At 33.6% G+C, this 71,807-nt stretch overlaps 2 protein-coding genes and 1 long non-coding RNA gene across 6 annotated transcripts in view; 1 reads left to right on the plus strand and 2 right to left on the minus strand.

Moving 5' to 3' along the window:
* LOC145957838 (uncharacterized) overlaps positions 1–6,682 on the plus strand; it is a 13,367-nt gene extending 6,685 nt beyond the window's left edge. The window contains exons 3-4 of the mRNA XM_083074247.1: positions 5,260–5,583; positions 6,471–6,682. Of these exons, the coding sequence (XP_082930373.1) occupies positions 5,260–5,583; positions 6,471–6,682 (536 nt within the window). The remainder of the gene's footprint in view (positions 1–5,259; positions 5,584–6,470) is intronic.
* Positions 6,683–12,540: 5,858 nt separating this feature from the next.
* On the minus strand, positions 12,541–27,062 carry LOC109813820 (uncharacterized). Of its 2 annotated transcripts, none has more exons than XR_014433884.1 (4): positions 25,132–27,062; positions 24,966–25,044; positions 22,188–22,256; positions 12,541–12,994 (listed from the first exon to the last, which is right to left on the minus strand). It is a non-coding gene; the product is annotated as an uncharacterized LOC109813820 (long non-coding RNA). The 2 variants fall into 2 exon arrangements; XR_014433885.1 differs by having other exon boundaries at positions 12,541–19,820.
* A 130-nt stretch (positions 27,063–27,192) lies between these two features.
* Positions 27,193–56,276, minus strand: LOC109813821 (AP-1 complex subunit gamma-2). 3 transcript variants are annotated; one of them, XM_020378083.3, is made up of 19 exons: positions 56,181–56,276; positions 55,893–56,093; positions 54,577–54,879; positions 54,324–54,465; positions 51,578–51,751; positions 49,950–50,129; positions 41,389–41,543; positions 33,299–33,389; positions 33,037–33,200; positions 32,651–32,705; positions 31,930–32,052; positions 31,742–31,837; positions 30,490–30,617; positions 30,059–30,163; positions 29,700–29,956; positions 28,617–28,880; positions 28,248–28,423; positions 27,737–27,841; positions 27,193–27,641 (listed from the first exon to the last, which is right to left on the minus strand). In XM_020378083.3, exons 2-19 carry the CDS (start codon positions 55,922–55,924, stop codon positions 27,546–27,548), a joined length of 2,646 nt encoding a protein of 881 aa, XP_020233672.1. In that variant the 5' UTR covers positions 55,925–56,093; positions 56,181–56,276; the 3' UTR covers positions 27,193–27,545. The 3 variants fall into 3 exon arrangements, with proteins under 3 accessions (XP_020233672.1, XP_020233671.1, XP_029130285.1); XM_020378082.3 differs by having other exon boundaries at positions 55,893–56,261; XM_029274452.2 differs by lacking the exons at positions 55,893–56,093; positions 56,181–56,276 and having other exon boundaries at positions 54,324–54,476; positions 54,577–54,718.
* Between the last annotated feature and the right edge of the window lie 15,531 nt (positions 56,277–71,807).

The raw sequence follows: 71,807 nt of genomic DNA on the forward strand, positions 1-71,807 counted from the left end.
TTTCCATGCTAGTATTGGGATGGCGCCGTTTGAAGCCTTATATGGCAGGAGATGTAGGACTCCTCTGTGCTGGTATCAGGATGGTGAGTCAGTGGTTGTGGGACCGGAGTTGATCCTACAGACTACTGAGAAGGTGAAGATGATTCAGGAGAAAATGAGGACTGCTCAGAGTAGGCAGAAATCATATGCTGACAAAAGGCGTAAGCCTTTAGAATTTGCTGAGGGGGAACATGTGTTTCTGAAGGTGACTCCGACTTCTGGTGTGGGTAGAGCGCTGAAGACTCGGAAGTTAACACCAAGATTCGTGGGTCCCTATCAGATAATACAGCGTGTGGGTCCGGTTGCTTATCGGTTGGCTTTGCCACCGTCTCTTTCAAACCTACACGATGTATTTCATGTGTCCCAGCTGAGGAAGTATGTTCATGACCCGAGTCATGTGGTGGAGATGGATGAGGTGCAGGTGAAGGAGAATCTGACTTATGAAAAAAAACCGGTAGCTATAATTGATCATAAGTTGAAGGAGCTTCGTGGCAAGTCCATAAAATTGGTGAAAATTCTTTGGGATGCAACTACGGGTGAGGCAACTTGGGAAGTAGAAAGTCAGTTCAGCGAACAGTACCCATATCTCTTCTAAGTAAGTGAATTTTCGAGGACGAAAATTTTTGTTGTTGGGGAGAATTGTAATACCTTATTTTTTTATTTATTATTATTATTTATTATTAAAATGGCATTTTCGTGAATTTTATAAAGGTATAGGGGTATTATTGTAATTATTGATGGCATTTTCGCAATTTTCAAAAAGTTTGAAGGGTGTTTTGGTAACTTGGAACGGGCCGTTCCAAAAGCAAAACGGGCCGTTCCAAGCTTTAAAATTTAACTAAAAATCTTGAGTGAGAACGGGCTCAGAACGGCCGTTCCGACAAGGAGAACGGGCCGTTCTGATTGTGAAACGGGCCGTTCTAAAGGGAGAACAGGCCGTTTCAAAAGGAGTACGGGCCGTTCTGCTGGAAATTGGGAACGGGCCGTTCCGTATTTGGAACGGGCCGTTCCAGTTCAAAAATTTGCGTAGCTTTTTCGAGCCCAGAACGGGCGTTCCGCTTTTTGGAACGGCCGTACCGGGTAGAGGAGCCAGAATTGCTATAAATAGGGGCTTGGGGAGTTACGAAAATTCATACCTTGGGAAGAGAAAATCCTTAGAGAAAGAGGGAGGAAAGGAAAGGGGGAGAAAGAGGAAGAGGAATCCGGTAGAGGTGGTTCTGTCAGAATAAAGAAAAGAGGAGAAAGAGGAGGAGGTTCTGCTCAAATTTCGGTTCAGGATTATCCAAGTAAGGGAAGTTAGTTTTTGAAATTATTAATTGTTTGATGATTAATAATAAATGAATATTTTTGAACTGTGTCAAATTTTGTTGTTGAGTCGAGCTGAATTATATGTTGATTTTTAACAGTATTGTACTATAAGGATGTTGAACTGAGTTATGAGTAGTAAGTTGTATTGAATACTACTTAGCTGTGTTGTATGCTGATTTGTTGTACTATATAATGCTGAGCTGTATGCTGGTTATAGCCACTAGAGTGGTGTTGTTGTTGCCGCTAAGTCGGTGTTGTTATAGCCACTAGAGTGGTGCTGTTGTTACCGCTAAGTCGGTGTTGTTATAGCCACTAGAGTGGTGTTGTTGTTGCCGCTAAGTCGGTGTTGTTATAGCCACTAGAGTGGTGCTGTTGTTACCGCTAAGTCGGTGTTGTTATAGCCACTAGAGTGGTGTTGTTGTTGCCGCTAAGTCGGTGTTGTTATAGCCACTAGAGTGGTGCTGTTGTTACCGCTAAGTCGGTGTTGTTATAGCCACTAGAGTGGTGCTGTTGTTGCCGCTAAGTCGGTGTTGTTATAGCCACTAGAGTGGTGCTGTTGTTGCCGCTAAGTCGGTGTTGTTATAGCCACTAGAGTGGTGTTGTTGTTGCCGCTAAGTCGGTGCCGTTATAGCCACTAGAGTGGTGCTGTTGCTGCTACTAAGCAGTGTTGATATAACCGCATTATGGTGCTGATGTTGTTGAGCAATATAAGCTGTGCAGATGTGTTGATAATTATAACGATGAATTTATTTACATTGCTAATCCTTTGCTAGTATGATTTTTTTTTTAAAAGAATACTAGCTTACCCTTGCATGTTTTCCATGTGGTTGGAACTGCGATGATCATACTATGTATGGGAGCAGAGTAGGAATAGGTGGGCTTCTTGGGATGAGTCTCCGGCGGACTTTGGAGCTAATTTGCTTGTGTGGATATTTTGCTTGTAGCTACTTGGGATAGTAGCATTTGGTTGTAATTTTCCTTGGTACACTTTAACTCTAGTCAGACTGGAATCTTGTATATTTATATATTCTAGATCCTATATTTATATACTTGTTCTATCTGTCTGGTGTTTTAGTGTGCTATACCGTGTGTAGTGACCAGCCGGGTCGTTACATGCTTGACCTGGAGTAGTACTGAGATGGGTGACCTTCTGGGAAGTCTCCCAGAAATTGCACAAGTAAGGATAAAACACGCTAAACAGTGAAATATTGTGAAATAGAACCCTTGAGAGGCTAAATATGAGAGTTGTTACATTAATAAATTTATTAAAATTAAAAAAAATTATAATTTCTGACGGATTTTTTCGTCGGAAATTTTGACAGCAATTTCTGACAGATTTTTCTGTCAGAAAATTCTGACGAAATTTTCTGACGGAATATTCTGTCGGAAAATTTCGTCGAAAAAATTATTTCCGACGGAATTTTTTTTTTCCGACGCCACTTTTTTGACGGATTGAAATCCGTCGAAAATCCGTCGGAAAAAGCAAAATCCATCGGAAATTTACCTATTTTCGTCGAAAATCAGCATTTTTCTTGTAGTGAGTGAACATGTGCAGTTTTTTTTTTTACAACAGTGAGTAAAATGAGTAACTGAGTAATGACATTATGCAGATTTTTTTAACAATATAGAAGGAGTTCATGAAGGGAAATTGCAGATTGTCGAAAAATCCAAGGAATAATGATGTTGTAATTTAGAAATCAATTAAAGAGTACAATGCTCCGTCAAATTGTTGTGAACAAAAAACAGTTAATAAAAGATATCTATTTTATAGTTACGGGTATGGGAAAGAGGTACTTCTCTTAAGATTTAGAAATTATAATTAAATAAGATTAAAAAAAAAAGGAAATAAATTGAATGAGTGATTATGGATGTTAGTTAAAAATGAGTAGTTATTTTTTTATTTTTTCTTAATAAATAAGGAGTATGACAGTCCACTAAAAATAGAAAGTAAAAACAATTATTATATCATATATTTCTTTCATAATAGATATAAATTATGGTACTCATGTAAATTAGAGTATTTTAATCCATTCAATTTTTTAAACCAACAAATATAAAATACTCTGTAATTTTTTTTTCTTTTTATTTTTTTTTCTTGGCTCTTAAGTGATGTATTCTGAACAAATAGATAATTTAAGTCAAATTTTTTTAAACAAATATTAGCTTCAGTGTTTCAAATGATTTTATAAAAATAAAAAAGATAAACTTCCTACAATCTTCACCTAATATATATCAACAGTTCTAAAATCCTTTAAATTTAAGGATAGTACGGTAGAATTTTTCTCTCTAAAAGTATAGGTATATCATTACAAGAAAATTGTCATATAGTGATATACACACTATAGTGACACAATATATGTCATTAAAAATTATTTTTATTTACATAATATATAATATATTTTGGTATATTATTAAAAAGTGTGGATATAGATTATAGTGACACACAAAATATATTATTAAATCTCATTCAAAATCAACACTAAAATTGTATGTAACTATGTGTGAAATAGATATATACTTACATATATTGTACCTATAGTGACACTTTTTGTATGTCACTACAGTGATAGACCCACGTATTGGATTGTGGGAGCCGTTGCCCCCACTAACTTTTCGATTTTTTTTAATAATATATAATATTATATTAACTTTATTTAAAATATAAAAATAGAAGAAAAAAAATTTAAAATTAAAAAAGTTATAAAATTAAAACTGAATTGAGTCTTGTTGTAGTTATCTTTTGTGTGAGAAGGAAGATTTAAAAAAAAAATAATGTTATAAAAATTAACAACAAATTACATGTTTTAAATAAAAGATTAAAAAAATTTTAAATTAATAATGTATGTATTTAAGTAAAAAAACCATAAGTTGTTATTAACCTCTTTTTAGATATTTTATATCTTTTTGGATATTTTATATCTTTTTTCTATTTTATTTTTATTTTTTCCAATTTTTTTCATGTTTTCAGGTTTTCCCCTACCTCTAACATATTTTAAAGTGTAGAATAGTGAAATTGGGAAAAAAGAAAAACTTCTTCTTCCATCTTTACTCCTTCTTGTTTGAATAGCTAAATTATACATTTAAAGTGATCTTTGAGGTTAGTGTATTTAAAATTATTATTTTTATATTACTTTATTTGAATTATATTTTTTATTTTCAATGAGAAATTCAGTATTTTAATTTTTATTTACTCATTCTATTTTTATGTTTAGAAGAAACATTGAATGTTATGAACATTGCATTAATTAAAATTATATTGCTTTTAGTTGCAGCAATGGAAAGGTATTTTAAAAGAAAATCATCTTCAGAGCAACCATCTTCTTCTCAAATACATGTTGAAAAAGAAGTCAAATTGGGTCCACCAACTAAAAAAAGATTTTTAGAATGTGATTTGGAAAGGCTTCCAGATGATCTTTGTCTAAGGCCAAAAATTTCAGTTTATCATCCAAGTGATAGAGATAAAGTTAGAAGATATTATTTGCAAAAGGGTCATTGTCAACCAAAAGAGATAAATTTTCCACAAAGACAATTTAGAGATACCATTCATAAATTTAATTCGAATTGGCATTTAAAATATGGAAGTTGGTTAGAATATAGTCAAAAGGAGGATGCAACATATTGTTTATATTGTTATCTTATGAGATCACATGTTGGAGAACATAAAGGTAGTGGTGATCGTATTCATAACAGAAGGTTTTACAAATTGGAAAAAAAGTGAGAGATTTCAAGTTCATGTTGGAGGTCCAAATAGTTTTCATAATCAAGCATGGAGGAATTGTCAATCTTTGATGAAACAAAACCAACATATTGAAGTTTCAATGTGTAAGCATTCTGATCAAACTAAAAAGGAATATCGAATTCATTTGACTGCAATAGTTGATTGCATTCGATTCTTATTATGCTGAGGATTAGCTTTCTGTGGTAATGATGAGTCAATGTCATCAAGTAATAAGGGAATTTTTCTTGAACTTTTAGATTTTATTGCTAACCATAATGAAGTTATTCATAAAGTGATGAAAAATGCTCGTAGAAATCTTAAGTTGATAGCTCTTACAATACAAAAAGATATTATCAGATCTGCTACTAGTGAAACTACTAAAGCTATACTTGATGATCTAGGAGATAATTTGTTTTCTATTTTGATTGTTAAATCTCGAGATATCTTAGTGAAAGAGCAAATGGTTGTGGTTTTACGTTATGTTAATAAAAAGGAACAAGTTATAGAGTGTTTTCTTGGTCTTGTTCATGTTTCTAATACTAATGCTTTATCATTAAAAATAGCTTTAAAGTTATTATTTTTAAAATATGGATTAAGTTTATCAAGGTTGCGTGGGCAAAGATATGATGGAGGAAGTAATATGCAAGGTGAATTTAATAGTCTCAAGAGCTTGATATTAAAAGAGAATTGTTCCGCATTTTATATTCATTGTTTTGCCCATCAACTTCAACTAGCTCTTGTTACAGTGGCAAAAAATCATGTTGGAGTTGCATTATTTTTTAACTTGGTTGCTAATACTTCTAATGTTGTTGGAGCATCATGTAAGCGTCGATATATTCTATGCAAACTTTTGAATTTGTTTTCACCTTGCACTTGATGAAAAATATTTTAGGGATTATTCACGATCATCTCAAGCATTGCAAAGAAGTGATCAAGATGTTGTAAATGCTATGAAATTACTTTCAGTGTCCAAATTAACAAAGATTACAAGCAGTGAGAGATGATGGTTGGTCTTCTTTGCTCAATAATGTTTCATCATTTTGTGAAAACCATAACATTGTGGTTCTAAATATGAATGACACTTTTCAAACACAAGGAAGGTCAAGGCATAGGGTAGAGCAAGTTTCTAATCTACATCATTTTCAAGTTTAATTATTTTTTCAACTGATTGATCAACAACTTCAAGAGTTAAACAACCATTTCACAGAAACAAATACTGAGTTGCTTTTTTGTGTAGCATGTTTAAATCCAAGAGATTCATTTTCTGCATTTGACAAAGAGAAATTGATTCGTTTTGCTCAATTTTATTCTTCTGAATTTTCTCCAGATGAAATTTTGGCATTAGATAACCAACTTGAAAATTATTTCATAAATATATGTTTTGACAGTGTTTTTTCAAAATTAGAAGGGATTGGTGATCTTTCTATGAAGTTTGTGGAGACAAGAAAATATGTTGTATATCCATTGGTGTATTTGCTTTTAGAGCTAGTCATGATACTACCAGTGGCAACTGTATCAGTTGAAAGAACTTTTACTGCCATGAATATCATCAAGAATCGGATGCAAAATCATATGGGAGATGAATGGTTAAATGATTGTTTGGTTACTTATATATAGAGGTTTTTGATAGTATTGAAAATGAACAAATCATTTAATATTTTCAAACTATGAAAACTCGTAGAAAACAATTATGATATGTATTTGTCTTTATAGAAAATTTATTATTTTATATTTTGTCAAGTTTATGTATTTAAATTTTTCCCCCATTACTTAAAATTTCTAGATCCGTCACTGTATCACTATATATAACATTTCTTGTAGTGTATATAAGAAAAAAATTTTATATATTTCTTTTATTTTTCTCATTATTAATATTTAGGTCATTTTTAATCAATTTGGTTTCCGCTTTACATTATATACCAAATTGCACCATCACTGTCTCTGTCTGCCATTTTATTTGTTACATGGTAGAGAGAGGGAGGTCAGACAATTTTCCAAGGAAGCAGGATAATGGATATTCTGTAGTATTATTCGGGTTGTTTCGTGGTGGAAGAAGGAACCATCGTATGTATAATAATAAGAACCCACATAATATTTTTAAGTTTATAACGATTTCAATATGAGAAGTCGGTGAGCAAGTTTCTGTGATGCTTAATTCTAGTAAGTTATCAAATACTATTGGTTATCTGTCAATTTTATTTTACTGTATTAAATTAATACAAATTAAAAAGTGATTTATTTTTATTATATGTGTTTTAATTAAATGTTTGTCTTTTGATGAAGAAATGAGTCCAATCTCCAGTTTAGAAAAGAAAACAGCAATTTGTTTCTCTAGCCACCTTTTTTTTAATGCCTATCTAAATAAAGTTTATTAATAATCGTTACTCATTGTGTACTTTTATAAGCATATAAAAAGAATATTTATTTTTTATATAAATAATTTTTAACCATTTTTACTTCATTTAATCATATTTTTTTAAATAATTCTTAATTAATACATGACTCTTTGGTTAACACTTTTTTTGTTTTTTTTACATTTATCGCAAGAATAATTTAGAAATAATATTTTAAAATTAGTAAAATTGAATACAATTAATTGAATAAAAATTATGTCAAATGAAAGGGATCACATTAAGTATTTGATACACAAGAAATTTTTACTTTTTTAAGAATATAATATTGAAAATATTAATTTCTCACGTTTAGTTTGTTATTTAAAAAAAATAACATTGTTAAAAAATATTGTTTCTAATGTGCATAATTTTCCTACTGAATTATTTTCATAGATGGGGCGAGAAACTAATTTTCTCAAGGTAAAAACATGTTTTTGTAACACCTTAATTTTTCAGAAATTATATGAAGGCTCAAAGTTCAATAAGGGTGATTTAGTAGCTCAGAACAGACCGTTTCCAAACTAGAATGGGTCGTTCCAAACTACTAAAAAGACTTATAAATCCTAGTTGGGAACGGGTCGTTCTTGTTTAAGAACACATCATTCTAAACATGGTCGTTATGGGTTAAAATGCAACCCCAGAACGGGCCGTTCCAGATTCGAAACGCGTCGTTCCGGCCACTCCTGCTGCCTATAAATAGCATGCTTTGGCACTCCCAAAAACATACTTTTCACTTCTAACTTCTTTTCCTTCTACACTCTCTGAAGACCGAAGGGAACCTAAAGGAGGAGACCAACCAAATCCTTCTCTAGTTTCAGCTACTATTTATCGAGGTACGAGAGAAAAAATAATTATTTGTATGCAAAATTACATGAGAGAATTGGGTAGAGGAGGAAGCCCGTAGGATTATGGGTAATTTTATAATTATTTCTGTTTGAGTAATTGATGATCCCATTAGATTTTGCATGTATTGGGGATTAGGGATATGCAATTAATTTGTAAAAATGATGATCTGGGAGAGAGAACGAAATTGTAGAAAAGTGCATGTGAGTTAGGTTTTAGAAAAATTGGGGGTTTTACTAATTGAGTTAAGATTCTATTAAATTGATGATTCAATTGAGTGTTATAATAATTTATAAATATTATTGTTATATTATATGGTAAAAATTGATGATCTAGATGTGGATTCATGGTGAATTGCTTGAGAGGTATGTGAACCACTATTTTGTGTGGACTTATCTATTTTGTGTATGTAATATGGAATTGAGTTATGGAATGCAGTGTGATGTCTTGGCACAAATGTATACATTATATCTACCGTTTTAGTATTAAATTGATAACATGATGTGGCGAATGGTATATTATTGTTCAATTAATTATGAAATGAGTATGTTGACATGAAATGAGATGTTGTATTGAATGTGAATGTGATGTGATTGTGGTTCCTCACATTGATGACCAAGGATGGCGCGATCCTTGGGTAAGTGATGCTACAGGGATAGCGTGACCTTAGCATAATGTGGGATGTGTGAGGTAATTAACACGTATCACTTATGTCAAGATGGTACGATCTTGGGCAAGAGATGCTACAGACATGACCTTTGCATAGTATTAATGGTAAGATTTGTGTTCATTATGAATAAAATGTGATTGTGGTTCCTCACACTTATGACCAGGGATGGCACGACCCTTGGGTAAGTGATGCTACAGGGATGGCGTGACCTTGGCATAGTGTGGGATGTATGAGACAATTAACACGTATCACTTATGTGAGGATGACACGACCTTGGGTAAGAGATGTTACAAGCGTGACCTTGGCATAATGTTAATTGTAAGATTTGTGTTGATTATTAATAAAATGTGGTTGTGGTTCCTCACACTTATGACCAGGGATGGCACTACCCTTGGATAAGTGATGCTACAGGGATGGCGTGACCTCATAATGTGGGATGTGTGAGGATTGTAACACGTATCACTTATGTCAGGATGGCATGACCTTGGGCAAGAGATGCTACAAGGGTGGAGTGACCTTGGCATAGTGTTAATTGCAAGATTTGTGATGGATTGGTGTGATTGTGAATTGTAATGTGAAGATGATGCATGATTGATAAAATTATGATATATAGAAATGCTTGTGAATATTTTATTAAGTAATGAGTTATGATGAGATTATGTTGTGGATTTTCCTTGTGTGCTTTACATATAGATGTTTTCTTTTCTCACCGTACAATTTGTGGATGTTTTAGGTGAGAAAGACCCAGTTATGAGTGGCATCCAGAATGCCAACAGTTGAGTTGTGGGTGTGCTCTGATATTGTGACATCGGGACAGAAGATTTCTAGGATATGAACTTTTATATGTATTTAGAATTGTACTTATTATTTTGAAAACATTTGATAACCTCTTAGGTTTTATTTTCCAAGTTTCATTTTCAACTATTTTAGATATTGAAGAACTTTTCTAAAGGTTTTTATGTGAACCCTTTTACCAATGTTGAAAAATTTATTCTCTTAATTTATTTACATTATTACAATATATGTGTTGGGGTAGTAAGGGTATCACAATTTTAATATAGTAAAAACATCATGTTATCTTTGTTATTTTTATTTATTTATTTAATATATAAAAAAAAGTTTATTCTTTGATAATATGAATCTCTCAAAAACATTTATGATCCATAAAATGTGAAACATTTAGTGAAATAGCATTATTTGACCTAAATTATATATATATATATATATATATTATTTTCATAATTATAATTTCTTAATATTTACCACTTCCTTTAATATTACACTATCAATTTTAATTTTAATAAAATATTTAATTTTTAAACAAATATTATGAGCCGTTAATAATTAAATTAATTTAAATTATAATCATTTAAGAATATATAAACCAAAAACTTAATCTTTATCTAAATTACAAACGTCTTTTTTATGTCATTTTATATTTACTTATTAAAAATTAATTTTATATCGAAATAACTGACTAACAACTTTTAACTTTTTGATTAACAATTTTTTTAAAAAAATTATTAGATTTTAATAAACTTTTCACATGATTTTATCAAATATAACGTATAACATCATTTAAAATTATAAGTGATCTAATTTCAAATAAAATCTATTTGCAATCTAGGTTAACTATTTGGAGAATTATTCTACTTTTTTTTTTTTTTATTTATCTTAAATGGGTGGTCGATCTGTACTCAAATCTTATTATTATTATATGCAGTTACAGAAATGCTACACGCTTAAAATATAAAAAAATACAAATAATTAAATATTTAGGAATCAAATATAACCACTTGTCCGCCATGATTTACCAAAAGCATTATAATATATCTATAAATATATACAAATAATATATCCTTTTTTAATAACTACCTTAATTTTTTTATTTGATAAATTATTATACTTTGTAATTATTAAAAAATTAATATTTTTGACTAAGTTTTAAACTTAAGATTTTAAAAATTAAAGATAAATTATAACACTAATTAAATCAACATATTTTTATTATTTTATTTTTAATATTGACACGAAATATTTCTACTTAATAATAAATTAATCAAAAACGGTTCAAAATATGTAAAAATTAAAGACGGAGAGAGATTGAAATAGCGATGCCATAAGTATTACGGATTTTTTTAATAACAATCAGTGCGTTCATTTATTGCTGTCGCTCATACATATTTTAATATAGATGATTTAAAAACAAGAGAAACTATAGATCGAATAGTTTTGTCACATTCAATATATACAACTTTACGTCAAAAGAAAATTCTCTTTTTATTTTGAATATTAACAGTCACGACTCACTAAAACTAAACTCTATTAGTTTGGATTTACTTGTTCCAAATTCTAAAAGCTTCCCCCAATAGTGGGAGGTGGGACAAGTTTCACCTGATTAGGAATTTGGTTTAGAATCCTCCCTCAGGATTGTTGGTGGACTCAAATATACAATATAAAATTATATATAATTTTTAATGTTGTAAAATTATGATATTATATATAATTATATTTTTTATTAATAATAATAATATTATTATTATTGTTAGATTAATTTAAACACGATTCAATTATAAATAAATTTTTAATTTAAATTTTGAATCAATATTTTGAATGAGCATGTTGTAGAGTTTTTTATTTTTAATTTTAAGAGTAGTCCTCTTTAAAGTTTGCATATGATACATATCAAATAAGACTCAATACAATATCATAGTATCAATACTCATCACAATTGTATGTCAAATCATTTGTCACAATAGTCTCATTAATATATTAAGGCAACACACTATTTATTTGATCAATTGTTCTAATTCATAATGTTAACAAGTTCAATTGTATCAATTGGGTATTAACAATTAGTAGCACACAAATCACATCAATTAAGTCATACATAGCTCACAATCGTGTCAGTAGCATACTCACATACTACAATTGATTATCATCATTTATTAGTATAATGATTACACATATTTACAGTTTAAACATAACAATTGCACAACATCATCTCATACACCTCAAGATAAAATCATTATAAAATCGTCTAATCATAATCAATGTTAATACTACAACCATAGTCACTAAGATATCAATATCATTAAGCATTTAAATCAATAACTTAACTAGTCTAACAACATTATCGATATCACACATTAAGTCTTTAGGCACCGCTCTCACCAAAATACCTCAAGTTGTTAACAATCAACTTACATCATAACTTATTCATCATTGATTTCTTCCATGATTTATCTTTCCTAAACATTGATATATATACCTTAAACCATTCATGCGATCAAACACTAAAAGATAAAGTTATTCATTATCACCATTCGCAAACTACATTTTCATAACTTAATTTTCTAAGACATTGTATGGTCGAAACACCTTATCTAGAGTTATATATATGTTATCAATTTGATCTTAATGTTATTAGAAATTTAAGACAATTATCTACAACTTTATGTTGACCTCAAGAGCTAATTCTTCCACCTAGTTTTAAAAAAAAACACAAAACCATAACATTTCAACTTAAATCTGACAGTTTGACCTTCACTTACTAATTTGATCATAACTTAAGTTTTAAACCTCATTTTTTAGATGATTGTAATGACATTGGAAAGCTAACATCCAAGGTTACAATTTATATATAGGTTACAAAACCTAATTCTAATGTTATCATGCCCAACATGATAGTCACGCTCAATGTGAGCATCATAGGGACTGCCTTGAAGCTCCAACACAAAAAGATCCTCAACGTGACCATGTTGCTTAGTGTGCATTTGATGACATTAATATTGCATATGTAACGACCTGTCGTGGCCGTCACACTACGGAACAACACTACATACTGCTCGAAAATATAATAAAATAGTATAATAAATTTTTACAATACAAGTTGCTAATTAAGCAACAAACAACTAGTTATATACAAGCATATTTGCTACTATAAGGTAGCCTACAAAAAAAATATCCATCTTCAGGCACCTCCTATGGCCTCTAGCAGCTACCTCCCAACCTATCCCTGCCCTGCTCCCATACCACGTATGATCATCGCAGTCCAAACCACATAAAAACATGCAAGGGTAAGCTAGAGACAATAAATAACTCATAATAATTTAATATTCAACATAACAACTATATAATCATCTTCATATTCGTCACTTGAGACAAACAACATATATATACTATACATCTTAACATTCATTTCAACTTACAACATAACAACACTATCGTCATCCTCCACAAGGTCAACATACAACACAATCACATCTTAACAACACAACAACAAATATACAACTCATATCAACGATAAATCAACTCATCAACAACTTATGCGTCGTCACGCATTTCGACTCGGAGATCTCCTACAACATGGTAAGTAGTCTAAGTGGCTAGGTCCTACCAAACCGACAACACAACACATTTGGATATCAATCCACAACACGATAATGGTTTCTCAGACTTTGCCACTTAAACAAGGAAGTACAGTACTCGGTTAGGAACTAAGTTCCCGACTTCGTACTTTACTCAAATTGGTCACTTGTAATCGATATAGGTCGACCTGACCACTATACCGTGGTTGCTTTGTAATCAGTATAGCTCGACCTTGCCCCTGTACCGTGGTCGCTTTATAATCGGTATAGCTCGACCTTGCCCCTATACCGTGGTCGCTTTATACACGTGTGCCTCGACCTTGCTCACACACGGGATCAACTAAGTCCTAGAGGAGAACAACACAACGACCACTCCAAGGGACAACTTCCCAAGGAGGGTTTTTTCCAACAAATTGGGCTCTCAGAGCACCACAACTATCTCAATCCACACAATGGGATGAGCAACTTCGAAAACATCTCCCCTAGTCCCAGTGATCAACAACTTATCATCACAACTTAAACAACTTACAACTCAACAACACAACTTTACAGCAATAGACATCTTAACAACTTTACAGCAATAGGAAACTTAACAACTTTACAACAATAAACAACTTAACAACTTTACAGCAATAGGCACCTTAACAACTTTACAGCAATAAGCAACTTAAGAACTTTACAGCAATAAACAACTTAACAACTCTACAACAATAAACAACTTAACAACTTTACAACAATAAATAACTATAGTCATCAATCTCAACTTTAACAACTTTAAACAACATAAAAACTTTTTAGCAATATACAACTCTCTTCTAACAACTTGACAACACAGTCTAATAATAACATCTCATCATACTTCACAATGTAAACATGTCCACACATATAGCAACCTTATCAACTTAATTTCAACTAATTTCAACAATATCATAGATCAACACACAACTTGTAAACAACTTCACAACTTAACTACAACATGCATCTCATTTACATCCCATTTTCATCATGAAAGCATCACCAACAACATCATTAATAAATATTTAATCATATATTAGCAACACACAATATTTTCATCACATAACCCAACTCATACTAATCAACCTAAGCACTCAAATGAGTTCTCAACTCACATACAACCAACAAATTTACAATCTAGCTTCCCTTACCTAAAGATTGGCTCAAGATAGCCAAGAAGCGAAAATCCCTTTCCGAAGCTCAACCCGGAACTTCAATCCACCCAAAGCAAGCTTCTTGGTCCAGAGTCTTTCTCTCTAAAACTTCTCTCTAAAAACCTCCATTTATCTTCAACCACCCAACTCTATTTATAGACATTCAGGAGTGGCCAGAACGGCCTATTCCGAATCTGGAACGGCCCGTTTTGCACTCTTTCACCAAGTACAAAATTTAAATGCAAAACGGCCCGTTCTGAAATCAAAACGGCCCGTTCTTCATCCAGAACGGCCTGTTTTGGGGTTTGAGACGACCCGTTCTCCCTCTAGAACGGCCCGTTCTCAACTACATTTTAAAGGTCAATTCAGTAGTTTAGAACGGCCCATTCTAGTTTCGGAACGGCCGTTCTGGACTACTGAATCACCCGTATTGAGCCTTCTAAAATAATTTACTACGTTACAATACCTCCCAAAAAAAAGAATTTTCGTCCCCGAAAATAGACTTACTTGGAAATAAAGAAAAAATATTGCTCTCTGCACAGTTGCTCAATCTCCCAAGTAGTCTCACCAGTAATTGCATCCCACAAGATCTTCACCAATCCAGTGGGCTTGTAACTTAACTCCTTCAACTTGTACTCAATCACAACTACCGGTCTCTTCTCCTAAGTCAGGTTCTCCTTGACCTGAATCTCACCCATCTCAACTACATGACTTGGGTCATGGACATACTTCCTTAATTGAGAAACATAAAACACATGCCCCTCCCAGAAAACTCCAAAGGCCTTTTCCTTCTATCAACTTATCATTTCTGCCTACTCTAGGCAACCTCATCCTTTCTTGAATCAACTTCACCTCCTCAATAATTTATAAAGTAACTCTAGCCCTGCGACTATCGACTCACCATCTTTGATACCAGCATAGAGGAGTCCTACACTTCCTACCATGCAATGCTTCAAATTCCAATACTAGCATGAAAGCTATTATTGCACATGAACTCCACCAGTAGTAGGACTTCCTCCTAACTCTCTCCAAGTGGTCTAGCACACAAGCTCTCAATAAAACCTCCAAGGACTGAATCGTCCTCTCTGACTGACCATCCGATGTGGATGATATGCAGAACCCAATCTCAACCTCATATCTAAGACTTGATGTAGACTCTGCCAAAAATCTAAAAGTGGACCTTGGATCCCTATCTGAAATAATACAAGAAGGCACCCCGTGCAACCGTACTATTTCCTTCACATACAACTGTGTCAACTTCTACAAGGACTACCTGATATTAACAAGCAAGAAAAGTGCACACTTGGCCAATTTGTCAACCACAACTCAAATAGCATCACTATTCCTAGTCGACTTAGGCAACCCATCAATGAAATCCATAATGATACTATCCAACTTCCACTACCGGATCTCCATCATCAACAACAAAACACCAGACTTCGAGTGCTCAACCTTAGCCCTCTGACAGATCAGACATGCCGCCATATATTCAACAATGTCTCTTTGTACTTAGAATCTTGAGGTAGGCAAATTCTGCCCTTAAACCTCAAATCCCATCTTCACCCATCTCAAAGCCAATTGCTTCCTCTGTATCCAAAAAATTAAGAACCTTCACAACTTTTGAATTTTACAACTACTTCATACCAACTTGCTACAAGAACTCACTAGCAATGGTAATCATGCCACAGCTAATGTGGTATTGAGCCAACTCCACATACAGATTCAAATCTCTGAATTTCTCAACCAGCTCCAACTTCTTCACCATCAAACTAGACATGTAGATGGACTTCCTACTCAAAGCGTCTGCCACTACATTGGCCTTCCTAGGGTGATACATCAACTGAAATTCATAATCTTATAAAATATTTCATCCACTGTCTCTGTCTCATGTTCAACTCCTTCTGATCAAGCAAGTACTTCAACTCTTGTAATCACCAAAGACGTTAAATCCTGCATTATGAAAACAGTGCATCCATACCTTTAAGGCAAAAACAACTGCTGCCAACTCTAAGTCATGAGTAGGGTAATTCCTATCATGATTCTTCAATTGCCTTAAAGCCTATGCAACTACTCTCCTATTCTACATCAACACACACCCCAACCCTTGGTGAGAAACAACACAACACACCTCAAATGGCTCACTAGGATCAAGCAACACCAACATAGGAGAAGTAGTCAATCTTTCTCTTCAACTCTTCCACCTGACACTTCAATTCAACCAACTCTGTTGGGGCCATCTTATAGGGAACAACCAACACTAGCCCTACACCAAGGACCAGATCAATGCTAAACTCAATCTCCCTAGTAGGAGGTAACCCAGACACCTCATCCAAAAACACCTTCAGAAATTTCCTCACCACTCCTACATATTGATCACCTTCTCAGTTTCCACACTTACAACAGCAAACAGAATATAACACTCTGCTCCATCTCTCAACATCACTTCAGCTTGGCTGGCTAAAATCAACAATTCATCTTTCCCCTAAGGGAAAACCAACTCTATATTGGCGCAATCTATAAGAATGTGATTGGCAGATAACCAATCCATCCCTAAGATTATGTCAATATCCACTAAAGGCAAACACAGATCAAGTTCACCTTATCCTTCCTATCACACATTTCCAAGGGACAACCAACACACGTCTTAAAGGCAACAATAGAAACAAAAGCGTGCGCAGACACAAACAATCTCAACCCCAAATTATGTACATGCAAATCCAACTTTTCAGCACATTTATATAAAATAAATGAATGGGAGGCCCTGAGTTAAATAACATCACCGCATCCTTACCAGTAGCTTTACCCTTCCCCTTCACTAGATCAGATGAAGTGGAATCTTCGACTCTGGTCAAGGCAAACACCCTCCCAGCTACAGTAGATCTATCACCTCTCGGGGCACTTCTGGTCTGTCTGGCACCTACAGGACAACTATTCAACATGTGACCCATCTGGCCACACCTAAAACACTTGCTCTCGGTATGAGGGCAATCACGAATGAAGTGAGGTCCACCGCATCTGTAACATCTGAGAGTAGCAGCTCCACTCTAACCTCCACTCCTAGTTGTGTCAATAGATTTCCTTGTGATAGGACCCCCTTGTTGTGATTAGGGCCTACCATAAGGCTTCCTCTGAGGACCACCACCACTCTTGGACCCAACTGGTCCACCAACAATCTTCGTCGGCTTGCCGACGCTCTCTAGCCGCTCTATAACCTTCGCCTTCTCTACCAAGGCTGGAAACTCCATGATGGCCATAAGCACCACCACTCTCCTCAAATCATACTTCAAGCCTTCAGCAAACTTCCTACACTTCCAAGCCTTAGAGCTGGCTTGGGTGTAGAAGTGTGCCAAGTGCTCAAATCTCACTACATACTCAGTCACCGACATTCCCCCTTGTTGTAATATCATAAACTCTGCCTCCCGAGCATGCCTGACACTCACTGGGAAGTACTTCTCGAGGAAGGCCTTCTTGAAGCACACCTAGTCCACAAGCACTCCACGATCAATCAGCATCTGACTAGTACCTCTCCAACAATACTCTGCCTCCCCTGTCAACATATACACTGCATAGGTGAGCTTTCGCTCCTCTGAACAACCTAGAACTGAGAATATCTTTTTCCAACTTGCAAATCCAGTGGTCAACCACCTCTGGATCTGCATCACCTATAAACTGAGGAAGACCACACTTCCTGAACTTAGCCAAAACCCGACTCTCCTATGACCCAACTGGTCTTGAGGCACTAGTCCCAGCTCTATCATCATCCATCCTAGCAAAGTAGGCATTCTGCTATTGCATAACCATAGCCATCATCTCCATGGCATGGACTATCTACTCATGTTCTAAGCATCTTTTATATAATGAACAACTCATTCAACACACTGTATCTCAACTACTCAACACAAAGCAGCACAACATCCAATATGATGGAAATCTAATCCCCAAAGATCCCTTTAGAAGAGGTAAAACCAAGAAGGGTGAAGGTTGATCTAAGGAGTCTCTATTGTAAATATATTGTATAGTTTGATTTCTTGTACCTTGTTTATAGTAGATACTTGTATAGGTGTATTTTTGCCTTTGTATTTGAGAGGCACTTTATTTTCTTTTATTAGCTATTGTATATTGTTTCTAGGGTAGGTTACTTGGGCACTTTGACTCCATTTAACCTAATCTAGAAATACACTCTTTTCTTATTTTCTAGTAGTAGGATTGGGAGTGGAATTAGCAAGCTAGAGAGTGTCACTAGCAAGCTAGAGAGTGTTACTAGCAATTGGGCCAAGAGGTGGGCCTAGGCAAAATTTTACATATTGGACTCATTTTACTCCTAATTTTTCATAGATTTGATTTAGCTAGGTTCCATTCACATTGGATGAACCTAACTAAACCAAATCAACATTTTCAAAACCGGTTGGAGTAAATTAAGTCCAAAAAGCCGCCCACCTTAGTTTGTGTTCACATTGGCCGGATTGCTTGGCTCCTCTCAAGCTTAGAAGATTGAAGCACAAGCTTCTCCTTAGCTTGCTTACCAAGCAAGCTAAGTGAGGAGATTGCTCTCCAAGCCTCTAGACCATGGGTGGTTAGCTAGACCTTACCATGGTTCCTAGTGAACCATGGTTAAGACTAGCTTACTCTCCAAGCTTCCTACTCCTATATACATGTTTTCCTTTCATTGTAAGACACTTTTTGAGATATTGAGATTTATTTTCTGAAGAATTGTTCAGATTTCTCTCTTCTAAAAGTCCCTAAACCTCTTTGATATTCATCCAATTCTCTTATCCCTTCACTAGAAGAGTGTGGTGAGAATTGAAGAGACTTATCTCTTCATCAAGGAGTGGTGTCTCTTGGGAGATTTCTCCACCAAACCGTGGTGGTTCTAAGATCTCCTCCTCCATTGGAGACCTTAGCAAACCTTAGGAAAAATCAAGGAGCCAAAGATCTAGGGAGGAACTTGAAGAGGATTCACATCAATCCGGATTCTCCAACAAGTTTTCCATCACAATACAACACAGAGTTCAACTCAACAAAAGCCTAAAGGGACCATCCCCACAGAGTGTCCACTAGACTCGAACTGCTCTGATACCATAAAAGTGTAACGACCCTCCGCGGTCGTCACACTACGAAACAACACTACATACTGCTCGAAAATATACTAAAATAGTATAATAAATTTTTACAACACAAGTTGCTAATCAAGCAACAAACAACTAGTTATATACAAGAAAATCTGCTACTATAAGGTATCCTACAAAAAAAATATCCATCTTTAGGCACCTTCTGTGGCCTCTAGCAACTACCTCCCAACCTATCCCTGCCCTGCTCCCATACCGCGTATGATCATCGCAGTCCAAACCACATGGAAACATGCAAGGGTAAGCTAGAGACAATAAATAACTCATAATAATTTAATATTCAACATAACAACTATATAATCATCTTTATATTCGTCACTTGAGACAAATAACATATATATATACTATACATCTTAATATTCATTTCAACTTACAACATAACAACACTATCGTCATCCTCAACAAGGTCAACATACAACACAACCACAACTTAACAACACAACAACAAATATACAACTCATATCAACGACAAATCAACTCATCAACAACTTATGCGTCGTCACGCATTTCGACTCGGAGATCTCCTACAACATGGTAAGTAGTCTAAGTGGCTAGGTCCTACCAAACCGACAACAAAACACATTTGGATATCAATCCACAGCACGATAATGGTTTCTCAGACTTTGCCACTTAAACAAGGAAGTATAGTACTCGGTTAGGAACTAAGTTCCCGACTTCGTACTTTACTCAAATTGGTCACTTGTAATCGATATAGGTCAACCTGACTCCTATACAGTGGTTGCTTTATAATCAGTATAGCTCAACCTTTCCCATATACCGTGGTCGCTTTATAATCGGTATAACTCGACCTTGCCCCTATACCATGGTGCTTTATAATCGGTATAGCTCGACCTTGCCCCTATACCGTGGTCGCTTTATAATCGGTATAGCTCGACCTTGCCCCTATACCGTGGTCGCTTTATACACGTGTGCCTCGACCTTGCCCACACACGGGATCAACTAAGTCCTAGAGCAACTTCGAAAACATCTCCCCTAGTCCTAGTGATCAACAACTTATCATCACAGCTTAAATAGCTTACAACTCAACAACACAACTTTACAACAATAGGCATCTTAACAACTTTACAGCAATAGGCATCTTAACAACTTTACAGCAATAGGAAACTTAACAACTTAACAACTTTACAGCAATAGGCACCTTAACAACTTTACAACAATAAACAACTTAACAACTCTACAGCAATAAACAACTTAACAACTTTACAGCAAAAAACAACTATAGTCATCAATCTCGACTTTAAAAACTTTAAACAACATAGCAACTTTTTAGCAATATACAACTCTCTTCTAACAACTTGACAACACAGTCTAATAATAACATCTCATCATACTTCACAACGTAAACATGTCCACCATATAGCAACCTTATCAACTTAATTTCAACTAATTTCAACAATATCATAGATCAACACACAACTTGTAAACAACTTCACAACTTAACTACAACATGCATCTCATTTACATCTCATTTTCATCATGAAAGCATCACCAACAACATCATTAATAAATATTTAATCATATATTAGCAACACATAATATTTTCATCACATAACCCAACTCATACTAATCAACCTAAGCACTCAAATGAGTTCTCAACTCACATACAACCAACAACTTTACAATCTAGCTTCCCTTACCTGAAGATTGGCTCAGGATAGCCAAGAAGCGGAAATCCCTTTCCGAAGCTCAACCCGGAACTTCAATTCACCCAAAGCAAGCTTCTTAGTCTAGAGTCCTTCCCTCTAAAACTTCTCTCTAAAAACCTCCATTTCTCTTCAACCACCCAACTCTACTTATAGACATCCATGAGTGGCCAGAACGGCCTATTCCGAATCCGGAACGGCTTGTTTTGCACTCTTTCACCAAGTACAAAATTAACATGCAGAATGGCCCGTTCTGAAATCAGAACGGCCCGTTCTCCATCCAGAACGGCCCGTACTCCCTCCGGAACGACCCGTTTTGGGGTTTGAAAGGGCCCGTTCTCCCTCCAGAACGACCCATTCTCAACTATGTTTTAAAGGTCAATTCAGTAGTTTGGAACGGTCCGTTCCAGTTTCGGAACGGCCCGTTCTGGACTACTGAATCACCCGTACTGAGCCTTCTAATATAATTTACTACGTTACAGCATAACATGTGAATTTTATGAATTACAAGTCTTAATCATCCAAATTACATTTACAAATAGTAGAAACATTCTAAGGGTTACATTACACTCCAAAAAGGTACAATTTACACATACAATAATCAATTCTTTATACAACCACCAATGCATTCCCTTAAAGTTCTCATAGGAATCTATGGGCACTCCAATATTCACTATTACGGACACAATCATGAAATTGAAACCCTAAACAAATACACATTAAATAGAAAAATGAAGAATCATAGAGAAGACCAAAAATAAATAAGACAATTGATTGGGAAAGCCCCTTTCATGCAATACAAGCAACAAAGAAAAGATTTTGAGTCAATTCCACTACTCAACATATATATCATACACATAGAGTGACATTACTCATTCCTTTCTTACCTTGATGAACGCTAAAAGATAGATGTGGATCTTCGGGGTGTCCTCCTACGAACTCTAGTTCTCCCAAGCCTTTAGAATGTAAATGCACAGTAAATAAAAAATGAGAAGCATAAAATCAGAAAACTAACCTTAACTCCCCTTTAAAAAAACATAACTCCTCACTTAATCCAATAGTTAAAACATTTAACCCAAGTTACTCAACGTTTCCTGAAACAATAATTAAATCAATTAATTATACAACTTTATAATATATTCATATACATATAAAATAATTATGACAAAATACAATAATAGTAATTGGAAATATATATATATATATATATATATATATATATATATATATATTAAAAATCATAAAACACATATTTATCTAATAAATATATTATATAAAATTTTTTATAAATATTTATTATTTAATTAAAGCACTCATAATTATAAAAAAAACCCTTAAAATATTTTAAAAATCCTCTTTTAATTAATCAAAATATTATTTTAATAATTTTAAAAAACTTAGAGTGTTACAGAGGTTCATATTACTGACCAAAGTATGGATCAAAATATTGTTGTTATGGAAGATTATAACAAGTTCTAACAACATTAACATAAATGGCTAATTGGCTAATTATTGGACTAAGGTGGTCAATCTTGTCAAGACATAATTTATAAATATTTAATAATAAAAACAAGTCTAAAATTGAAATTAAAAATATAAACGAGACTACCAATGATAAACAAAACAAACTAATGAAAGTCAACAAAAAAAAATGAAAAGTCAATAACAAAGTCAATATCTAATGATGATAACCTATAACATGCAAAACACTACCAAATGAATTTTGAAAAATAAAAAAGTACCATAACAACATGTCATATCAGATTTCCTATTTTTTGTAATTTTTTTTGGTAATTTTTAAAAATATCAAAAATAGTAAAAATTTGAAAAAGTAGTCTAAATAATGGAACTTGGTCATTTTATGCCCAATTTACTCCAAAAGGAATAAGTTTGCTTAGGATGACGTTTTACCTTTTAAGAAGAAATTTTAGCCCAAAGGAAAAACTCTCAAAAGTGTTTGTGAGAAAAATTGCACAAATTCATAAAACTCAACAAAAATGGTTAGAATCTGGGTTAATATATAAAAAAGCAATTTCACAAACAGTTAATGGACATGATAAAATCAAGATAGAATGACTTGTATTCTTGATATCGACGTCATTTTGATAGTTTTGTCAAATCAATATGAAAAATTACTAGATTTTTTCCTTGGATTTATAGTATAGGAAACAACTTAGGTCATTTTTTTCAAGGACAAATCCAAATTTATTATGCAATTGTTAGGAAGGAGATTTTTGGACAGCAAACAAAAACTACAATATTAAAACATAAACAAAAAAATTCAAGAATAGTAATCGATTGATTTTGGTTATTTTATATCTATATCTAAATCTAGATCTAGATCCGAATTAATATTCGTATCTTTTTTGGATTTATTAGAACATAATTTATAATCATGAAAAACAAAAAATAGATTTAGAACGAAGAACAAGATGAAGAGAATTCATGATGTAAAAATAGATTAGAAAATCCAAAAGAGAGTTTTATAGAAACTTGTAGAAAAATTAACTCTAAAATCTGAAAAATGAGAGAAAGTATACATTGCAAGTCTTGTAACACCTATTTAAAGATCAAATTAGTGAGTTTAATCATTATATTTATGAGGCTTAACCCATTGATTACCTAAAAACAAGGCTAAGCTAACTATACAAAAATTTTTCCAAAGATAATTTAATACAAAGTGCAGAAGCGTAACATTGTGACACACTTTTGGACCTTAAAACATTCGAATTGGGTGAAACTCTCAATAGAGATGTTTTAGAGCTTTGTTTTAAATTTTTAAGGACCTTAGCAATGTACAATTCTAAGTTTGAAATCTCAAGATATAATCTATTTACACAAGACAGTATGTCAAAGTGAACAAAAATTATAAAATTAAACTAAAATTTAAAATTGAAATCAAAATAATTTATTAAAACAATTCTCAATCAATTCATCAATTTAAGGCACTTTAATGTAAAATAAGCTCAATATAATGTATTAAAATATATATTAATTATGCAATATCACACCCTTAAGAGAAGCTTAAAAAGGCAAATCCAAAACTAGTCCGACCGAATGAACACCGAATTTACCGGATTTAAACTGATTTTACTGATTTGATGATGTCATCATGGATCAGTTAATTGATCCAATTTTCAACTTGAACCGCTTAGATAACTAGGTCCTAGTCGGATTTGTCCAATCAATCTATCCGAGCTAAATTTTAGAACCATCCTTCTCTTAATCCATCATTCAAACTTTTACTAGGCACAACACAAGGAAACTTCCGTGTCCAATCTTGTTGCAAGGTCTACAAGCTTTCAACATATCAAAGAGTGTGAAAATACACATAAAGTCCTCGTTAATTCCTCCAAAAGAATATTTTTCAACATCTTTGTAAGAAGCATTCTCTTTATAATCCATGAGAAAATTAACTCCATGGTGCAAAACAACGTTGATTTTGAAAACCATCTTACAAAGAAATACCATAATCAATATCAACTCCAACAACAATGGACTATTCATCAGACAGACCGAAAATAATACAATCCAAAAATATGCACCATCAGACATGGATAAAACATTCATCCACACAAATGCATACCCATTTCAACAACATGAAAAAATCCACACATGCATTGCTTATACATTCACAAACACACAATGGATATAATATAGCTTACCTTTCACACTAACACTTGAACAAAGGCTTCCACGACCACGAAACATAGAGTGACCACTCAAACCTTGAATACAAACCACCTGCGACAAAGAAGAGAAGCACTGCATATATGGGCAATAATCATGCATGGAAAAAATACTAAATAATTGAGTAACGGGCCCACTTACACCATTTCTGTCTTTCCCCCAACTTATTTTAACATTCGTCCTCAACTTTTCAAAGAAAATATAAGCCATAAATCATTCCATTTCATCAAGTGTTCATATCTTTCCTCTAAACCTTCAATTCGATCATTGACAATTTAAAAGACATTTATAAAATTCTTCAAGTCCCTATAACATGGTACTATTTCAAATTGTTCCCATGATGTTACACACCACGTGGACAATGGTTGGTGTGCCACTTAACATGCCACATCAACTTTAGTAATGGTGTCAACTGTCGGCCATCCACCCATAGGACCAACTTGATGACAGAAGCTACTTTCAGGGACATTTTCTTAATTGTCATTTTTAAGGGACCATATTATAATCGCCACACACTTTTAGCGACTAATTTGATGATTTAACTAACAATTTTCTTAATCTTATTTAACAACAGTGAGAAATACAATCTTTCTTTTTCCTTTTCTTTTGTTTCTTCTATTTTCTAATTTGGGTCCTAACAACACCACAATCCACAACAATGGTGAATACAAGTAGAAGGGTATGGAAGAATTTGTTCCCATAAGATAACTTTTTACTTAAAGATATTAATTTTTATTTTTTGCTCCTCTAACAAAATTAGGTGTTGTTCCCCTTAAGACAATTTTTTTTTTAAATGAAGGCACAAAGTTTTAAGAAATAAAAGAGAGAATAAATTGGTACTAATTTTACTATTTATCCTTTTAAATTTTGTTGTTTTTCTCCTTTAATATTAAACTCAAATGGTGAGTCAGTGAGATAGATACACACCTTGACACAATCGCAACTCCCAAACAAATTGAAAAAGAGGAAATTGTTGTTATTGTTCATAGGACTCGTTTTGGCTTTATTTATTGAAATTTTCTTTTAAAGAGTTTATGAAACTTATAGTCAACTTGAAATTTTTGTCATAAATGTTTAATCCAGTTTTATGATCAATTTTTAATGTAAAATAAGATTATCAATCTTTCTTAAATATTGGTTTTAAAATGTATCTAGAAAGCATGTATCTAATTATATATTTACTTCAAAAGTTAGTTTTTTATTTTTCTCGTGAAAAATGCAACATTGAAATGTATTTCTCTGCAATGAATTTTATAATAGATGAATGATTATATAATAGTTTAGTTATATTGATAAAGATATATTTTTAACAGTATTTATAATAAAAAGGTCATACATTATTTTCAAAATATAAAAATACATAAAGAACAGTAGTAATTTCTAGAAACTTGGGTATTTTAGATTTTTTTATCATGAAATTATATATTTGTACCCTGAAACACATTGACCGAGCAACTACATTCAGAGAAAATAGTAAGCGGCTAAAGAACTCAATGTGATGCAATTCTTTGTGCCTCGAAAGGAAAAAATTAAAATAAAATAAAATGATTTTGACATTTTCATACAAGAACATTTTGTACCAAGGGAAATACTAGCAACACTCTCTTATTGATTAAAATTTATTAAAAAATACAATTTAGTGGGTTTCACATCCTATTTAATGACTTTTTTACCTAATTTTATGATTTTTAATAAATTTTAATCAATAAAAGTAGGTGTGTTGAGAGGAGTATATAAAAGAGAGAGTTGCTACGGTACCCTCAAAGATCGAGAAATTTTAATACATTTTTCTACGTAAATTCATAAAAAATTTTAAAAAAAATTTAATTATAAAATGAATAATTTAAATTATACTTATAAAATAAAAAATAAGATAAATTATAGAGATTAAAATTATAAGATTATAATAATATTATAAAATATTAAAAAAAATAAAATTAATAAATAGTAGAAATAAAAAAATTATTAAAATTACAATATAAAAATTTAAAATTTTAAGACAAAAAGACAAAAAATATACTTAAAAATTATTAAAATTAAAATATAGAAATTCAAAAATTTTAAGTGAAAAGATAAAAATATACTTAAAAAATTATTAAAATTAAATTATTTAAATATATAATAATATTATTACAAATAAATTAGAATATATAAAATAAAAATAAAATAACTAAATAATTTAAAACTTAAAAGAATAAAATATCATAAATATTATTTAAATAAATTATTAAAAATATAAAATATAAAAAACTGTACTGGTACCCTCTCAAATAAGATGAGTACCATAGAATTTCTCTATAAAAGAATAAGATGGGTACCATAGAATTTCTCTATAAAAGAATGTCTTGCTGGCATTCCTCCTTGTACTAATGGTTACATCAACAAACTAAGGGGGAAAAGTTGTGAAGCCGCCATCCGCAACTTTGTTCCCAAAAGTGGTCCCCGGTTGTCACTGCCACCTCATGTGAAAGAATGAATCATGAAAACTGCACAATGGATTATAAAGTGCGGAAAATATATAGGTCTTGGTGCATAACCAGAATGACCAACTGGCCTCATAAATCACGAGGAAAATTATTGATTTGTCCTTCTTCATGTGAATCTTTGCCATTTATCTTGTATGCTATCTTTATGCGCATGACAAGAGATTTCTGAAATAGAAAATTGCTAGCCGTCAAGTCTTCTCTTAGAAGTACTTGTGCATAAAATCGTTAAGGCAAAAATTTACGTAACAAGGAAAGTGTACCTTTCCATGTAGGGAATTAGTAACTTTCATATTTTGCGTGATGGACCCATTTCCACTAGCAGGGAGAGTATTGCCGCTAGCTGGATCTAAGTGCAACTGAAGAAACTGAAAATTAAAACACCAAAATAAGTAGATGATAAATAAGATAACCATGATTTGAAAAATGTGAATATTTAGCACCCAAAAGTCAAGACAACTAAATACATCGATATAAAGGAAATCGTTTAATTACTGACAGTCTGACACATAATTGCTAGACCTCTTCCCTTAAAAAGCCTCTAAGTTCTGCTCTCTTTATGTTGTGAAGTTCTTAGTTACATCTCAAACAAAGGAATGAGAAGATATTTTTCTATAGCAATTAGAAAGCATGGGGTCTTAAGCTAATACAATAATAATAAAGATCGTGAAACTATTTAAAGCAGTAGACAAAAGTTATATGTTAAACACCCCCAATGATGATGATCTTAGCATTACAGAAAGTTCTCACTCCACAGCATACTAACTGGCATACCTTTGGAACTGCTGCCTGAAAAACAAAATCTGTATATACGTTTGAGGTCAAATTTCTGAAGGTAGCCTGAATATTCGTTGTTTGTGGGTTTCCTGGCTGTTTTGAGAAATTGAACACCAACCTCAAGGAGCTACTCTCAAATGCAGTTATAGAAGGATAAACCAGTTTATTATTTTCTATACAAGAGAAGAGAATAGCGGGGAATTAGTACTTAGACCAAGTATAAGAGTGTCTGAAAAAAGTTTAGAAAAGTTTTTGAGAGCTCTACTGAAAATAAAAAAGTTTTTTTTCGGTAGAGAAGTTCTCAAAAGCACTTCTAACCGGTAGCCAAACAAACTCTAAATCACCTACTTGCTAAACAAAGTTTACCTTCCGTTGATGGGCTGGGGGCAAAACCATCTAATAAATCCATCGTGGTAGCAGCTCCAGCATTTGATGTTGCTTTTGAAGAAAGTGAAAGTGATGATAGATCATCTAATGGTGAAAGTGGTACCTTTTTACTAGCTTTGGGGGACAATATGTTTATTGTAGATGAGTTGCTTTGCGTAGGCGATTCAGTAGGTGCAGAAGGCGATCCAATAGATAATAGATCCAAAAGAACATCTGTGCCATTTTTTGAAGGTTGACTGGCATCTAAAAATGCAACGTAAACATCATACATGATATGAATATCTTTAATTGAACTATCACCATAACGGAATGTAAACGAGTTTGCACATTCCACAGAAAAATCCAAGATAAAAATAAATAAATAAAAAGGCAAAAATGCATGTGTCTATATACTGCTGTGTGACTGTGTCTTGATTTTTCCAATGGAAAAGCTAGATCTCTTGCATATTTCAATTTGCACTTTACAATTACTTCTAACTAATGTAACTAAACCCACGAAACAGTAAATTCTTTTGCAATATTCATAAAACTGAACAAGTGCAACGTAAATTTTGTAAAATCTACAACCATTAGTTTTTTTGGCTTTTGTAAAGCTAAGATTCTGTGGCGATACTTTGTCTTTACAGTTCCTTGATATCTTAACAGGAAAGGAATGCCAGAATTTTCAAGGGAGCTTTTTCATCTGTAGACGTCATTTGGGATATATTTTTCTTATCTTTTCTATGGTGTGCTGCTCGAGGTCTCTATAGGGATGTTTCTTTGTTAGGCATGAAACGAGATTGGCATGCCCTGTTACCTGGCTCAATTTCTTAGGTTCCAGGTGTTTTCTTTTGTAAGGATGTCTTATCATCTTTCTGCACTCTTCTGCTCATTCTTAAAAAGTTTTTTTTGATCTTAAAAAACCTTTGTCAAATATGTAATGATTTAGCCATAATAGGTCTTCAAAAATAGAGCTACTTAACTTTTTATTTGTGCAATAAACATTGATGGCAATGGTTAGATACGAACAATTCACTTATACAAGCAATATGATAATCTATATGATACACCACAAACACTAACCAGACTTTTGTGATGCCAGTGAAAGATCAACACCAAGAAGGTCCTGAAGAAGATCACCACCAGAAGAGCTTGGTACAGGGGCATCATCTGAATTTATATCAAGAAGATCTACAATAGGAGCCTCAGGTCTAGCTACTCCATTTGGAAGACCAACTGAAGGTCCTGTAGGTGTTAAAGCTGCATCTGGCAAAGATCTAGCCCTCCTTGCAATGAAAGTCACCTCATCCAAAGCCGGCATCCTCTCTACAAGTGTAGGCCTGCATGATGATGAATATTTTCTCTTTATGGGATTCCTCTTGAGAGTGTAGTAGCAATTTAAGCTTTTGATATAATATACTATATAAATTGGTTAGCCTCACCTAATATTTTGATGCTTTGCAATGATCAAATTGAATTCTATCGATCTTTGCTGCAATTCCAACACAAGGTTCCCTTTGTATTGAACGATTATTTCCCTGATTCTCCTACATAATGAATGAAAAGAGAATAAAACTTTCATGCCAAATGTACAAATACAAGAAGGATATATGAGCTTATCATAGGTACATAAGTATTTGATTTGTAAAGGGGTGATGAGACATGGACAAAAAAGATCCCATGATTTGTTAGAGATGAATACACATGCCTAAGATTTTGAACAGCTCATAAGTGTTCTAAACAGTTTTGAGCTGGATCTGCTGGGTTATACAGGATTATTGCATTCCTCAAAAGTAAAGGCCGGAAAAAAGAAATAAATCCATCTTAAGTATAATGTAATAGAAAAATAAACAAATGAAAAGGCATATCATACTCTGAACAAGAAGGAAGCCGTGCAGATAGCTTTAATAGGGCAACCAAAGCCATTGATTTTGTGGTAAGATCCGATGCATGGCGTTTTAGAGCAATCTCTACAACATCAACAACATCTGACTCAGTCACCTGCCCGCAAGAAACAAATAAAGGATAAAAGACATCATTAAAAAAATAATAAGAAAATAAAATACAAGAATGTAATGAAATATTGATTTTGCAGATTTTCCTACATACTACAATTTACATTTCACTGTTAGATGAATCAATAGCTAATAGTCCAATTATTGTTAAACTAAGCTACATCTTTCACGAAGAAACGAAAAGACACAACGGGCAATTGGTTATTAGCCCATAATGTCATGAACCAACTATCCCAAAGCTTCAAGCACAGATGATACATAAGCCTACCTACTTTGTGCTGAAATCCAACTTTCTATAATAAGAATGGGGGCAGCAAGCATGAATTCTAGATCACTTGGTCATACAAACTTTGACACCATATCATGAACCAACTTTTCCAAAAGCTTAAGAAGCTTTTGGAAAGTTATTTCATGATAAACTATTCCTTACAAAACAATCCAACTAAGAAGATGAACTATAAAAGAAAGGGGCAAGCAAGGACTTAAATTGTAGATTTTGGGTAGAGTAGTTATCATGCCCAGATTTCTGCAGATTAGCAATCAACATGGAGAAGTATCTGCCAGAAATTATGTTAAACATAACAACAGAACATATAAAGAAAGTTTAGTATTTCCCTATTTCCTTCTTTAAAGTATAGGAGAATAATAAAAGGAACAGGAAAAGAACCAGATAATCCATTTCAACAGTGAGCAAGCAGTCTGAGACTGATCAATTTTATTTGCTTCAAGGCAACAGTACAAGAGACAAAGGTGGCAAGTTCGAGTCATGAAATCAGCCTCTTGCAAATGCAAGGTAAGGCTTCCTGCTCTAGACCCACATATAGCAGTAGCTTTATAGCACCAGGATGGCTCCTTTTTTCTATATCATTATCCATCATCTAAAATAGGAGCTATACAAAAAGAAGGGTCGTGGAAAGGGTACTGTTAGAACATTTTCTTATTTTTATTTTAAAAGGCTGTTAGAACATCTTTTACAATTAGTTTCTGGTACCAACATGTATATCAACTTGTTAAATTATTGCTTGGGATCAGATGATTGTATCATTTTCAAGGAACTTAAGCAACAGTAAACATTATGTATAAACTTTCAAGAAAAAACCATTCACTCACCGTTAATGGATCTTCAATGTCAAGCATTCCAACATTATTGATTAAGATGTCACCATACTCTCCAATGCACCACACTGCAACGCGAACAAGAGTTTCCTGGTGAAAAATATTTATCAATGATATTACATTAATGGCACCAAGAAAAATCAACAGCATGAACAAGATTTAGTCAAAGCAGAAAAGAGCACCTGTTCAGCTGACATCTGAAATGCCTTGTATAATGCTCTTACTGTATATCCATGAAGCTCAGAAGCATTGCTTATCGCAACAATTAAGGCATGCCATATTTCATCTTTTACGAAGTTCCCAGCCTACTAGCATAGAATAAGATCAATATTTGCACTTAATTTGTAACCAAATAAAAGAGCTTAATATGGACACAAACATCAAAATAGTAATCGCATAACACTAAGTTTATTTATTGATGATTCGGGACCAATGCATAGAAGCTGCAGCGCAGCATGGTCCTTGTGCAAACATGAGGTGATAGACATTGTGGTGACTTGTGAATAATATCGTGATATTTAGTAATTATGCATAATATCTTATTTAGGGGAAACAAAATATTCCCTAATCATGTTTATTGAATGAATTGAGCATATATATAAACCTCTCCCGTGGTGTAGTAGAACACACAGTTTCAGCTCATCTTTTATGCCTATGCTCTTTACTTTCAACAGACATAAAACATAAAATGCTATAAATGTATGTGGGGACAAATACAATAAGCTGTCATAACTATCATTTTTCCTGGAATGTAGCATGCCAATATTACAGATGAGAAATAAACTGAACTATCATGCACAAAAAGACGTCAGTAATTAATACCCTATAAAACTAGCATGGATCAGTTTTTTTTTTCCATGGAGATTTTAATTCACTACAGAAGCTTGTTTCTCATATGTATACCTCAGACAGAACCTTGAGCATCTGATCAATATACCAGATCTTCTCTGCCGAAAACCTGAAGCACAAATAAGTAAATGCTAATAAACCAAATACATTTTATATATGTGAGCTAAAAAATAAAAATAAAATAAAATAAAAACTCTAGTTACTACTTCTAAACTGTTGAAGGGGAACAGATATGAGGCCTTTGTGAAATCTACCAAATGGCTTTTCTTTACCAAAGAAAAGAAGCAGGGTGACTAAAAAAGTTAAAAGAAAAATAAAACACCTAGATTCTAATATACAGGCAACTCTATTTTGCTAAGTCCACCCCCAAAATGCATGAAAAAGAATACAAATGATAAAAATAATACATGTTCACTCAAAAAGGAATACCATTGACTCACTTTGAAACTATTGAGCAAATTTTGGCAGTAAGGTCTTCTCTGAAATCTGGATCACTGACTTCCAGATAATCTACTAGCTCCTTTGTTAAGGCCTTCACATTAGTTTCATTCACCAGAATACAAACTAGTTCAAGAGCTCTTTTACGAATTGAAGCATCAGAATCCTAAACCAAAAAGTCAAGTCACAAACTTATCAAGTCATAAAAGCAAAGCCGAGTTTCACCATCAAATAAGAAACAGCAAAAGACTGCTCAATTAAGACCTTTATACGTTCCAGAATTGTTGCACGATGCCTCTGCACTGCCTGAGCATCAGCAGTTACAGCCTTCATCAGCATGTTTAACCCCACATATCTGAAGGGATAAGTTTGAAGATTCCAATTCACTTCAATAATGAAGTACAACAAGCAAAAAATTACAAAAATTTAAAAATAAATAAATATGGGAATAAGTATAGGGTGTGGAAAAGGACAAATTATTAGGTAGTCCAAGACCATCAAGTGTCCATGGTCTCAACAACTACTATATGACATGTATTTAAGTTTTTTGACTTAGGAGGAAACAATAATTACATTTGATTACATGTCATGTTAAGACTAGTTAAGGACCACGTGGTTTAGGACCACCTAATAATTTCTCATGGAAAACACAAGATGGGAATGGATTTACATGGATTTAAAAAATAAAAAGTGTAAAGAAAATTGCAAGGATTTCACTTATTTAGTCATCAAAAAGAGACTTGAGATATATGTGTGGAAACAAATTTTTTGTGTACTATTGATTGATTGAAGAATGCTCTATGATATACATATTAGGTTTGCTGGATTGTGTGTCTTAAGAAAATGGATTATGGATCTAGCCCAACGTTATAAAACCAGCTTATAAGATGAGGATTGTTCCCCATTCACATACTCAATTTTGGCCATATCACTAATTGATGTGAGATTTCAAATACACCACTCTCATGCCAAGGATTAAACATCCCAAGCATAAAGCTTGTAGGATTAAATATATGTGAATGATCCAATAACAGCTTGATAAGTCCAACAACACTTGATAGGATAGGCTTTAATAACAAGAAGAAACTAAATATTTGTTTGTGCATTAATTCTGTTGAATAGGGTACAAAATATAGTCTGAAACTGAATCCCCCAAAAAATAGGGACTGACATCTGGGAAAAGAAAAAAGGTAACAAAATAATCTATCTTAGGAAACAAATAAATAATAGGCAACACAGAAAATAGAGAAAGTTAATAATGAAAAAATCAGAAAATAATCTCTAATGTAATTAACACCCCCCTCAAGCTGGAGGGTATATATCATACATAAAGAGGAGTGAGAGGGACCTTGTAAGCAACATCAAGAGACAACAAGTTTGCTTTAGTTATGATAATTGGTGCATTGCAGCTAGTGAAGAAAGTAGGGATAAATATGTTCAGAAGCAAACAGAAAAGAGAGTGCTTGAAGTAGTTTATCCTCGTACTTATGTCATTCCTCCTAGACCTTTTCTTTCTTTTGAGGTGGAGAAGGAATGTTGTGATGATAGCCTCACTCCTATCATTCCCATTGGAGAAGAACAGTCAATAGAAGATATTAAACCTGACATTGCAATCAAAAACATGCAAACTATTCACCAAAAAATTGAAATCACAAAATCTATATATACCACGAGTAACATCTCCTATTAATTCACAATGCAAAGGTTCTATAATTATCTCATCTGCATATGGAGATCTAGTACCTGCAAGACTGCAACAACTTCTATAGGCCTAATCAGTACTTTTCCTTTACAAATTCTTATGATAAACATGTGTGGAATTGGTAAAGGGCTAGGAGTGGAACTATGGCTACAGAAGTTATTGGTTTTCCACAAGCAGATATTGCAGAACTTTGCATTTGAATTAATGAGAGATGTTACACGTGGTATATATTGCTGCAATTTTGTGACTACAATTTTTTGTGGGAGAGTCTGCATGATTTGTGATTGCAATATTAGGATTAATATCTTTTACCGACTCTTCTTCCTCAAAGGGAATGACAGGAGCGAGGCTATCATCATAATTCATAACATTCATTCTCTACAAAAGAAATAGAAGGTCTAGGAAGAATGGCAGAATTAGGGAGCATTTAGTAAAGGATAAATTTTTTCATACTCAAGAATCATGATTTCCGGGAATCATCATTTCTAGGAATAGTTAAAACTTGTTTGATTACTCATAAAAATTCCTGAGAATATTCATGCAAGATTTTCAAGAATTAAAAATTTTCACCATTTAGTTACAATAGTATATTCATGAATCATGGGTATATATATATATATTTTTTTTACAAAAATATCCTTTATTAAAATAACTTCGTTAGATATATTTATTTACCCAAATCTTATTACAAATATGACATTGAACTTTTTTTATGATCTAATTACTTTTTGAAGATATTAAAAAATTAATTACATATATACATATATATATATATATAATAATATTTGTATTTGATAAAACTTAAACTATTTTAAAAAGTTGAAAGCTTATTAAAATTATTTAAATACAAAATTCAACAAAAGAAATAAATAAAGAAAAAATGCTACCTTATAATTAAGAAGCATAAAAATATATTATTTCATTTCATTTAAAAAATAAAAATAAATAAAAAAAGTGTTAATAGATACCATTAAACTGTTGAAACAAACCATATTAGAGAAGAGAATAGGATAATAAATACTTTTATTTGTTGCCTTATTTACATGTATTCAAATATATTTTCTGATTGTATTTTGCTCATACCTTTAGGTTAGTTAGTTAGTCTGGCTGACTTACTAACTCTTGAGTTAGTTAAGTCCGTTAGGTATATATACAGATATACCTCTCTTGTATCACTTTATCAAATTCACTAATAATCAATAATATTTTTTTCTAAGAATTCTTTCTCTCATATGGTATCATCGTGAGCACGGTTCGTCCTGTTTCTCCGTTCTTGTTTCTCCGTCGTGTTTGGCTCTTGTTTCTGTCGTTCCTGGCCCTTGCGCGATTGTCGCGCATCGTCGCTTGCATCTCTTGCGCGCGATTCTCCTGCTATTGCTTGCGCGATTGACACGCCTCTTCTTTGCTGTTCTTGCGCGTTCTTCGCGCCTCACTGTTGCTGATTTCTTGCGCGTTCATCGCGCCCTTGCTGTTGTGCAAATTCCTGCCTACACTGATCCAATGGCCTCCTCCGCTTCGTCCTCTGATCATTCCGCTTCGCATACCTTCTCTCAGTCTGTTACGTGCAAATTGGATGACAGAAATTTCATGACCTGGCAGCAACAGGTCACTGCTGTGATTCGCGCTCATGACCTCGAACGCTTTGTTGTCAATCCAAAAATTCCACTCAAGTTCTTGACTGCTGAAGATCGTGACTCCAACACCATCAACCCTGAGTACACTGTCTGGGACCGCAAAGATTCTTTACTCTTTTCTTGGCTGCTCTCGACTCTTTCCGAGTCCATTCAGGCTCACGTCGTTTCTTGTCGGCACTCTTATCAGATTTGGGACCTTGTCTTTCAGCATTTTCACTCCCTCACCAAAGTCAAGGCTGCTCAACTGCATCTTGAACTTCGCATGATCAAGAAAGGGACACGATCGTGCTCTGAATATCTCCTCCGCATCAGTACCATTATTGAAATGCTTGCTTCAGTTGGCAGTCCTGTTTCACCCTATGAGCATGCCGAATGCATCATTGGTGGTCTTCCTCCTGAATATGACTCTAATTTCCGCAATTACCGCCTTTGCTAGCAGGGATGACACCTTTTCTCCTGTAGAACTTAAGAATGTCATTCTTGCTCAAGAAGCCCGTCTAGACCAAGCAAAAATTGTTGTCCTTCAAGAACCTGCCACAATCAACCTCGCCCAAACCGTTCCTGTTTCTCAAGTGCCTCCCAATGCCAATCTAGCCTTCCAACAACCCCAGCTGTCTCATCCCCAAACTAATACGTACCAGAATTTTCCTACTCAGACCAGAGAAGGTGGTCGCGGTCGTGGTGGTGGCAGAAATCGTGGTTCTCCAGTTCAATGCCAAATTTGTCACAAACGTGGTCATTAAGCCTCCACGTGCTATCAGCAGTTTACTCCGATGCTTGCTCCTTATCTTACTTTTGGCTCTGGTCCTGCTTTTCCTCCTCGTCCTGGTGCTGCTCCACAGTTTGGCACCACAAATATGCTTGGTTTCTCTAGTCAAGCTTCGCTGCCTCCCTACACCATGGGTGGCTCTTTTGGGTCTACTTCCTATCTGCCACCACCTGGGTTCATTCTTCCCACTCAGCAAGGCTATTCTGGTCCTTCTTCCTCTGCTCCAAGAGCCGCCCCAACTCTGAATACTGCCACAGCTTGGATCCCTAACTCTGGTGCGTCCCATCATGCCACCCCGGATCCTCAACACCTTCTTCAAAGTGCTCAGTTCACTGGAACCAAGCATATTGCCATGGCCAATGGTCAAGGTACATCTATTACTGCAATTGGCTCTACTGTGTTTAGGTCCCCACTTAATCCTTCCACTGTTCTCTGTCTTAAAAATCTCTTACTTGTCCCTACTTTAACGAAAAACCTGATCAGTGTCTCTAAATTTGTCAAAGATAATAATGTCTATTTTGTGTTCTACCCTCATTCATGCTTTGTCAAATCACAAGATTTGAACGAGGCTCTTCTTGAGGGCAAGCTTGGTGAAGATGGTCTCTATCATTTTCATCCAGTTTTTGCAGAGACTAATTCCAACTCTGGCGGCAATTCCAAGCATCTTGCTTTTCCTAATTCTTCACCTTGTATTTTTGTTTCTGAACAGTGTAAAAATGTTGTTTCCAATACTTACAAACAGTGGCATTTACGATTAGGGCATCCCCATCATGATGCACTAATCAAAGCTCTACAATTGTGTAACATTCGCATTCCTCACATTAATAAAACTTCCAACTTTTGTGATTCATGTTGTGTGGCTAAATCTCATAAACTTCCTTCTAAAACCTCCACTACTGTTTATTCCAAACCACTTGAACTTGTTTTCCTTGATGTTTGGGGACCTGCATCATTAGATTCCAGTTGTGGTTACTTGTACTTTTTGACGTGTGTTGATGCTTGTACTAGATATCTATGGATCTATCTTCTTCACCGAAAGTCAGATGTTCTCTCTCTCACGGAAAGTTGCTACTCTCCCAAGATAAGTATATCACTGATCTTCTTACTAAGGTCAAAATGGAAGATTCAAAAGGCATCTCCACTTCTATGATTGGTGGCCAACAGCTTGCTAAAGGTGGTACTCTATTTGATGATCCTACGTTGTACAGGTCCGTAGTAGGTGCATTGCAGTATGCCACAATTACGCGGCCTGAAATTGCCTTCAGTGTCAACAAGGTAAGTCAGTTCATGTGCTCTCCCATGGAAGAACATTGGAAAGTTGTCAAACGTATTCTTATACCTAAAAGGAACTGTCGATCATGGACTTGTGTTCTCGCCTACAAAGCACACTGCTCCCTTCAATCTCACTGCTTTCACTGATGCTGATTGGGCGTCTGATCCAAATGACCGAAGATCAACTTCAACAGCATGCCTCTATCTTGGTCCTAATCTTGTGTCTTGGTGGTCCAAGAAACAACTACTTGTTGCCAGATCCAGCACTGAAGCTGAATATAGAGCCTTAGCTCAAGCTGTAACTGAAGTTTTGTGGATTCAGTCACTGCTGAAGGAATTAAAGGTTCCTCTAAACACTCCTACTGTACTTTGTGACAATCAAAGCACTATTGCACTCTCGCACAACCCTGTTTTACATGCAAGATCCAAGCATATGGAGCTTGATATCTTTTTTTTCGTGAAAAAGTGCTCAACAAGTCCCTTATTGTTTCGCATATACCTGCCCAACATCAGTTTGCAAATGTTCTGACCAAGGCCCTGTCTCCCAAGCGGTTTCTTCTTCTTCGCTCCAAGCTCAATGTTGCTGATCCATCCACTTTGTTTCATCCCCCTTGAGCTTGTAGGGGGTGTATTAGAGAAGAGAATAGGATAATAAATACTTTTATTTGTTGCCTTATTTACGTGTATTCAAATATATTTTCTGATTGTATTTTGCTCAAAACTTTAGGTTAGTTAGTTAGTCTGGCTGACTTACTAACTCTTGAGTTAGTTAAGTCCGTTAGGTATATATACAGATATACCTCTCTTGTATCACTTTATCAAATTCACTAATAATCAATAATATTTTTCTCTAAGAATTCTTTCTCTCATAAACCACATTTAATAATATTATTAAAATTGGCAAGGTCAAGAAATAATGATTTGTTTAAAATCTAACCTGACTTCACCTATTTAATAAAAAATTCAGGCTTAAGCTTTAAAAAAAACCTATTTATTTAAAAAGGTTAAACTTATGCTTATAAAAAAAGTCCTTTAAGTTTCATAGGTCAACCTATTTATCTATATTATAATAAAAAATAATATATATATATATATATAACATTATTAAAAATATAATTAAATAAATAAATTTATAACTCAAAAATCAAATTATCAATATTTTTTACATTTCCACTACACTTAAATGTTTTACATTCCTTGTTCGTATGAAATCAAGATATTGAAAATAAAAACTCTAGTAGTAGCATCTTCCCCTACATTTTTTCATCTTCATGGTTGGTTATTTAGAATACTTCAAATGTGATATAAAAAAATATTTAGAAAGTGTTTTTAACAAGATTATTTTCATTATAGTCTATGTGAGTCTGTGTGTGACCATACATTGTTATACATGGGTCTGCATGAGTTGTCTCTCAATTAGTTTTTCATTTTTTATTTTAAACTCTAAATTTTAATAATAACAAAGTAAATAAAGACTCACATGTATTTAAAAATATAATTGTTGGCTTATTTAAATCCTAAATCCTAAATGCTGTTATTGCAAAATAGGTTTTTAAATAGAATAATTATAAAATAGGCTAATAGGCCAGACTTTTAAAAAGGTTGGATCAAGCCTGTGATAAATAATAGGCTAGATTTAGACTTTAATTTTATAAAACAGACTTGACTTATAGAATAGACTTCAAAGTCTGGCCTGACCTGACTTATTCTCATCCATACTCTTGAATGGAGCATTTGGACTTGGGTTAGCTGCCTTACAATGACTCATTTGTTTTCAAAGCAACTCTTTGAAGACCAAATAAAAAATGAGAATCCATGAGTGTGAGAAATAAAAAGAAAAAGAGAATGAAAGAATAAAATAAAAAGAGTTTGGGAGAAAATAAGTTGAAAGAAAAAGAGATCAGAGAAAAAGAATTGAAAGAAAAATAGAGAGAGAAAAACTGTTTAAAGAAAAAGAGATGAAAGATAAAGGATTGAGAGAAAATGATAAACAAAAGAAGGAATGCAAATGTCTCAAGGCTTGATGGAACTTAGTGGACATTTCCCGATTTTGTGTCCAAGTTTGGACACTTGCATGACCTATCAAATTTCAAAAATATTACAAGATGAAAAGGAGCTGAAGACAACTAGACAATGGCTAACTTCTAAAGCCAAGGATGAGTCATTTTCTACTACAAAAGGGTATTTATACACATGATTGAATCTAGCTGAAGTACCTATATATAGGTGTCTACTGACAGCTATGTAACTAACTCTCTAACTAGCTTTGTAACAACCTAACCAACTGAGAGACTGATAACAGTTTTCTGTACAATACTCACTCACAGGGAATCAGCTGATGTTCTAACAAAGGGATCAAGTAGCGCTACATTTCAAATTTCAATCTATTATTAGCAAGTAGGGAATGGATAACATCCCTTCACCAACTTGAGAAAGAGTTTCAGAATCCCTCTGTATATATCATTTCCTTTTATAAACAAGACAAAAATCACATAATTAGGAGATATTATTATCTGTATATTTATGAATAGAAATAGTTGACCCTTAATTATAGGAATTGATAGTGGGTACATACATCGATGAGCATTAATTTAGAAGTTTTCTTTTTTTAGATTACCTTGTATTCTATTTAAGAGCACATGATCTTCTATCAAAAATTATCAAGAGTTACCTTCTGACAGTTTCAATCCCAATAGAGCAGTAGAGTAAGAGGTATGCACGGATTAGGGTTGCTTCTTGTTAGGTTAGGTTCTCATACTATGTTGAGTGAAGAGAAAATTATGAAACATTTGATGAATTGTGCAAGTAATTTACAACAAAGTTACACACACACATGCTAAATCACAATAAATACAAAGAATATTATTACCCTAATTACAATAAATACATGATGTTGTACAACTATGATTGCCTTATTTACACCCTTCCCCAAAAATTGATATAGAAACAATCCAGATATTATTTTCCAGTAAAATACCTGATATTGTTGTCTTGGTGCAACAAGAACCTTCCTAGGATATTGATGGCAAGTACGCGTAAGCCACCATTATCTTCAACACTCATTATTGTTTGAACACACTCATATAAGATGGCATTCCCAATAATTTTATTTGTCTCAATCTTTGTAGCCACCTAAAAGAAATAGCAAGTGAAAATAAAACAAATTAAGGGGGATCATTATGGATAATAATAAGATATAGTCAATGAAATTCATCAGCCAAATTACTAAGGTGATACGGATTTGACAAACAAAAGTTGAAACTTAAAATTGTAACAATGACTAATGAGCTTATTATTGATTAATGCATCAAGGGGTTAAAACTTTTTATGAAAAGATTAGGTTTGATTAGTTAAAATAATGAAGGATTTGACGGTGACCAAATCATAGATGCGTTACAACAGCATAAATAGTTCATTATGTACCAAAAAAAGTATTTAGGCTCAAATAATATACAATGCATAGACACCAAAAGGCCCTACATTATGCCCACCTTCATCCCCAGCATGAATATGTGAGTAGTCAATGCCCAAAATATAAACTCCATCAAAATAATACGCAATAGTAAAGAGAACAAGTAAACATATTCTTAGATAAACATGCATAACTTTGAATTATAATCACCCAATCTCATTTTAAAATATGCATTCAATTCCAGCCAACATCAGGTCTTTTAGCCTTGCTTTATGTTATTTTTGTACTGCTCAATCATTTTTCTTCATGCTTTATTCAAATGATTGAGAAGTACATAAATAGGTAAAACAAAGAATGTAAAAAAAGAAAACAAATAATTGGCAATTCCTATAATTCATTATGAATAACTAAAAAACAATAGCCACAAAAGAAAATAAATGGTTGACTACAATCCCTTGAATTATGGAACATGATAATATCCCATAAATTGAGATTCTTATCCAACACTCCACCTCAAGTTGGAAAATAGATACTAGTCACTCCCAGCAGTGAACATTAAACTTAAAACTGACTTTAACAGAGCCTCTATCAGAATGTTTGCTTCTTGTGACTTGGTCGGAATAGAGTGTAGAGAAAATGTCTCATTTTCCATTTCTAACTTGATGATGTTTCTATCAATTCTTACATGCTTCATCTTGTCATGTTGTATTGGGTTAGGCAATATGTTGATGGCTGACTTGCTATAACTGTAAAGCTTCACAGGTTCTTGAGTGGGAATAAATAAATCAAGGAGAAACCTTTTCATCCAGATCAATTCACAGACTCCTCAAGCAATTGCTCTATATTCAACATCGGGACTACTTCTTGCAACAACTAATTGGTTTTTACTTTTCCAGGTCACTAAGTTTCCCCATACTTTTTTAAAATACCCTGTGTTGGACTTTAAATCTTCAATTGAACCTTCCCAATTAGCATCTGTAAAACATTCTACACTTCTGTTTTCATTTTTTTTCCTAAAAAGTTGTCCCTTTCTGGGAGTACAACAATCTAATATAATCTACAACATCCAGATGCTTTTTCCTTGGAGACTGCCCTTATAACCACACTAGTGATGTAGGTAATTTTTGGTTTGGTGAGGGACGTAGATTAGTGATGTTGTGTATTTTACTCGTATTTTAGCACTTTAATTCACAAGAATTCATAGCATAATCATGCATATCTTTCATGTTTTTAATAAATTTTTATATCATTTTCCTATTTTATGCTTTTCTTGGTATGTGTTGTGTTTTCTCTGAGCAGGATCAAGATTTAAGAATTAAAGAGGAAATGCTGAGCTACAGGGAAAATCACGGCCGTGATTCTAAATCACGCCCGTGATTCACCAGAGAAAATCACGGCCGTGACTCTCAATCACACCCGTGAACGCCACTGACCCTTCATAGATGTGCTCCAGAGAAGATCACGGTCGTGATTCTCAGTCACGGCCGTGATTCACTTCGCGTCCCAGCTTTTTAAGTTTTATGTTTTATTTTTATTTTATCTTTGTAATTTTTATCTTGGTAGTTTTACCTTTTTACCCTTTTAGGTTATAAATTAGATGAGGTTAGCCTAGAACGGGGATTTTTGTTTCGGAGACAGTTTTTTTTTAGTTTTTGACACTTGGAGAAGGTTGGGCGCCTGTGCCATCGACTCTAAGGTTTGCTTTTCTTTTATTCTTCTTTTCTTGGAGAACTACTATGAACTCCTGTGAGTAGTTTCCCTTTTTCTGGGATCAGGGCTTAGCCTCTGAGAACCTCTTTATTAATGCATTATTCAGTTTCTTAATTTTATTCCAATTCTTGATCTGTTCTTTTATATTTTATATATGAACTTTAATATTATTGTTTTCATAATAACATTAATTAAGGATGAACTGAGAGGAGAACTTGATTATAATTATGATAAACAATTAATCTTAATTTTCATAATCATAGATAATTAGGGATGAACTGAGAGGAGAACCTAATTATCGGAACCTAAAGGAACAGACTTGAGTGTTAAATCACGAGAGTTGATTTAAGCTTTCGAGGAGCAATAGATTAACAAAGATCTTAATGGGTTTAATTGAACGTAATTACCACGAGAGTAGAGATTAATTTTAATTAAACACGTCCTCGTAGCCTGAGAAGGTGCAAGGATTAAATTAGGTTAAGACTACCTTCAAGATGGAATAGAATTAATTAATGAAAATAATAATTCAATATTGTTGGAACTCTTTGTGCGAACCCTAGATTCCCGGAAATCTCCTTATCTTATCTTAAAGTTTTATCTTATTCATTAATTGCATTACTATCTCTTTTACCATCAAATCTGATCTTATCATCTCAAAATAAAAATTCAATCTGTTTTAAAATTCAAATTAAAATACTAGTAATTCTAGGTCAAACACGTAGTCCCTGTGATTCGATATTTATTACTTGACGACAACCGTACACTTGCGGTTTTCCATACATCAATTAGTCTACCAACAAGGCATTGATATCTCTCCCTCTAAACTAGAGGCTCATCTTTAGTAATCTTGAGCTTCCTATTTTGATATAGGGGATTTATTCGAATTAATAAGAACCTTGGGAGAACCACAACATAAAAGCTAGTTGTTGTAATTGGAGAACCCAATGCCATATAAAACCCCACACCAGAATCAAATACTTTCAATGAGGGGCTTAAGACACATAACATACAATTGGCTCCTAACATCCCATCACGCTCTGCAAAGCCGACGCCCTTGTGAGCTACCTATACACTAACCCCTGTGACTAGTTTTGGGCAAACACTGAAATGTCGGAGTCACCACCTGCACCACTCATTTGCAGCTGGGAGTCATGGTGAAAGGCTCTGGTACCAATTGATAAAAATCTTTGGAGAACCACACCACAAAAGCTAATTGTTGTAGTTGAAGAGCCTAAGGCCATATAAACCCAACACTAGAATCTCATACTTCAAATGTGGGATTCAAGTCCCAACCAAGACAATACATTGCTGATGAAACAAATACTCAGCATTAATCTCCTACTCTTCCAAGCAAATAGGACAATACTCACTGTGTCCTAATAGTAGTTACTTCAACAATGCCTAGATGACTTCATTTGATGCCAGAATCATTTTGGAATGTTGCATAGGCTCTTTCAATGCTAAATGAAGGTGATTATCAAATTGTTTCTCTTCCCCCCCCCCCCCCCCATTGAAATCTCAACATAGAAAGACTCCTTTAAAGATGATAATTTTCGTACTTGATAATGACCTTCATTCAACATTGAAAGAGCCTATGCAACATTCAAAAATGATTCTGGCATCCAATGAAGTCATCCACACGTCAATAAAGAAATCTATGATTAGGAAACAATGAGTTATGTCCTATTTTTTTATGCAGGATGCTCTATTTATTGACCTAACATTCAAACATTATTTAAGGAAACAAATCTCTAAAATAAGGATAATATTTTTAATTCTAAAGATCATCCTAAAGATAAAATATCTTTCTGAATCTAAATAATATCTTGGATATTTGAAATTAGAAATTTTGAATTGTTATCCAAACAATTCCTTCCTCAATAGAAATTTTCAAATTCATCCTCAACTCTCGTGATAACGTTTGGAGCTAGGAGTCATGGTGGAAAGTTCTAATACAAATTGATAAGAACTTTGGGAGAAGCACACCACAAGAGCTAGTTGTAGTTAGAGAGTCCAAGGCCTTATAAACCCCACAATGTGGAACTTAAGCCCCAACCAAGACACAATACATTGTTGATGTAACAAATTCTCAATGTTGTTTCTCTTCTTCCTTCATTGGAATCTCAACATAGAGAGATTCCTATAGAGATGGTAATTTTCCTACTTGATAATCACCTTCATTCAACATTGGAAGAGCCTATGTAGTATTCCAAAATGATTTTGGCATCTAATTAAGTCGTCTAGACATAGTTGAAGAATCTACAATTAGGTCATAGAATGAGTGTTGTCCTATATTTCTATTCACTGGGAGCTTCTATTTATTGACCTAACAATATACAAGGAAACAAATTCCAAAAAAAAGATAACATTTAACACTAAACATCATTCTGAACATAAAATAATATCTTTTAAAATCTAAATAATATCTTGGAAGTTTAAAATTGGAAATTTTGAATTATTATCCCAACAATTCCTCCCTCAAATGAAATTTTCAAATTCATCTTCAACTCTGGTGATCACAAATGCTTGTCACAATCATCTTGAATCATCTATTGCTTTGCAAACTTCTAAGTGTTCTTTGTCTTTACTCTGGGAGTATTGGATGGACTTGCACCCCTTTTAGCTATCATTAATAAAACATGCCGCTTGACTTCCACATAGGCAAGAAGACTTTCAACACAAGGATCCATCATTGCTTCATCAAGCTTCAATACTCATGTGATAAATCACCAGGCTACATGAACCATGAGCTCTCATACCATCTTAAGAAAATGGTTTAGAGCTTAACTCAACCTTAAAAAATTGGCTTATAAAATAAGGATTACTCCTCACATATATCTATATTTTAACCATATCACTATTCGATGTGGGATTTTCAACAATTTCTCTATTTCTCAAAGTAAATCAAGAAAGTACTTCCATTAATATGAAATGCCTTTCCTACTTTCAACTATTTCCATCCCAATAAAATATTGAAGTTATTCACATCTATAGCCTTCAATTCTGACTCTAAACAGTTTTTGTAACACCGCATGTTTTGTTTTTATTCATGTTGAGTTTCTTGGTGATTTGTGTTCTCTTATGATGTTCTAAGTTGTTGTGTTGTATGTTGTTTATAAGAGCTCTAACATATAGGAAATCCTTGAGAGTAAATTGTTTAGAGTATTTTTGTGTTAAGATCAAAGTTAACCAGGAACGGGAAAGGTATATAAGATTTTAGAAATATAGAAACTTTGTAAGTTCATTTTCCATAAGTTCTAGAGAGAAGTGTTATAGAACCAAAGAAGTTCGATCTTCATTTTGATTCCACCAAGAACTTCCTTATCTTCCCCTAAGGCTGAGTTGAGGTAGTAGAAACTGAGATTCAAGCTTGAAGAGCTTGAAATCTTAGAGAGAAGTCAACCCTTAAGGTCCCGTGGTTCTCCCTATTCTTTCCATCATTTTTGGAACCAATTGAGGTAAAGGAAGCTTGTAGATTGATTATTTTTTTAGTTGTTTGTGGTTATTCATTAGTTGTTTCACCCATTGGTGGCACATATGTTGGTTTTGAGAAGATTCAAGTTGTTGGTAGAGGTGGGGTTTAGGTTTTGTTGAGCCAAACCTAGGACTTGATAAATTTTGGTAGGATTTTGTTGCATGGGTATCTGAGATGATTCTCATGTTGCTTGTGTTGTTTAAAAGAAGATGGATGGGTTGCAAGTGTTGTATGATAGTTGGATGAAGCTAAGAAAATGCAAGCACCATGGCAAGGCAAAGCATTTTCACTTAGCAAGAGAATTCTCGCTAACCGACCCAGAATTCGGGTTCTTGCTCATCAACACATGAGTCACTTAGTGAGAATGCACAAACAAGATGAACACTATGAAGGCCGGTTGGACAAGAGTGACCCAAAAAGATTTGGGTTCGCTGAGCGAGTCATTCTCGCTCAACAAGAGAAGCCATAGAGATGTTGGGTTGCTGAGCGAGATGGGCTTGCTCAACAAATGGAGCCACAGTGTGTTTCGTACTCTTAACGAGCTCCAGTTCGCTCAATGAAGAGAGGGTTGGTTGCTCAATGAGTAACGAAAACCTTGTTTTCCAATACATTAAGGTAGATGTTTTATTTGAGAAGTTTTGATGTAACTGTTGTTAGTTGAAATTATATATTATAAGATATTGAATGTTGATATATGATGTTGAGGTGATAATGTTTTCAGGTTTACTTTGTTTTAATCAAAATGCATTGCTTGCGTTGATATTTTGAGTTAATAATGCATGATGCATGCTTTTTGTGTTGTGAGTTGAACTTGGAATTAAACAAGAGAGAGTTTTTTCCTGTGTTAAAAGATCCCATTGTGGGGTGCTCTACGAGCCCAAAGATGAGAACCCTTCAATGAAAGTTTTGTTTTAAAAAATGTCTCCTCTAGGTTCTTAGTTGTTACAATATGGGGGCAAGATCAAGTCATACTTGTTGTGAAGTGGCCAATGAGTAAGGCATGAAGTCGGGGACCAAAATTCCCAACTAAACGCTAGAAGAGTGCTCAATATTTGGAGAGTAGGCAGTGAGTTAATCTTATTTAGGGTTTGGTTAATGCATGTCAACATCATGATAGGCTCACTCCCAAGTTGTTCTATTCTTGATAGGGGTATTAGACCTTCCCAGTTTAAGTGGCAAAATTCGAGAAACCATTTTTGCTTTGATTTCAAATTTTAAATTATGACCTTCAAAAGAGAGGTCTTTCTATGTTGTCGGCTCAGTAGAGTCAAGCAGCTTAAACTGCTCACTTGTGTTGTAGGAGATCTCTAAGTTGAAATATGTGATGACACATAATGATGCTGAGTTGCTTTTCTGTGTTGCTAAGCTATTTAATATGATGCTGAGTTGCTTTCTGTGATGCTAAGTTGTTTACTATGATGCTGAGATGTATAATTAATTGGGTTGATAAGTTGTATAATCATAATGTTTGAGTTGAAGTTGATGTTGTGAAGTTGATATAGTTAGCTTTTCAACTTTCTATTATATGTTGTTTTTTGTTATACAAACTTACTCTTGTTTTTCCTTATGTTGGACTATGATAATCATACTTTGCATGGGAGCAAGTCAGGATTAGATGAAGGACGTGCCAAGAGTTGGATGGCATTTTGTGGTCAAGGTGTTCTGATACAGCTTTGTGTAGAGTGCTTGTCCAACACCTAGGACTTCTGTTTTCAAACTTGTATAGTAGTTGATATTGATATACTTTGTATATATGTATTCAGGAGAACTGCAACCCCGTGAGGGGCTTTATGATTTTCACCTATGGGCAGGTTCTGTTTTATGTTTTCTGCACTAATATATACACCCACACACACAATGTTGGATGAATATCCCAGATTTGATCCCAGATTTGCTTGCATGAGAACCCAAGGTTAGCTGATTTTATGTTTTCCACTGCTTTCTACGTTGTAATGTTATTAAGTCTAGTGACCTATCGCATCGTTACAACTTTTGAGGTTGTCAATTTCCTAATTGTCACCACGTCGAGTGGTGCAAATGATGTAGAAGCAACACTATTGCTTCTAGTAAATGTAGCTTAAGAAGTTTCCTTAACCCAGCAAATAAAATACGAAATTTTAGGAGCTAAAGATGGCTTATGTTTCCTTAACCATATGATTATATCCATCAAACCATTTGTGACTTTCTCAATCACAAGCATTAATTTGATTGTATAAAAATAAAACATATTTTTCTCATTCTATTGTTCATTATAAAGAATGGAACTTAATATGATATTTGTTTGAAATTCCCTACTTTATTAGAAAACCAACATGATCCACCAATCATTCCACAAACACTTGATATGCCTATCTTCTGGCTAGTAGCCACCAGAACATGCCAGCATCCAGAATCATGTACATTTTGCCCATCTAAGGATGTCTTTTTCCCCTAAACTTGGGGGATAAGATAATGTTTATAGCACATCTCCTAGTGTTCTACTCATATTTGTTTCAAGAATTTTTTTTCTTTTTAATCTGTAGACACTAAGCAATAGGCATTCTTGATGCAATTCTTGAAATTCTCTTGTTCCTTGTTGCATCTAGTTCTTACAAATTTCGCAAAAACCTCATTATCATCATAATTGTATTTTCCGTGTTTTTATCTGAAAAATTTATTTTTCCGTTTTAAAAGAAAAAGTAAAATAACAAAGAAACAAAAGTTTCCTTCAATAAAATCATTCAATCCTTTATCAAGACACCTGCATAAGTTTGTCTTGGCATGAAAGGTGAAGTAATATGTTTTTATTAAATTGAATACAAGTGGAAAAAACATCCAAAAGGCATATACAATTTTCAACAAACAAGTTCATCAAAAGATCAAAGCAGAAATGCCAAATAATCCAATCATTGCTGCAAGAGAAATACAATATAAAACCATAAAATTGACAATGATCACTGACCTGGGCAAGTATGTCATTCATAGAGTCGCTAGCATCAGCATCACCTTCACCCAATACCCGCAACAATCTAAGCAATCTGATATGGAGAAAAGGGTCTGTGAAACCAGAGACATCATACTCTGGGGAATAAGGACTGTTTGCTAGATCCTTTAGAGTTCTGACCAAACCCTCTGTGCATTTCTATAATAATTGTTCAAAGAGTATTTTGTTACAACAAAAGTTGACCTTAGTCAAATAAATTTGCAGAGAAGTCTCCCTAAGGTGAAATATAACATAAAGTTGCATGTGAGTCTTGTTCATATGCCTTTAAATAAATAAATAAATAATTCATAGAATTTGAACTTAGGGTCTAACTCAACCCTACAAACCTTCTTATAAGATAACAATTGCCCAAGCCTTATAAATCCTACTTATAACTCATATCTCTAGTTGATGTGAGATCTCAACTACCAACAAGCCAATGTCCTAGTAGCTCTACTCTATGACACTTCTCTCAGTCTTTATTTCTGGTCAACGCTCCATAGGTAGCCCCTTTTCAAGACATTGGCAACCAATTCAAATTGGTTTTGCAATTAAGGTGGTTAGAAGAGACCACAATTAAGGCACCTTTCCAATACACCCGGGGATATAGTTCTGTAGTGTCGCAATGCAAGTGGTCCAACAAAGGATCTAGGATGGTCTAATACAATTTTAGAATTTGGACTAGGGGCCTAACTCAACCCTATAAAACTGATTTGTAAAATGAGGATTAGACAAACCTTATAACCACTACTTAGGTCATATTTGTATTTGATGTGGAATCTCAACCACCTAAGACACAACATCCCAGTAGGTGCACTCTACAACACTTCATTCATCCATTCTAGTCAAACCCTCCATAGTTAGCCCTATCTGAGACACTAACAAACAACTTTGATACAATTAAGGCGGACTAGGGGTGACCACAATTAAGGTAGGTTTCCAACAACAATATTTATAAGTAGACTTGCGTGCAACGAATAACATATAGCGTCATGCCTGTAAAAAGTTGCACGGTAGTCATTTGAAACATGAGTTTACAAGAAAAAAATATTCGCTCGAACACTATTGAAAAACAAATCAAAGCCTGTTTCAGATTTTGGTTTGCAAGGCAGATTCAAAATAAAGAAATCAAAGATTCCAAAAAAAAAAAGTTCATAAAGACTTGTTTAATTTGACAATCTGTTTTATATTCTTTTAATTACAATAATGTCACTTTATTTTCATTTTTATTTTTCAAATATTTGCATAGGAAATTGTGAAAACAACTATTTATTGTTTTAACATTCCTATACAAACCTTTAAAAACAGGAAACAAAACAAAACAGGGTGACATTTTTGTAATTAAAAGTGCAAACAGAAAACATTTTTTCAAACCAAACAGACCTTAAAATTCCTATAACAATTATTAATGAGTAAATTCAAAATTTCATGTTTGTGTTTATCTAAGAAACAGCTACAAGATTGTGTTTGTGTGTGCGCATTTAGATACTGCAACACAGACTAATTTTGTTGCGCTAATAAAATTAATTCCGTTATTATCACTAGTAGGTGCTAGGAAAATACACTGCGCTAAAGAGAAAATAATTATAAGAAAGATGGAAAAGCACCTTTCTAACATGTTCAAGAGCTTCTGAGCTAATTTTGCACAGCTCTGTACAAAGCTGAACCCCGGTGATCAAAACTCCATGATGCTTCTCTCTTAGTAAGGCAGTAGCAGGATTGACAAAATTTTCTGCCAAGTCTGGAACTTTCCTTACGATTCTTGCAGAGCACAATGCTGCCTATATAACAGTGAGTATAGTCAGCTTCTCAGAATGAACAATAACAATTTAAACAGTTAAATGGGAAAGGTTTTGCAAATAACTCAAGTATTCAACATTAAATTACAACATGGCTAGAATCATTGAGCAAATGAGAGGCAACCTTCCACTCTAAAGAAAATAGTAGAAACATCGGAAAAAAAACATTCAACAAAGTCTGGACGGGAATGAAAAAAAGGGATATCCACAACCAACTAACGTTTCATGATCAATCTCAAAACTATGAAACTATTTTTGGTATTATGTGATCAAAAATGAATTTACAGCAACAACCAAGCTCTCAATAGTCCTCATTAGTTGACGCCAGCTACATGAATCAATCAATGCTTTTGAGCTCTATCAAAACCAAATTTTCAGTAAAATCATTTAGAGCAAGGAATTTATCAATAGTTTCTCTTAAAAGATTTTCAATGTCTTTTCTACCCCTTTTATTTGGACTATCTTCCATTTTATTCATTTTTCTCATTGGAGCCTCTGTCGACCTTCTTCTTACATGATCAAACCACCTTTAGAGTGTTAGACTTTCTATCCTCCTGTTCCAAATAGGTGGGTGGTGCTGCTCTGAAAATTACCTTATGTAATGTCAAAAGGCTGTAAAACAGGGCACCATAAGGTAAGTGCTATCATTAACATCACAGAATGAAAGAGTATATTATACTCCTTAGTTGGTCATCCTAACATAAAGCATCATAGTTGAAAATTAATCCCTGAAAAACAGATATTTTCAAAAAAACTTCTACTAAGCAAACAAAATATTCATTGAACTTGATAAGTGATGGCACTTTTTTCCATTATTTAGAGATCCTCACAGAGACTGTCCCCTTTGAAGCCCAAAGTTTAGATATTTTTGTGCAAGGGTGGAGACGAGAACCAAAATCCCTTCAAAGTAGATTCAAAGAAAGGGACAGGGATCATAATCCCTGCTCTGTGGGGTCCTCCTATAATGAAAATAACAAAATTTCCCTAATTCTATATTTAAATCACTTTTTTTCCTTAATATAATTTAATATATGCATTTATGTTTTATAATTTTAAATTTTCCAAAAGAGACTTAAATTTTTTGTGAAACTTTTTTTTTTTTTTGATAACTTATTATTTTATATTTTACAATGTGAAGGATCCCAGCGGTGGGGAGGGTAGAAAAAAATCCCACAGTGGAGATCAAGGGAGATATGAGGAGGTAGGGATGGGATCCGAAGTAGACATGTGCCAGCTGCAAAATAAAAAAGGGAATTTTCATTTGACGAGACACTTAATTTTTATTTTTTTGGGTGAAAAGAGGGGACTTGACTCTTATAATCTATGTCGGTGCATGTCTTCCCATTCTTTTCCTTCTGGGAATAATTGGGTAGATTCAAGCTGTCTCTTGATTCTCTTTTCAGTTTAACCAAGAAATTTATCTTAAACTTAAAATTAGAAACCGCACAAAGATGGAGACAAGTAACCTTATTATTGTTCAAGAAACACCAGTATGTCTCATAACATTTTGCTTTCCATAAAATGCTAGTCAATTCTTGACTGGTACCAGATGTTGGATTGCATATTTTGAATAATTAATTATGTTATTCCATATTGTTTTCTAATGACAAAACGTGAATAATTAACATGTATGATATATCCCTATCGGATAATATTTTTTTTCTAGCATTAAAAATTCATATTTCTTATATTGTTTGACATATGATTGGACCATAATTGTTATTCTAGTTTTTTAATGATTTATATTTTAATAATTGATTAATACTATCCAAGTGGGAACATGTTAAATTTATTTTTAATAATGGATTAGTATTAATCAAATATTAAAATGTAATTTAAAATTATTATTAACTGACAATTAAGGATCTTTCGATATACTTATTTATCGGTTATGGGATATTAGAAGACGGGTTTTTATGATTGACCTTATTATGGGTTGGATCATTTATTGTAAATAACCCATTGAGAGGTCCTTATCTACTGCTAGAGGATTATAAATTTGCTAACCCATTAGGCAAATTTACAGTGATCAGAAATCCCTAGAAAGCAGACAATAAAGCTCTCAATTAAGAAACGAGGTCTCATTCTACAAGGTTCAAAATGGAATCAGGTATGAATTTAGGTGAGAATTCTAATATCTTATATTAAGAAATTCGGTATAGAATCACATGCTATAATTTGTACCTATCTAAATGTTATATTTAGAAGTTATATGAATTTCCTTCACCAGATTCGTGTAACGAAAATTCTTTAGTATCCATGAAGTAAACACTTTACAAGAAATTAAGATTTAAGAAACAGAAACAAGCAAATGCCCATAATCTTGCACAATAATAGTAGAGAAGTTCCAAAATTAATCATTTTAAGTTGGAGCAAATTATTGTCACTATGTATAGGAGACACTATAAAGCCATAAAAAGAATTTATGGCCCGTCTTCCTCTCTTAAGCATCCATCAATAAATAACTCCAAATATCCAATATATGCATCAAGTTTCAAAATTCCTGAAGAGAAAATTTTTTGATGAAACGGTATGCTAATTACGAGAAGTTCACCTTCTTTCGAATATTTGGATCTCGAAAATGCAGCAATCTTTCAACCTCTGGTGCTAGATCACGAGCCATTTCAGCCGAACAAATATTTCCTAACGCACAAAGAGCGAGTCCCACTATATACTGATTTGTGTGATTAAGATCTCTGTGAATTAGCTAAGGTTGCTATAACATTTCATCAATATTGCTTGGTCCCCAGCATATTAGTAAAATTGAGGAACAAAAACAAATAAAACATTGGCATGAAATTGGATACTGTTTCAAAGAATTGGTGACCAACATTAGAACTTCTTGTCTTTCATCTAGAAGCAACATAAGGCCAAGGTAACCCATTCTCTTCTCTGGAAATCCAGGAGATGCTATCAACTTGAGGCACTCCATTTGACCAAAGTGAGTGGGGTAGCCAAGCATGTGGATGAACATTAGCTTAGCCAGATTCCGATGCATATAATCCTGATCATTTTCATTTATTGAAGCACGAATGGCAGCACATTCTTTTCTTACAACAGCACGTTCTTCTGCTGCAGTTTTGCAAGCACGTATGGCCCGAATCATGTCCCTAAATACAAGGATATGAATTAGATTGCTAATTGACACTGATAATATTTAAACTACATAATGAACATTTATTATCTTCAGAAAAAGCACTAACTAAATGTTAACTGCATTTGATTTTGCATATAAAAAAGCACTTTGAAAAACTCCATCGTGAACATAGAATGACAGAGAAGCACATAATCGCAAGGATTTATAGAAAGGAAAAAAGTGCTCGAGTCAGTGACCACATAAGAGGACTGTAATTCCAACTTTCTTATGTATATAATATTATATCATAAACAACAAAAGTTATCAAAGACAGGGTGGGGAAGAAAATCTCTGTACAAACAAAACAGCAAATTAGTACAAGAGTGCTCCCCATTGAAACAAATTACGAGAAGATAAGGAAGTTAATTATATAGGACTTATTTGGATAAACTTATCCGCTTGTAGGAGAAGACAATAAGAAGGTAAAATGAATTAAACTTTTATCATAAATTAAAATCAACTTAAAAAAAGGAAATTATATACGTAAGCCTTTTTTGAATAAACTTCTTCGTAATGACAAAAAAATATGAAGGTAAAATGAATTAAACTTCTCAATAAGATAAAATCAGTTTATTTATTTTCACTCCTATAAAGTCTCTCACGTCTAATTCCTCTAAAAGAAAAGGTGCATAAATTGATTTTAACCTTAATTTCTTTTCTAATAAGTTTTTAGTTTTTACGGAGAAATTTATTCAAAAAGAGAGCCACAATCACACTCTAAACAAAGATAGCATATTGTTACAAGGCCTTCACAGTTGTCGATTACACATGCACAAAGTGGCATGGGAAATCTAGCGAAAGGACTTCATGAAAGGAACAAAAAACAACATTGTGACGCTAAAACAATCGATCAGCTTAATCTTTTACAAGTTGCGTTGATGCTAAACAATTTGGCAAATTGAGTTTCCTCTTAGTGAATCAGTGAGCAATGCTTCCTCTAAAGGGAAAATAAAATGAAAAACGTGATTTCCAATTTGAATTGCTCACCTCAGACGCGTGGGAGAAGAGAAGGGATTCATGTTTGGAAGCTCAAGCGAATCCAGTTTGATTGAATTCGGATCTGAGAGAAACAGATTTGGATCTGGGAATGGCTTTTTGTGCGAGTCTCTGAATTTTCCTTCTCTTTCTTTTTACTTGTTCGACTTGCAACGATCGTGTTGTTTTGATTCTGTGCTGTAAATGGATTTTCTGAAAACGAAATGGAAAGAGGAAAATAAAATAAAAAGAAAAGAAAAAGAAATGGCGGTAGCGAGAACGGAGTTAGTTTAGTGGCACCCGTTGTCATAAATGAGGAGGGAACTACGGTTGGTTGAACATTAGGAGTCGTATCGTACGTAGCATGTTGGATTGGAATGCTTCCTTGTGAAAACTTGCCTGATTTAATTTTTAAGAGAAACGTTCTAATAAATTAATACATTTAACACCTTGTAGATATAGTATAAAATATATTTAATTTATTTAAAGTAAAAATAATTTTTTACAATACATTATAGAAACATTTAATATTCTTTATATAATATATATTATAATAATAAGTATCTTTCAGATGAAAGTGTTTTTAAAAACAATTTTTTAATGATAATATCTAGCGCTTTTTTCAATGTGGCAATTTTTAAGAATTATTTAAATCTTTTATGTTTTGGCCAAAGAAAAACCTTAAACAAATATGCATGTAAAGTAAAAGGGATATAAATTTATAAGATATGAAATTCATGGCATGCTAGTTTACGGACTATGGTAAGTCAAAAATGTACATAATGTTATGCATGAACGAATTATATAAATTAACATGAAAAAGACACTTCTATAATGTATTAAAAGAAGAAAAATAATTATTTTTATAAATAATTATTGTAGCTTTTAAATTGAGAGAGAGAGAGAGAAAAAAAGTTACTTATAGAAAAAGGTGGTTTTAAGAAATTTAAAAAAATTAAAAATTAAAAATTAAAAAGAGAGAGAGAATGATCTATGTAAAAATAGGATTCAAAATTGATTATCATTAGAGTATCTCTTTATATAATGGTATAAATTTTATATAATGGTATAAATGATATAGATGATTACAAAAAGAAATAATAAAAACATATTATAGAAGACTAAGTAGTATAAAAATGTATTGATTGTGAGAAAAATGTGGACAAATAATTTGTCGAATAAATCTAGGACAAATGAAGGTTATTGATTTGTGTGATTAGGAAAAGTTTTTCCAGGCACCCACGATAGATGTGAGATATTCTTAAAAACATTTTGGGCATGTCGCTTGATCACTCTAGGAAAAATCCTCGAGTAAAGATTAGGTGGGGTATATCTGCAAGAATTATAATTCTTAAGTTAGTTTAGGTTCAAGAGAATGAGCATAAAAAGATGAAAATACCAAAGGCCTTTTGGTGTGTGCTTATATAGAGAGGGTGGGAGAGTAGTTTATTCTTGTTAAGGTATGACTTAAGCAGCAGAGATTAATTAGTATAATTTGGGCACTGGTCGAGGGAATCACATGGTCAAGGCCATTATGATCAAGATTTTTCTTGATGAAAAGCAACGTCATTTAAGAGATTGTAAAGTCTAACAATTATGACCAATCAAGGGTTTGCCCATAACATAATCTTAGAAGCTACGAGTGCTTACGCATGAAGCGAATTAAGGGCACAAGTAAATTGCTTGAGGGTTTGTGATAATATAGTTCTGAAAGCTACAAGTGCTTAAGCAAGGAGTGTTATGAGAGCACATATAAACCAACCAATGATTTGTCTATAACATAGTCTCAGAAGTTATAAGTATGGACAAAGTGACTTTAATTCTCAAGTAAACTGATGAGTAACTTGTCCATAACATAGTCCTGCAAGCTACGAGTGCTTAGATACGAAGTAGTTTGATAAAAAAAAGTCAATCAAAGTCCATATAATTGGTTGTACTAAAATTAATAAATTTTATTATTGTAAAGTGAAAATAATTTATTTTAGAAAACAAAGTAGTAATAAATAGTAATTAAAAATTCAATTACTAAAATTATGATTAATATTAGAATTTATTATGTATGTATTTAATTTTATCACAACTTTTTAATGATTAGTTTTTTTATTGAGAATTATAAATATATTTTAGGTTTAATTACATTTTTATCCTTACCTATGTTAATTATGTGATTTTGACAATTATGTGATTTTGACCCCTTGGTTTAAATTGAGCGAATTAGGTCTCGCAAGTATCACACAATTGTGTAATTTTTGTTCCTCCGCTAATTTTCATCAAAAATCTAACAATTTTGGTTGACATGGCACTTATAATGGCATGATTCTCGATGACGTGGATGACACTCACACTAACATGACACTATGATGTGTCATGTGAGAATAAAATTAAAAACTTGTCAAAATGTAAATTATGAGAATTGATCCCTCAATATATGTAACAAACTCGCAAGTTACTACACTTGATACAACTCAATTACAACACAGTGAAAAAAGTAAATATCACCTAACCTAGGATTAACATGCAAGTAGTACCTAGATATTCATGTAACGTCTCTCTCTGTGCGCGTGCGCGGGTGCGTGCGCGGGCGCGTGCGCGTGCGCGTGTGTGTGTGTGTGTGCGTGCATGCGTGCGCGTGTGTGTGTGCGTGTGTGTGTGTGTGTGCGTGCGTGCGTGTGCGTGCGTGCGTGCGTGTGCGTGCGTGTGCGTGCGTGCGTGCGTGTGTGTGTGCGTGTGTGCGTGCGTGTGCGTGTGTGTGTGAGTGCGTGTGTGTGCGTGCGGGCGTGCGTGCGTGCGTGTGTGTGTGTGTGCGTGTGTGTGTGCGTGCGTGTGCGTGCGCGTGCGTGCGTGCTTGTGCGTGTGTGTGTGTCTGCGTGTGCGCGCATGTGCGTGCCTGCGCGTGTGTGCGCGCCTGCGCGTGCGTTCTTTTATGGTGCAGAAAACATAAAAGCAATTTTTGAATTTTCAATCGAGAACATAAATGCCTATCATGGGATTTTATGGAAATTCTTTGAAGAAGACATGGCTGAATCTCCTTAGGATGCTCCCAAATTCCTAAAGTTGCCTTTCATGGATCCATAACACCAAATTGAAGTTGAAAAAGGTGGAGAAACAAGGATTGGGGCACACCACTCTTCAAGGAAGAGACAAGCAAGAACTATATGCATTTTTCATAAGGAGAGTTTCATTGACGAAAGTGCTTGTAGACACCTGATTTTGTTTGAAACGCTTATATCAAGAAGAAGACTAAGTAGACTAGTACATAGGACCTAGAAATTCCAAACTGATGGGGAAATGGGCCTAGGATACACTAAAGCATCAAAAGCAAAAATGTTAATTTTAGTAACCTAGAACGGACCGTTCTAAAACCAAAACGAGCCAATCTGAACTACAAAAAAAGACAAAACCCTAGGTCAAAATGCCCCATTTTCACCTAGTTTGTTACATGTAAAATTCAAATTCAGAATGGGTTGTTCTAGTTTCAGAACAAGCAATTCCAAATTTGAATTTTTTTGTAATAGAATCCTCTAGAACGGTACGTTTTGATATCAAAACGGCTCATTCCAGTGATTTTCGTGCCTATAACTATAAGTCTCATGCATAGTGCTCAGGGACCGGAAAACGGTAGAACAAACTGTTTATTAAAGTCTCTATAGTTAGAATTCTTCTCTCTCCCTAATTCTTGTATTTTTTAAGAGTTGTGAGGTATTTTGTAGTGTGAAAGGTAGCCAAAAAATGCCTCAAGTCCACAACAGTTAAGGCATCTATAAAAGCGTTCAAAGAGGTATTTTTGTCAAATCCCTTCTTCCTTATCTATTTCTTCAGTCATAAATGAGCTTATAACTAAAAGCAATCATGTAGACGTTTTAGGGTAAATTGTGTAAATTTAAATTCGAGCATGTAAATAATCATTAATAAAGAGAACTAAATGTTTAAATTATTATCCCATATTACACTAATTGCATCACTACGGTACCGATTCAAGGCGTTGTAGGGTGTTTAATACCTTCCCTGCACGTGATTAACCTCCGAACCTAATTCTGGTTATAAAGGTCAAATTAGCATTTTTCGAAAACTTTTTTCCTTTTTTTGATGTTTTGAGTAAAACGTCGATGGTACCTCCCACGAACTATTTTTTTTAAACATCATTAATTAAGGTTTAGTCTGATATTTAGGCATTCCTTAATTGATGAGATTTTCAATGTGGAAGTGAACCGTTTGTGGGCAAGATCACAATTTTTTTGGTTCTGGCAGTGCTTAAGAGAATTCCCCTTAGAGACTTTTGAGAGAAATTTGAGAGAGAATTCAAAAATTTAATTCTTATGAGCTTCAAAAGTGATGCATACATCAAGGAGTGGGCTTATATAGACCTTAGAAACTTATGAAGCAAGTTAAGCTAACATATGTTCAATTTGAACCATGGTAGCATAACCTTGGTTAAGTTAGGCACATAATTTGAATTTGAAATTCAAATTTGGTCGATCCTAGGCTCACACCAAGTGCACTCATATGCTTCTAGATCTAAGGAAGTTAAGACTTAATTTGCATGCCATGTAAGTTACATCTGAGTTTCAATTGAACAAGTCCATATGCGCCCCTACGTACATTACCGGTCACATGGCTTGTTTCAATCAATTTAAGTGCTACTCTAAGGCAAGTTGTACCTCCTAGCCGCAAAAGGAAATACAAGAGAAAATACAATAAAGCCCCTACACTACTTGGTCCAAAACAATTATACTACTTGGCTTAAAATACAAGGTAGAAACTAAAAAAATTACATACAAGCAAATGGGAGGCATTGGGCTTAAATGTCTAGTAGTCTATATAATTCAAGATGAGTTTAGGCTCACTAACTTCATTACAAGCCCTATCCTCCTAGATTCTTTTAATCATAGTCCTAGTGATAAAACCCTTGACCATGTCTTTTTTCATTAGCACTACAATAATCCATGTACATGAACATATACAACTATAAATATTAGCACTAAAAACATAAATCCTAGGTGTCAATAAAACATCACTATACAAGGTTGTATTAAAATAGCTCCACAAAAAGTATGGTTCGACTTGTCCACCATATTGTTTCAACTTAAAGTTCTAAATGAGATAATTTTCAAAACGACTTCCCACTTAAAGGATAATTTCCATAATGAGGGGTTTCAACACTAGGCTCATGGAGCACCATAACTTATATCCACACAGTAGGATATTTTCATTTCTAACACAATTTTTGTCCAACTTAAATATGCAATATATGTATATATCAAAACTTAACGTTGTCCAACATTCGCCTTTCAACTTGAACAACATACACTTCATCATAAATCATTCATCATCATATGAAATAGAAGAATCAACACACATCACTAACAAAATGTAATAATTAACTTAAAGCACCAACCTCTCATCAAGATTCAAATTCAAGAAACATGTCAAAAAAAAAGGGAATCTCATTGGGTGAGCAAAGCCTTGTTAGGCACCCAAACCTCTTTAGGCTTCTCATTGAGTGGACTGTTATCGCTCAATGAAGAAAACTTGTTGTGACTTTCTTCATTGGGCGAGCTTGACCCACTATGGGACACCACATTGGGTGGCCACAACTTATTGAGTGGGTTGAGCCCCATGTGGGTCCTCTTGTCAATGCCATAGCAAAAAGGTCTCTCTGTGAATCCTCTCGTTTGGTGAGTTCTCATAAAAGTCACCCACAAATTTATCTTCTCCTTGGGCGACACTCCCACTACTAAGTAAGAAAGCAAGTTCCACCATTGGACTCACCTTATCTCAACAAATTCAATCATCATCCATCTTCTCTACCATATGCAACCCACCAACTTTGAGGAAGAATACCCAATTTGACCGGGTATAAGTACAGGTAATACTCGATTTATTAAATCGGGTACGAGGATGAAGATGGGTATATATTTACCCTCCTTGTACCCGTACTCGTCTTTACTTTAAATTTCTAAAAATTTAATTTACTTCTTTATATATAATTTACTTGATATTTATACAATTCTTACTCTATTTTAAATTGAAGTTAGATGAAACTTAATTAATGTAATTTTTTAATTATTATTTTATGTTAAAATTCTATATGTGTGTGTATATATATATATGTATATATATATATATATGTGTATATATATATATATATATATATATATATATATTTCAGAAAAATATTTAATTAATTTTTTGGTGGGTATGAGGCGATACAAGTATACCTGATATCCGGGAATATTAAAACCTACACTCACCCCACCCCGTTGCCATCCCTAAACTCGATCTCAACTCCAAGAGAAGATTAGGTGCTCTTGGTGAAGTTAGAAGAAGAAATAGTCTTCATTAGCTCAAAAACTTATCTCTATAAACTTCTCTTTAGAATTCAAAGAAATGAGCTTATGAAGTTCATGTTTTCTAAAAACCTTTTATATGCAACAATTAAACATCATGATTCTTAGAAAATTTGGGATTTGTATTCTTCAAACCCAAAACCCCAAACTTCTAACTTTACTCCAATCATCAAAATTCAACTTATGTGTTACCAATGGTGAATTCAACAACAAATAAAACATATTCAACTTCAAGGAATTAATCAATAAACTTATTTTACGTCAATTTGCTTTCAAAAAGCAAAACTAATGAAAATGGGAGAATAACTCAAGCCCATAAAGACAACTTCTCTTTTCAAATCCAAGCTCCACAAGCTTGAATCCAATCTCTAAGACTTTATTTCAATTTTAGGGAAAAGTAAGGATGCTTCTAGTTAAAAGAGGAGAAGAATGAGTTTTCTTTGATTCCAAAACTTATCTTTCTAAAATTCCTCTCTAAAAAAGTTAAAAAATAAAATTATAAGATTCTTATCTCTAGAAACTTTATATACTTATTTCATTTCTTGATTCAACTTGACCATGATTTAAATAACTCTAAGTGACCTAATCCTTAAAGGCCCTAAACTTTCAAAATTTTAATGAATAACTAAAACACAAATAACAACTTAAAACATCACATATCAACCGAAAAATTAGAATTATATATAAAAAATATAGTGTTACGATTAATATTATAATTCTAATGATTAATAAATATTTAATAAAATTAAGAATTTTACAAAAATAAAAAAGTAAAATTATAAAATTATATAAAATTGATAAATTAAAATCACAAATTGAATATTACATTTCCTAAAAATGCAATTCATCTAAAGAAAAAATATCTTTACTTGGTGGGAGTTGAAATTTTTTACTATTATAATATTTTTTATAAAAAAAATTCCCTAAATAACCCCCCCCCCCCCATTTATTTACCAGAATAACACTCATTCCTGTAGCCATTTGGAATTCGATTTTTGGGAAATTGAATTTCGAATGGTATTTTTTGTTTTTTAATGTAAAAAATTATTTTATTAATTATATAAATTTATATATAAAATAATTTATAGTTATAAAATTTAATATAATAATTTATAATATTAATAATTTACACTTTTATAAAATAAAAAATTTAATAATTTATAAGTTTAATAAATTATAATTTTAATAATAAATAATTTTAAAATTTTATAAATTTTAATAGGTTATACTTTTAATAAATTATAATTTTAAGTTATGATAAATGAAAAATGTAATAATTATAATGTTAATAAATAATAATTTTAATAAGTATTTTTTATAATAAAATTCAATTTTAAAAATAATAATTTTAATATGTTATTTTTATAATAAATTATAAATTTAATAAATAAAAAATTTAATAAGTTATATTTATAATAAATTAGAAACGTAATAAATAATAAGTAAAATAAGTTGTATTTATATGTGTGTGTTTAAAAATATTAATAAAATATACAATTTAATTTTTTATTATTATTACTAAATATAAAAAATTAGCGTGTAATAAATATATTAATTATATTTTCAATGAAAATTACATTTATGAGACTTAAAACTCATTACAACAATAAAGATCAATGTTGGCGGGAACTAACTGCATAACCAATATTTGGATATGTCTTCCTAGTGTGACTAGGGGTGTGACAATAAGAACAATTTTTTACACAATTATGTTGTTCTCTAATGTCTATCTTTGTTCTAATCCTGTTGGACTTGGGTCGACCCTTGGAAGTTCTCTTGAATTCTGGATTTGGCCACAAAGTTGGACCAGTGTAAGTAAGCCAATAATCTTCATGTCGGAGCTCTCCAAACTGTCCTTCGTATACCTTTGCAACTTGTTGTAAGGTATATATGAGAGATATGTAGCTTTGATAGTCGTGGTGTGCATGTAAGCATGAAGCGAGTACATACGAGCAAGTGATATGAACTTTCTAGAACTTGCCACATTCACACCACATCTCATCTAGCCTAACTGTAAATCTCCCAGCGGGTCAAACTTCTCCCGGATGTTGCGTTTCTTCTACTAGAAATCTAGTGCTTGATCTGCCAAAGGTGATAACTCTATGAGTGTTTGCCTTTGACTATGCATCTTGAATAGTTTTGCTTGTAATTTCCAAGTGACATGTATAGCATTAATCATTGCATCCACTTCTCTGTCTCTTTGAAGAAAGAACTTGTTGCAACGAGTGTATGTCACCATTACCATGGAACAAATTGGCATATTTTGTGTTTTCTTCAATACCGAATTAATAAAATCTACTAGGTTGGTTGTCATGTGTCTCTAACGTCGTCCAATTGTCCCATTCCCCAGTGTCCATTTTTCCCTAGGAATGTTGTCTAATCATTGTGCAACTTCAACATTATTATCTCTTACTATGTTGTAATAGTAAAAAGAATCTAGGTTCAGTCATCCCATAGGCTGGAGAAAAAATAATAATTAAATAATGAAAATTAAGTAACAAACGTGTAAAAAAAAGTAAGGATAAAATTACCCATGTTGATGACATTTTTTTTAGTGCTGCATTTTTGAATCATCACATGAAGTTCTATGCAATATGTCTAATGCAATAGACATGGACAGAATTGTTTTTTGTCCAACCACTTCTGTTTCTGGAGTATGCACTTCGAATAGCCTCGTGATAATCAGAAATGAGGCACAACCCGTCTTGTAGTGTTGCATATCGCCTTAAGTTCTTCATGAAAAAAAAAATCTTACATCACTAGTTTCACCTTCAACAACAGCAAATGCAATAAGAATTATATTGTTGCGTTTGTCTTGTGCAACTGCGACCAATAGCGTACCTTTGTATTTGTTGTATAAAAATGTTCCATCCACTTGAACAATTGGTTTGCAAAAGGCAAAATCATCAATGCATGGTTTAAAGGTTCAAAATAACCTTTTGAATATAACACTCCCCTCGTCCAATAAGTCACCTTGGTATGTCGGTTGCATATTTAATTTCCAGATAAAGCCCGGAACAAGCATTTGCATTGCTTGTAACATACCTGGTAACTTATTGTATGACTCCTCCTAGTTGCCAAAGATGTTTTCAATGGCATGTTACTTCCCCAACCATCCTTTTCTATAGCTGATAGTATAACCCATCGTCGACTTGATGTGGGGTATGATGGTTGAGATAGGTGTGGATGGATCAATCTCAATTATTTCACGAATGGTTTGAGAAATCATTTGTGATCCCAATTTATTATGATCTTGGGAGATGAGCGGGGAAACACATGTATAGGGGCCTTCAAGGATCATGATTTCCCAATGTTGTTCCCTGGTGCGCAATATAGCAGACATCTCCAGGCACAGTCATGGTGAAGCATTCCATGACAAGTCTAGTAGTGCTTGACAACTTAAACTTGTAAGTGCAGTGGTTGACGATGTGAAATCTGTTGATGGCATCTTGTACTTGTTCTTTTGTTTGGAAGCGTTGACCAACAAAGATTGTTCCAGGTGGATACACAACCATTTCACGTTCCAGGAGATGGCTATACTCAGTGTCATGTTGTTGGATTTCATTGGGGAATTCTAAAAATTGTGAGGTGGGTTGTATATGGGTAATGGTTTTACTGGTGGATTAATTGGAACTGCGAGGGTTTCTTCTTCATCATCATTTTGAGGTTGAGAGAAGATTTCGTCTTCATCCTCGCTAAAAGAATCAAAGACATTTTCAGTTGGGAGACCAACAACAAGATGTTCTTGAATGTTGGTTTGAACATTCGGTTGAGATGGAGAAGGTGTAGCTTGGTCGAATGGCTGAGAAGGTATTTGATTAAGGTCCATGAATGGACTAGTTAAAAGTTGTGTGTATGACTCAATGTCGTGATCAGAGGGAATATCATAAGAAGTACCAGAGGGGTTTGTGTTTTGGTAAGTTTGGTAAATTTGGTAAGGTGAAGGTGAAGGTGAAGGTGAAACTTGTGGTAGATGTGATTCAATTGTAGTAAAGGTAGCATATAATTCAATACCTGATTGGAGTTGATTAGAATCGTGAACATTGAAAAGTGCCTCAACGTCTTCATCATCACTTAGCTCAACACAGGTGTAGTTACTAACCCATGGGCCAAGTCTAATAGGGTAGCGAAAATGTATGCTAGTCACCCTTTCAGAATCTTGTCGGTGTAGCTTTGTGTGGATGACTCTCTGTAGCCTTTCTAGAGTAATTCCTCTCTTGATACGAACTAATTTTGCAGATGGGGAGAAGAAGGTGACTCCTTCATTCGGACATTGGTTAATAGAACCATTTGAGTGAACAATAAAGTAGATTGAAGAAGCCATTTTATGAAGGGTTGAAAGGAAATGAACGTGATTCAGAGGATAGGCTTAGCAGGGGAAGAGGGAACGAACAAGGTTAAAAGGTAAGTTGAAGGTGAATGAAGAGAATGAAGGGCAAATGGCATATTTATAATGGAAGCATTGGATTCCCTACACCCCACGTGTTAGAGGGAATTGATTCCCTAGGCCCCAAACGTCAAAAGGAATTACCATGTGCCCCACGCATCAGAGGGAATTGATTCCCTGGGCCCCACGCGTCAGAAGGAATTGATTCCCTGCGCCCCATGTGTAAGAGGAAATTAATTCCCTAGGTCCCACGCCTCAGAAGGAATTGATTCTCTACGCCCCACGCGTCAGAGGGAATTGATTCCCTAGGCCTCACGCGTCAAAAGGAATTGATTCCCTGTGTCCCACGTGTTAGAAGGAATTGATTCCTTAGGCCCCACACGTTAGTGCACGTATTCTAAAGACGGAATTGATTCCCTAGGCCCTAACCCTAAACCTATCCCTAAACACTATGACTAACCCTAACCTAGCCCTAACCCTAACCCTCATACTAGCCCTAAACTAGAAAAATTTACCCAAAAACCCTATCCAACGAACCAATTTGGAGACAATATTTTATATAAATTGTTTTGAAATTTTTTACCAAACTCACTTATTTCTTTAGTTTTCATATCAATGAATCCAATGGTACACATTGCACAAGTCAAAAGAATTTGTAACTTATCCAAAAACTTAGCCCTAAACTGGAAAATTTTACCCAAAAACCTTAACCAACAAACCAATTTGGGGATGATATTTTATATAAAAAAATTTGAAATTTTTTTACCAAACCCACTTATTTCTTTAGTTTTCATATCAATGAATCCAATGGTACAAGTTATAGAAGTCAAAAAAATTTGTAACTTATCCAAAAACTTGGCCCTAAACTGGAAAAATTTACCCAATACCCTAATCGACGAACCAATTTGGGGACGATATTTTATGTAAAAAAAGATTTTAAATGTTTTACCAAACCCACTTATTTCTTTAGTTTTCAAATCAATGAATCCAATGGTACAACTTGTAGAAGTAAAAAAAAATTGTAACTTATCCAAAAACTTGGCCCTAAACTGGAAAAATTTACCCAAAACCCTAACCGACGAACCAATTTGGCGACGATATTTTATGTAAATTTTTTTGAAATGTTTTACCAAACCCTCTTATTTCTTTAGCTTTCATATCAATGAATCCAATGGTACAAGTTTCAGAAGTCAAAACAAATTGTAGCTTATCCAAAAACTTAGCCCTAAACTGGAAAAATTTATCCAAAAACCCTAACCAACGATCCAATTTGAGGACGATATTTTATGTAAAAAAAAAATTAATTTTTTACCAAACCCACTTATTTCTATAGTTTTCATATCAACAAATGCAACGGTACAAGTTTCAGAAGTCAAAAAAATTTGTAACTTATCAAACTAGTTAACCCTAAACCTCAATAAATTACTCTAAACGCAAATCGTACCATATGGGTCCTACCTCTGTCAACGATAAGGACATGTCAGTCACGCCTTCAGAGCATTAATTCCCTTTGTCCACCTTACAGCACATGTCAGTCACGCCTTCAAAGCATTGATTCCCTCTGTCCACGTCACAACACATGTTAGTCATGCCTTCAAAGCATTGATTCCCTTTGTCCATGTTACAACACATGTCAGTCACGCCTTCACCGCATTGATTCCCTCTGTCCACGTTATAGCACATGTCAGTCACACCTTCAGAGATAATAATGATGAGAACCTTGTCTCAAAAGACTCAAAGCTCAAACTCAAACTATGCCTAATAATGTAATTACAATTCAGGAATCCAATGCAAGTGTCTCTCGGGCTCAATCATCACACCTCTATAAATAACCATGCTAACTATTAGAGTAACTATCATTCTTAGTTCCATTCTTATTCGCTTTGTTTCAAAGTTCCATTCTCAATTTCATCGTTCTTTGTTTCGATTCTCAGTTATCAAATACCAAAAATATTATTGCGGAAGCAAAATGAACACAAGTCTGCCTTCATTGGTAGAACAATAAGTTGAACACCATTGTTATTTGCTTAAAATTTTAATGAACCTCTTACACATAATGGTACTAATTTTGTTAATCATTGCAGGAGACTAAAAATATTATTTCTTCTTACTGTCATTCAATGTCAGAACCCCACCCTCTAATTGTTCCTATACTAGAAGAAGTTGGTTTTTCTGGGGTTGCAAACCTCGAGTATCTCAAGGTGGATCACGCATTGGTGACAGCTTTGGTTAAAAGATGGAGACCTTAGACTCACACCTTCCATTTTCCAAAAGGGGAGTGCACGATAACACTAGAGGATGTTGCACTTCAACTCGACTTAAGAGTTGATGGTTTACCAGTCATTGGCTCAACATTATATGATTGGGAGGATATGTGTTCCACATATCTCGACATCGTGCCAGTTATAGGAGAGTCATTAATTGGCTCTATGATCAAGCTAAAGTGGTTGAGAGAAAATATGTTAGAATTACTAGAGGAACCATCTCAAGAAGAACTTTATGCACATTGTAGGACATATATATTAGGTTTAATAGGTGTTTTGATGCCTGACAAAATAGGCAATAAGGTACATCTTATGTATTTATCTTTATTAATAATTCTTAGAAGAACAAGATGATATAGTTAGGGGTTGTAGACACCCAAAACTGGAACGGGCCGTTCCAATTTACAAAAAGGGCCTAAATGTAACAGCCCAGTAATGTAACATCCCAAAATTTTATTTTTATGTATTGGGATTATTAGAAGGTTTATCATATTTTTACGTATTTTACTATTTATATATACGTATTTTACTATTTATGTATACGTATTTTACTATTCATGTATACGTATTTCTAAATAGTATTTTTTTTCAATTATTAGAATTTGAATAGGAAATGGCTGCGGTGGAATGCAGAGGCTGCGGAATTCAATTGAATTCCAATTCTATTTATTTGAATATTTTAATAAAAAGTAACTTTTAATATATAATAATGAAATAATATTATTTTAATCTATGCATAGTAACTTCATAAAATTCTATAAATAGGAGTTTAAGGTTTTTGGAAATTCATAATTTTAGAGAGAAGAAATTCTAGAGAAATAAAAAGAGAGAATAAGAGAGGAGGTTCTGCTCTAATTCCGATCCCGATTTAAGAAAAAGAGGAGGAGGTTCTGCCCAAGTTCCTATTCATCCAGGTACGGGGGAAAAGGGGATTATTTATATGTAGAGTACATGAGGGAATTGGGTAGAGGAATAATTTCTTAAAATCACGTTTAATTTATCTGAATGGAAGGCCGAGCCTCCTATTAATTTATAATTTGGAATTTATCTGAATGGAAGGCTGAGCCTCCTATTATTTTGTAATTTAAATGTTCTTGATAAAAGACTAAAATTTACATCTTTGTTATATTTTTATGATTTGGAAAATATAAATGGATTCCTAACTAGGAGGCACTGCCACCTTTACTGGAGTTAATTTATATTTTCTTTATTATTATCTATATATATATGTATTCCTAGTTTTTCACTATATTGTAAGGGTAGTACTTATAAGACTTAATCTGGTATGTATGAGTTTGAATTATCACATTAATTCCATGTTCTATGTATGATTGAGGTTGGATTGAAGGGAAAAGGTTTTGGTTAGGGTTTTCATGATTTCTTCATGATTTCCATGGATTAATGGTTAAAACTTAAATTTATTGCTTAAAATGATGTTTTTTGATATTGTTTATGTTTTTTTTTAATGGTTCAAATTCGTGTAATTTGGATTGGATTCATGATTGGAAGGAATTTTCAAGGTTTTCATGGGTTGCTGGTTGCAGAATGCGCTGGGCGCGCTGAGTGCAAGTCTGGGCGCTGAGCGTGAATATTTTGATTTTGAGGTCTTAATGAAAGTTGTAGCCTTGGATTTTAGCTTTCCAATGGCGTTGGAATCACCCAAAAAGGAGGTCTAGAACTCCAGATATGGATGTTTTAGTGAAGAGGGGTCAAGCTGTCAGCTTTATCTATAGCTGTTGCGGTTTTTATCATTTTTCACAAAGTAGATGATGGAATTAGGACTTGATGTCTTCATGAGAATTGTAGGAAATTTTCTTATCTTTCATATGAAATAAGGATGAGCATGGTAGGAGTAGTATAACCCCTGATACGCTGTTTATAGTTTATACTAATCATTCTATTGATTATTATATTAGTTATTGTTATGTTATTTGATGGATGATATTGATGTGAATTTGAATTATGAGTTGAGATATTGTATGATTATGATTGTGATGTCTCACATTGATGACTAGGATGGCACGACCCCTGGGTAAGTGGTGCTATAGGGAAGGCGTGACCCTAGTATGATGTGGGATGAGTAGGACAGTTAACACCACCACTTATGTCGCTTATGGCAGCCCTGGCATAGGGTTAATTGCAAGAGATTGTATTGATTGTAATGTGATTGTGTTTCCTCACACCAAAATGGCGAGGGACGGCACGGCCCCTGGGTAAGTGATGCTACAGGGAGGGCGTGACCCCTGGTCTGGTGTGGGTTGAGTGAGGCAATTAACCTGTATCACTTGTGTCAGATGTGGCGAGGCCTTGGCATAGTGTTAATTGTTGGATTGACATGAATGTTGTATGTGAATATGATGAGTAATTGATATATATATATATACACTATATAATGAGTTATGATGAAATTATACTGTGATATGATTGAATGTATTTTGCATATAGATAATTTTTCTTTTCTCACCGTATAAATTATTGATATTTTAGGTGGAGAGGATCCAACTGCAAGTGGTATATAGAATGCCATCCGTTAATTTGGGAAATGCTCTGATAGTGTGACATCGGGGCAAGAGGATCTCTAGGATAGAATATTTGGTATTGTAATAAATGTTATTTTCTTTGAAAAATGTGTAAACTCTTGAATTTTATCTTTCAAGTTTTATTTTTCAGTCAGAACAGTTATGAAGTATTATGTGAACCCTTTTACCAACTTAAAAAGTTTATTTTCCTTAATTTTTTTTTTATTTATTATATTTCGATATATGTATTGGGGTAGTAAGGGTGTCACATTTAGTGGTATCAGAGCAGGTCGATTCAATCGGCCGTGAGTTATGAGTCTATTGTGCTTGTTTGGTAGATGGATGATGTGGAAAAATTAATTATTGAACTTATTGATAATATGACGATTGATTGAGTTTGTTGTTTTAGA

The sequence above is a fragment of the Cajanus cajan genome, chromosome 5 (assembly GCF_000230855.2).
Source record: "Cajanus cajan strain Asha chromosome 5, NIPB_CcT2T_4, whole genome shotgun sequence".
Classification (NCBI taxonomy): Eukaryota; Viridiplantae; Streptophyta; class Magnoliopsida; order Fabales; family Fabaceae; genus Cajanus; species Cajanus cajan.

What these genes read in the sequence shown, in the direction of transcription:
- LOC109813821 (XM_020378083.3), bottom strand. Translation starts at nt 55,924, where the DNA reads ATGAATCCCTTCTCTTCTCCCACGCGTCTGAG. An exon ending in TGCTCAAGGTTCTGTCTGAG is followed by an intron (nt 32,053 to 32,650) that starts GTATACATATGA and finishes CTATGCTAGTAG; the next exon opens with GCTGGGAACTTCGTAAAAGA. An exon ending in CCCCAGCCCATCAACGGAAG is followed by an intron (nt 28,424 to 28,616) that starts GTAAACTTTGTT and finishes TCTCTTGTATAG; the next exon opens with AAAATAATAAACTGGTTTAT.